Source organism: Uloborus diversus, chromosome 8, assembly GCF_026930045.1.
Source record: "Uloborus diversus isolate 005 chromosome 8, Udiv.v.3.1, whole genome shotgun sequence".
NCBI lineage: Eukaryota > Metazoa > Arthropoda > Arachnida > Araneae > Uloboridae > Uloborus > Uloborus diversus.
Genome location: NC_072738.1, coordinates 28953521 through 29025609, shown reverse-complemented (window position 1 = coordinate 29025609; position 72089 = coordinate 28953521). Strand labels below are relative to the sequence as shown.

At 33.7% G+C, this 72089-nt stretch overlaps 1 protein-coding gene across 2 annotated transcripts; it reads right to left on the bottom strand.

Moving 5' to 3' along the window:
* Positions 1–33063: 33063 nt before the first annotated feature.
* On the bottom strand, positions 33064–68922 carry LOC129227800 (neurogenic locus notch homolog protein 1-like; the record flags this gene model as incomplete). 2 transcript variants are annotated; one of them, XM_054862411.1, is given in 10 exon segments in its annotated part: positions 33064–33585; positions 41034–41109; positions 41861–41960; positions 48308–48363; positions 56752–56821; positions 57463–57603; positions 60361–60543; positions 62637–62800; positions 67182–67231; positions 68795–68922. In XM_054862411.1, coding segments are annotated over 10 exon segments (1148 nt in total), but the record flags the coding sequence as incomplete, so codon positions are not given.
* Positions 68923–72089: the final 3167 nt, after the last annotated feature.

Below are 72089 nucleotides of genomic sequence, written 5' to 3'. Positions count from 1 at the left end.
AGTAGACATAAATATTCTTTTTGACACAGTATCACAAAGAAGTTTTTTGCTACGAGAAGTAGCTGAAGCACTTGATTTGAAGCCATTAAAAAGAGAAAAATTACTAATTTATTCATTTGGGAAAAGAATTCCGGAACCTTCAGAGTTTGATCTCGTTAAATTGAATGTTTAAAGCTTACGAAACCCAGATATGACCTTCCAGATAGAAGCTTTAGTTACTAATCACATTTCAGGGGCAAGTTTAGAAAATAAAAATATTCCATCCCTTAAAATAAAAGAAATTGTGAAATTACATAACCTTGACCTCGCGGAATGCTCACGAGGGAAAATCCAGCTACTCATAGGAATGGATTACATTTTCGACATTGTAAAGGGAGCCCCCATAAAATTATCTAAACATCTATTCGCTCAGAAGAGTGTATTTGGGGATATTATTTCGGGTAAGATACCAACAACCTTCAATAACTCATCGGCTTGCTTTAGCGTTTCCGTTGAAGATGATTTGAATCAGCAATTAAAAGCATTATGGGAAATAGAAGCGATCGGATGTGATACAGAAAAAGAATCCGTACATGATTTAGAGTTTCTTAAAGAATTTGAAAATAACTTAACGTTTGATAACGGCAGATATGAAACAAAATTATTGTGGAAGTTACCGAAAACTCAACTGAATAATAATTATGAAGTCGCTAAGAAAAGTTTCAATCGTCTGTCAAAACAATTAATGAACGATAAATTTTTACTTGAAAGTTATAATCAAATTTTGCGGGAACAATTGTGTGATAAGGTTATAGAAGAGTGCCAGGATCAGTCCATTTTAGAAAATTCATATTACATACCGCACAGACCAGTAATAAAAGAGGACAATGTAAAGACTAAAGTTCGGATTGTTTACAATGCTTCTTCGAAGGGAAAAAACTGTCTTTCGCTCAATGAGTGCTTATGTCAACGACCGTCACTATTACCTTCCATCACAGATTTAATCCTTAAGTTTCGTAGACATAAAATTGCGTTCTCCGCGAACTGTGAAAAAGCATTTTTACAGATAAAAATTCACGAATGTGACAGAGATTATCTGAGGTTCTTGTATTATAAAGATTGTGATTTTGAAAAGAATGTGATTTCCTACCAAATAAATCGTCTGGCCTTCGGTCTAACATGTTCGCCATTTATTTTAAATTTTGTAATAAAGCATCATGTAGCCAAATATAGCGAGACAAATCCCTCGACATTTGAGATGTTGAATACGTCATTCTATGTTGATGACTTATTTTATGGATCTGACTCTGTCTCTGAAGCATATGAACTAACAGCAGAAGCTGTAACAATTATGAAAGAAGGCCGGTTAAATTTAAGGAAATTTGAAACGAATTCTCTCGAACTTAAAGAAAATTGGGAAACCAATAAAGACATTTTCGGGGAGAATGTATACCCCACGGCTGCGTTAAAGGTTCTTGGACTAAAATGGTTCAATGTTGAGGACAATTTCGGAATTGAATTAAAATCATTACTTTCCTACATAGACGGGAATCCTCCTTGTACTAAACGATCAGTTCTTAAGACAGCAGCTCAAGTTTTTGATCCCATTGGATTTATTTCACCCTTTGTTATATGCATTAAGTGCCTTTTGCAACAACTATGGATTAAAGGGGTTGGATGGGATGAAGAACGACCAAATGAAGTGCAGCAAAAATGGTTGCAGTGGTGCAAAGAAATTCCAATATTATCTGATTTTAAGATCCCTAGGCATTACTTTTCAAACAAGGAACTAGATTTTGAATGTGTTCAACTTCATGTGTTTGGAGATGCAAATCAGGCTTGCTATGGAGCTGTAGCCTATTTTAGGTTCCAGAGTAACGCACAAGAACCAAACACCTCATTTATTATGTCCAAATCTAGAGTCGCACCTTTGAAACCATTGACTCTCCCTCGGTTAGAACTAATGGCAGCTCTTATTGCATCAAGACTAGCGAATTACATTAAACAACTTTTCCCGAAGATCAAAACAGTTTTCCTTTGGTCTGACTCTACCATTGTTCTGCATTGGATTAAAGGATCAGCTCGAAACTGGAAGCCTTTTGTAGCGAATCGAGTAACAGAAATTCAGAGTCATACTGATCCGCTGGACTGGAAACATTGTGAGAGCAAATTAAATCCTTCAGATATAATTACAAAAGGAAGCCATGCTGAAGATCTACTGCATTCAGAAAAATGGGTTCATGGTCCTGCGTTCCTTAAGTTACCTGAAGAAAATTGGCCAGTAGGGAAAATGCCATCTTCGAAGTTTGAAGAAATTAAAAATGAAAGAAGAACGAAAATTGAATTTTCCTTACATTGTGCAATCAGAAAGGATGAGAGCCAAAAAGAACCTTTGTTAAAACTTGAAAATTATAACTCCTGGAAGAAATTAAAACGATTAACGGCATGGATCCAGAGATTTTGCAGAAATATCAGAAAAAGGAAGGAAGATCGCGATTTAGGAGAACTGAAAGCAGAAGAGATGGAGGAAGCAGAAATTTATTGGATTAAGTACGTTCAAGAAGAATGTTGTCCGGAAGAAATCCACGCTCTCAGAGCAAATAACAAGCTTTCTACTCAGTCAAAAATACTGAAGTTAAATCCGTTTCTTTCGGAAAGTGGACTGCTTCTACTGGATGGAAGACTGCAAAATGCAAATTTCTCTTCAACTCTCAAGCATCCAATTGTGCTACCATCCAATCATATCCTTGTGCAGATGATCATTTATGATGCTCATGAAAACGTGTTCCATTCGGGAGTGTCGGACACTCTAGTACAAGTCCGAGAAAAGTTTTGGATAATCAAGGGTCGCCAGGCCATCAAGTCCGCTTTGAGCAGATGTATTGTCTGCAAAAGATTTAATGCTCTACCTGGAAAACAGGTAGTCGCGCCACTTCCATTACCGAGGATTGAACAGTCATGTCCTTTTCATGTTATAGGCATTGATTACGCTGGCCCCCTTTACGTCAAGGATAAGGAGGACAAACATTACATTTTGCTTATAACCTGTGTCACCACACGGGCAGTTCACTTGGAACTCGTGAATGATTTAACTGCAGAGACCTTTTTGTTGGCATTTAGAAAGTTTGTGTCTCGAAGAGGAATACCTTCTGTAATTTATTCAGACAATGCCAAAACTTTCAAACGATCAAATTTGGACTTGAAGACAATTTTTTCACTAATAAAACACCCAGAAGTTGAACGTTACTTTGCTGGGAAGAACATTAAATGGGTATTTAATGTGGAGAAGCCCCCTTGGTGGGGAGGTTTTTATGAGAGACTAGTGAGAAACGTAAAAACTTCTCTACGGAAAATTTTAGGTAAATCCTCCCTCACTACGGATCAACTTGAAACGACAATTGTAGAAATAGAAAATGTTATCAACTCCAGACCGTTGACTTATTTGTACAACGAACAGAATGAACCATACCCGTTAACACCAGCTCATTTATTAGTAGGAAAGAGACTTCTAAGTTTACCATCAGTAAAATTACTTTGCAAGTCCCAATTCTCTACTAGGAGTTTGCTAATTAAACAATTTAACTATCGAGAGAAACTTATGGAATCATTTTGGAAAGGATGGTTAAGGGAATATTTGTCAGATTTAAATTCAGCACATTTTTCTCTAAACATGGGAAAAGTAAAGGAATTTATTGTAGATGATATAGTTTTGATTCGAGATGATTTTTTACCAAGAAATTTTTGGAAGCTAGGAAGAATTATTGCAACCTTCCCTGGTAGGGACGGGAAAATAAGAAGTTGTGAAGTAAAAACAAGTACGACAATTCTTAAAAGACCGGTGCAATTACTGTATAATATGGAACTGCAAGATTATTACTAGATATTTTTCAACGAATTTTTAAAAAGTATTTGTTGTATAGTTAAAATTTATTATATTTGCGTAAAAGTGTTCTAAATTATTGGTTTAAATATTAACTGTTTTTTATTTTGGTTCAAATTTCAATCATGTATATATTGTAAATAAGAAGTATTTGTTAAAGTTATGTTTTCGTTATTGTATTTGTAAATATTGTATGTTTATCTTATTCTTCAAACTGTTAGATTTTTGTATAGATTATTGATACATATTTTTTCTTTTCTAGTTCAAATTTAATGTTAATTAAAATTTGCTCAATTTATGAATAAGGAAAATGAATAACTTATGAATGTGAAAAATCTATGATTATGAAAATTTATGAATATGGTAAGTAATTAGTTACATAAAATATGGTTTAAGTAAATTCATGGCTGAATTGTATTCAGAAAAATTAAAGAATGGAAAAAAAATCTTGGAGTTCAGGTAGGAGAAATTCTTTATCTGACAATTCTTATGGCAATTTGATAATTATCTTTATGGTCCATTCTTTAGCTATTGAAAAAATATTTACTGGTTTTGAAATATGATGAATGAACATTTTATTCTGTATTTGGTGCAAATTATAATGTTTGGAACTTGGATAAAATTTATGAATATGATTTATGAAAATGTATGGTATTTAAATTTATCTCTGAATTTGAAAAAAAAAAAAAAAAATAAGATTCTTGACTATGAACTCATGTGCTCTCAAGAAAATAATGATGAACCATTGTTCATCCGGGAGGAGTGTGTAAGAAATTATATGCTCCACGTGGTTACATTGCGTAAAACTTGACAGGGATCCCAAGATTAATAACTCGGGATCTCCATAATTGCGCAATGGGGCTTTACGCGATTGACTTCTGCGCAGATGCATGAGAGCGCCTGAGTTCATATGGCTATAGGCAGTTATGAAGGCATGTTGTGAAAAAAAATCTCCTGACCGAATAGCGGGATAAATTTATGAATATCTCTTGACCGCTATTCGGGATAAAGGGCAAATTGGCTGCCCATCATGTATACTGTTTCCGTACATAGAAAATAAATTAGTTTGTGTGTTGTGAATGAACGTAGTCCCTTCAATTCTCTCCCTTCTAAAAGTGATACATGAAAAATATGACAAAGAAGAAGGGGCGAAAATCCTCTTCAATTTATGAATAAACATGTTCGGCATCGTTAAACTCATTAACTCGTAAGACATGCCCCCCTCACTTTTTTTTGAATACTCAGGGTGTACAAATCCTTTAACATTTTTAAAATTTATAGAAAAACAACAATCTGTTATAAACAAGTGGTTTTCGCAAAAATACTTCACAAGTTCAAGGTTTTTTTTATGGCTTGTTAAAAAAAGAAGAAAAAAAGTTACCGCAAGCAACTTACTGTAATGACTGTAAAGTCACAGTAAGAAAGACAAACGTACAGCGAGATGTTTAATCATTTTATTAAACAGAAAGCAACACCTTTCATTGCTGGAGTGCACCGTTTGTGGACATGGGATGAATTTGAGTACCGTTTAGATGGGGTTCGAGCAACATATGATTAAATACGGGAAAAGCCAAGTTTAGAAAATATACATATTTCCATATTTGCTTGTAGCGTAATTCAGACATTGTCCGCATGTCACGTCCGCAACGATTTTTCTCCCTAAAATTAGTTTTCGTTCGGCGTTGCCTCATGGACGGATACAAGGGAGGAATGTTCGCCGCCTCCTTGAAGTTCCAAAAATCGTAATTTTAGTCGATCTTCAATACAGTTACGAAAAAGAGGGCTCCCCCTCGATTTTTTTTCAGAAATGTGGCAGTGAGACGTGAAGAGATGTAAGTGGACATTTTCACTTTTTGAGTAAAACGCGTTCAAAGAAAACACCCTAGGTAGGCTTTCATTGAAATTATTCTCTAAATCATGCTGTATATGTTTTTCACAAAATTTTGAATTTATTCACTTACATCCCTTTGCTTCTCACTGCCTCAATTGTAGTCTTGAAAGCGCAATTGCAGCATATATCTTAACACTCTCTAGAAATAGGGATAGGATCTTCGTATGGAATTTTTCGTAGTTCCAAAAGCTCCATTTTAGACGATCTTTAGAAAATGATATTAGATTTGGTTCGAGGGCTCTCCTCTAAAATGTTTTTGAAATTGAAGTCCAAAAAAAAAAAAAAAGCAATTGTAGGACACATTTGACGACACAAAGGAAAAGGATGGAATTCAGTACATTTCTCCGAAATGTTTTAGAAATAGAAGTTCGAGAAATGAAAAAAAAAACAAAAAAATGGAGACAATCTTCTATTATGTTATGGAGTGGAGGTTTAGGAATTTATAAAAATTCAAGTATTTGAAATCAATCGCCCCTTCCTTGAAGATTTTCTGGATCCGCCCTTGCGGCTGCCATGACAGCAAGCTGTGAGGAGAAGCTAGATATTTGACGTCCGTCCAGATTTGAGTTGCATTTCTTTGGTGTACTGAATATTCTCTGTATTGGGTGAGTACTACCATGTGCTTTACATGCGTCCGCAACATATAAATACTTCTCCTCTTTCTGGAAACGTACGTCCGTCAACTTAACGCGGCAACGTGACGTGCGGACGACGTCTGAATTACGCTTTTTTTTTTTTGCATAATTTGGAATATTGACACTTTTTTATATATTTTTTTTCAAAAAGGGCAATAAAGCCATTTTCAACAAATATATGTTTTGTCCACTAGAGATGCATTAAGATGAATTTTGTATTATTTACACCCTTTTTATAATTTCCTTTTCAAAAAAAGGGCAATAAAGCCATTTTTAACAAAATATTGTAACATCTTCATTTTATCTGTTTTGCTCTCGAGAGATGAACATGATGCAGTAATTGAAATAAAAGGATAAAATATCTTTAGTTGCATCTATAGAAATGTATGAAAGAAAGTGTTTTGTAGCGGGTTTAATTGTAATTTATGAATAAATCTAAAATACATTAAATGTAACTTGAAATAATGTTTGTTTCTTCCATTAACTTTTTGTATTACTATTTCGCATAGATCCATGCGAAGACTTGAGCTGCGGAGATTATGTTGTCTGTGGTTGGAATGGGTTCTCCGTATGTATTTGCAACGAGAATATGATTCGAGATTTTTGCTCAAGAGGTAATGTTACTTACCAGGAAACCATATAGTGTAGTCAAATGTGATAATAAAAAACAAAATATATAAGAATAATTTAAAATAGCATAGTAAAAATGTTTCTGGATGAACAAATTACTTGTTCTAGCGTTCCTGCTTTTAAAATATTAAGTTCTGAAGTGTGCCAACATTTTAAAAAATGTCGCCAAATTTAGCGAATTTCAGTGAGTAATGGAAGACACATTTCACGCGCTTGGATGTCCCCTTAAATGCGAGCACAAAATTGTCAGGTGTGTTCAATTTCTAGTTCAGTTTTAAAATCTGGCTCTTTCATAAAAATTGTGGCAGACTGTGAGACCTTATATTTCAACAACAGGAGCATGAGGGCAGATCATTTTCGCGTCAAAAAATTTTCTCAATATACTCTTTCGATTGCTACTTATTTCAACGTTTTACATCATTATACTGTAACAAAATTCCGAAACGTTACTGAGTATTCCCTTGTAACAGTTCGAGATTTCAATGGTTTTTATCCACTTCCTGGAAATATCTAAAATCACTGTCAAAAAGTTCCCTGAATTGCTAAAAGTTGCACAAATGCAAATTTCTCTCTGTTGTAAAAATTTTTTTTAGCTTTCAGTTTAAAGATTTACGGAGAGCATTTATAAGACGTATCACCTCATTATAGGTAATAGTTCGTCCAGGCTGATTAAGCTCCCAGAGGGAGTAGATGTGTAAGTCTTTGTATAACGTAGCTTTGCAAGAATTGTAATCGAGTGATTTGCTAGATACTAGCAATTCTGACTTAGTTTTGGTCATGTTTGCAATACTGCTTTTGGAGCTGCTATATTATCTTATCATAGACTACTCTGAGATTCCAGATGAAACACTGGCTTTGGACAGAAAGATTTCTGGATTTTTCAGGATGGTTACTGAATTTTGCGAGATATGTTACTGGCAGAAATTGGGCACATGAGCTGCTTATTATTTTCCAGGAACGTTTCTGAATCGCTTTTACAGTGTACATAATTTGTGTGTTTCCCTGCCGACTAGTTTTTCATCTCGAGGAAATGTTGTTTTCAGAATATGCGTATTTTCCACTAAATTTGAAGTTCATTGTCTTCTTAGATCCTTGTATAAGTGTCAGCTGCGAAAAATTTGGACGATGTGAACGGAACAAAAGCACAGGATCTGCGCTGTGTACATGCAACAATGGATGGACTGTCGATTTCTGTGATATAGGTATTTATATAAGGTGTTAGAATACATATCAATATCAGAAATTAGTAACTGGGTCGAAACTCACTCTTCTAGATCCATGCATAAGTGTTAACTGTGGAAATAACGGTCACTGCAAGTGCAATAATGAAACTGGATGGGCAGAATGTGAGTGCCGAAATGGTTGGACAGGTCCATTGTGCGAAATCAGTAAGTTGTACATAAATCTTTTACTTTTGCCTTGTTAACTGAATTAGTAAAGAGTGACAATGTATGTTGGAAAATTGATTCTTAATCTTCCAGAGAATAGTTAATTAGGAAACAAATCACTGTTTTGGTTCCTTGCAGGAATGCTCACTGTGGCAACAACGGTCATTGAAAGTGGAAAGATGAAACAGGTGTTGCAAAGTGTGTGTGCCATAGAGGTTGGATGGGTCCATTTTGTGAAGCGGTAAGTTATGTATACGTCTGTATTTTCAGTAATGAGAAAAATTCAAGAAATCAAAACGTTTCACAGATAGCTCCACAAAACCGAAATAGTCTTCAAAGTACACTCTTTAAGTATCAACATACTTTTGGGGGCGAGTTTTCTACGCCCCCTTCCCTTCGAAGATCATCAAATGAAATTTTTCAGAGTACGGCATGCGTGTAGTTGGCATGCGTACAAGCCACTTTGATAACATCTAGAGCTGCACGACTGCGTTCTTTGGGGGCGACTTTTCTCAAAAAAAGATGAAAAGTTCTGTAGGGGCAGCGTCTGGGGATATAAGGAGGCTGGTGAATTGTTATGATGCCGATTTTCGTCAGGTACTCCGTTACCACGAGGAAGGTATTATACGACGCATTGCCATGATGAAGCTTCCCATCAGTAACCCCATTCCTGGTCCCACTCGGTTACTTTGTCTTTTTCATGCACAAAATTAAATTGATTAACTCGTTTCGCAGCTTTTCTGCATTTCTGCTTGTACGCATGCGCTGAAGGATGTTTGATTTGAAGGCTTTTGGGGCGCGTATAAAGGGTGAAAAACGTTTCTGAAGAAGTGTGCTAATATTCAAGGAGCATACTTTGAAGACTACCAAAGCTCTTTAGCGATACCTATAAAGCAATACACACCTTGTAAATCTTTCTATTTTGCCTAATTAACAAAATCAATAAAAAGTGGTATTTTGAGTTGGAAAAAAGAAGAAATTTAAATATTTCAGATATTCGTTAGATGTTTCACCAGTAATTGAGCTTTTGCATTTGTTCGTTTCAACTCTCAAGTTGCCGCCCACCTTGTCTAGTGGTCAGAGAAGTCTGACTGCGGCAGGAAGAACCGGGTTCGAATCCCCACACGGATGTACTGTCTCTTTCTTGTCCTTGTCCTTTCTTTGTGTGAATGTGTTGTTATGCTCTGAATGGTTGCCTACCCTATAAACGGGTCCTTATGACATGTGTGTATAGTTGAAATCGGACTGCACACCAAATTACGGTGCAGTTGGAAAAGTGAAGCAACGCACCCTACATTGCTAGCCTAGCTGGCGTACGACAACAACAATACAACAGTGAGAATAAATGCATTTGCGAATGGATTTATGAATCGAGTGGTGTGGGGAAAGAGATTGAAAGAGTTCGTTACACTGTGAAAAAAAAAAAAACCGAAACGATGCTGAGTATTTCCAGGGAACGTTTCGAGATTTAACAAGTTTTGACCTATTTCCCAGTAAAATCAAGTATATTCAGAGAAAAGTTTCCTGAATTGCTACAAGTTACACGAATGCAGACTTTTCACTGTTGTGAAAAAATATTTTTAGGCATCAGTTTAAAGATTGAAAGTGCCTGTTTATTAAGTGTATCGGTTCAAGTTCGATTGCTGCCCGTCCAAAATTGACAACGCCCCTAGTGGAAGCGATGTAAGTCATTGGATAGCTGCAGCTTTCAAGTCAGAACTTACAAGCAATGAAAATGCTTGGTTCTTACTTGCAGTTCTCGCATAGCTTTGGGCATAGTTGAGCTAATGTTTGTGGAGCGTTCATGATAAATCAGTAAGGTTTTAATCAATTGCATGTGTGAAACCTACTTGATGTTTCTGGAAGATTTCCGAGACATGACTGGTTGTAACAAGCAGCAGGGGATACTTCGTCAGAAATACTGTCAGAAATTGGGCACATCAGCTGCCTATTATTTTCCAGAAGCGTTTCTGAATCGCTTTTACAGTGTATGCAAAATCGGTGTGTATTACAGAAATGATTTACGTTTGCCAACAAAATCAATAAAATGAGATAGATGTGCGTAAACATTTGAATGGTTTTCAATACTTCTGGGAATAGTTAATTTGGAGCAAATTCACTTTCGTAGATCAATGCATGCATGTCAACTGTGGTAAAAAATTGTTGCTGCAAGTCGAATGATGAAGCAAATGTTGCAGATTGTATGTGAGATAGAGTGTTACTCTGTAAAAACGATTCAGAAACGTTCGTGGAAAAAAATGGGCGATTGATATACCCATTTCTGCCAATAACATATCTTGCGAAAATCAGAAACGTTTTCCGCTAAAAATCAGTAACCTTCCTGAAATTATCCTTGAATCTGTCTGGAGAATATGGAGATCTCATCGGTTAAAACTAACCTAGCGTTTGCAGGAGAAATTGGGTAGCTTTTATACAATTGATTAGAGCCTTCCACAGTTGATAAAAAAGCTCCAGTAGCATCAATGCAACCATGGCAAAAGCGCTGAGGCAGAATTGCAATGGGGTCGTTTCCAAAATTTTAAAAGTATTTTTTTCTGAAAGAGCATGCTTAAAAACATAGGATTTGACCATTTTAAAATAATTTGTTTAAATTTAATATTTAAAAAAAATTGCTTAAATCTGTGCGCTTTCATTGTGTACATTTCTGGCCGATGACACCACAAATAATAAAATGCCATTCTATGCTGCCTTTCACAGATCAAAATATTTAACTCGCATCTTTACGCTTGTGTATGGGCAACGATATGGTTGATAGCAAGCGTAGACGTCATCAAGACCACGCCTTGTTTGAAAAATCGGACATTTTAAAAAATAACTGCTGGGAAAACGAAAGAATTTTCTGGGTCCATGTTATTTTCTTCGCTTATTCTACCAATTTTAGTGACTAAAAGTACTACTTTTGACTGAAGAAAACAACCACATTCAGAATCTGGCATTTCGCTTGCTCGCAAATTCTATCTTGCCAAGCTGCCACTTGTATTCAGAGGCTTGGTGTGCCCTCATAGGGAGCTTGGTCAATCTGGACGGGCGGTGCTGTAGCTGATACATTTAATAAATTCACTTAGTTAGTCTTTAAACTGGTTGCTTAAAATATTTCTCACACCAGTGGGAAATCTACATTCGTGCAACTTGAAGGAATTCAAGAAACTCTTTTGCAAAAATACTTGGTTTTACAGGGAAATAGATGAAAACCCATGAAATCTCGCAATGTTCCATGGAAATAATCAGTAAAGTTTCGGATTTTTTTTTACAGTGTACGATCTCCCTATCCCCGTTTTTGGCTAAACCACCACCTCCAAACAAGAGTGAAGTGCGTTCTCTGGATATTATAAGTTATTAAAAATTAAGGAGAGAAATAAGCCATTCGCTATTCGCCTGCCTTAGCTACGGCCGATGCTTTGTCAGCTTCCCAGCTAAATTAAAAAGTAGCTGAGCTATAACTAAAAATCTAGCTCCTACTTTGATTGTTCCTGATGTATTTCAGTAACATTATTTGTATTTTATTGGGAAGGCTTCTGAAATCTTCAGAGAAATTCTAGGTTAGTTGTAGGAAGATTTCCTACTTTTAGCTGGAAATGTTCCTCTGTTTTTCCAGGTACAATACCGGCAGCAATAAGACACACTAGCTACCCATTATTTTACAGGAACGTTTATGGGTCATTCTTCAAAAAGTGTATGTTTTCTGTGACACGCCTTTTACAGCAAAATCTTTAAGGAACAATTCATTTAACAACGTTTTTTAATTTCATCAAGAATATATCTGTTTAAAACTGACAAGAATTTTTTTTTAATAATATTTATTTTAATATATTTTTGGTTCACCTCCGTTGGTCACCACCGAGTTCTCACCTCCGTGGTATGTCACACAACTGGTGCTACTGCTTATCTTTCTTAATATTTTTTTAATGTGAAAAGTATATATATATATTTATTTATTATTTCTTTCACAAGTGTCTCAAAGACTAATTGTTTAAGCATATCTTATCCTTATATATTATTTCTTTAGCCTGTTTTTGGTTTCTACGCAAGATCTTCCTCAATTCTTGATCGATTTCTTTGATGTACACCTTATTTTAAAGCTTATCGTGTAGGCTACTGACGAAAAATGGACCCACTGTCTAAAAATTGTTTTCGTCTGCCAAATAACCTGTTTTAAAGAACCAGAATGAGGTTTTCGATTAAATTTATAACTTTAACTTGCAGTGTGACCGCCAGATCTCAGTAGCTCGATTGGCAGAGCGTTCGACTGGTAATCAGGAGAATGAATGTTCGGACCCACGTCTGGACAATCTGCTTCAAAAAATCAAAGAAATTTCGCACTTTACATGAACACTTAAGAAAATGAATAACAAATATGAGGGAATATAATAAATGGGAAGGAAACGCTCCTTACTGTTGTGAAAACATAATGCAACATGGTGCTAAATTACTTCTGAATAGTAAGTCTTTTTTTTTTTTTATTTTAAGCTTTGGCTCCAGTAAGAAAATTAAAGCATAATGTAAGCGAAAATATAAGTATCAGGTTTAAGACTTCAGACTACAATGGAATTGTTTTTTGTTCAGAAAAAAATAATAAATCGTATGTTCAAATATAGATTCTTCTAATGAGTTTTTGACTCTTTGTACAAATAAAAAAAATACTACCTCAATTTGACGGGTAAACTACAAATTTTTTCTTTTTGTAAAACACAAATAGCCTATCATATTTTTACCACATTCAAAAAGCTAAGCTTAAAAAAGAGCTTAGTTTAAATTATTTTGTATTTTAACCGTGCTGTTAACTGATGAACACGTGCTGCCATCTACGTCATAACGGTTCAAGCAGCCTGCGGTAACAAATTGTAAAAATTTTCAAAAAAATAAAAACATTTCTCTTCAATATCTTATTTTATATAATATTACCCTCTGATTTTAAAACTTATGGCCGGCTAATGACGAAAAATAGACTCACGGTTGAAAAACTTCGCTTTCGGCAAGAAAAAAAAAAAACCTGTGTGTGTGTGTGCTTTTCTTTTCTTTTTCTTTTTTTTTTCTTTTTTTTTTAATAAAGCTTAAAAGCACTAGACTTAGTTGTTCGGTTAAATTGATACGTTTTTTTTTTGGTAGAGCGTTCGTCTATAACTGAACTTCGGGCAAGTTTGAGCTGTCCGACATAATAGCAAATTTAGATTAATATTACACATTACATGTACTCATAACATACCGCAGATAACACGCGTAATAAAATAAATGCAATAGGAATGCTACTTGATGTTTCGACTTCTTTATGCATGCTACAGTTATCATTCGGATAAGTTGATTGTTAATCGAAGGAGGAAGTGTGTTCTTCCTTTTTTTAAAACTTTGACTCCATCCAGACCACTGAGCATAATGTAAGCATAAAAAAGTATTAGATTTACCTCAAGGGAATCCTTTTTTTGCAGAAAAACATTTTCATTATATGCTGAAATGTAGATTTTTCTAATAGCAGTGTTTGACCTTTTATACAAATGAAAAAATACTACTCCAAATTGAAACTACGAGTTTCACCCAGTAAATCTTTAATTATTTATTCGAATACGATATCCTTATATATTATTTCTGTAGCCTGTTTTTGGTTTCTACGCGAGATTTTCCTCAATTCTTGATTGATTTCTTTGATTTACACCTTATTTTAAAGCTTATCGTGCAGGCTACTGACGAAAAATAGACCCACAGTCTAAAAATTGTTTTTTCGGGCAAAAAAACCTGTTTTAAAGAACCAGAATGAGGTTTTCGGTTAAACTTATAACTTTAACTTGCACTGCTACCGAGAGAGCTGAATAGCTTGATCGGCAGAGCGTTCGACTGGTAACCAGGAGAATGCGTGTTCCGGCCCACGTCTGGAAAATCTGCATCAAAAAATTAGAAAAATATCGCGCATTACATGAACAATTAATAACAAATATGAGGGCATACGTGAGGTAGAAACGCTCATAGCTGTTATGAAAACTTGATTTAACATGGAGCTAAATTGATACACAATTGTAAGCTTTTTTTTAAGCTTTGGCTCCGGGAAGAAAATCAAAGCATAATGTAAGCGAAAATATAAGTATCAGGTTTAAGATTTCAGACTACATTGGAATTGTTTTTTGTTCAGTAAAATATAATAAATCGTATGTTGAAATATAGATTCTTCTAATGAGTTTTTGATTCTTTGTACAAATAAAAAAAATACTACCTCAATTTAAAGGTTAATATATATATTTTTCTTCTTTTTGCAAAAAAAAAAACCAAATAGCGTATCACATTTTTACCACATTTGAAAAGCTACGCTTAAAAAAGAACTTAGTTCAAATTATTTTGTATTTTAACCGTGCTGTTAAATGATGAATACGTGCTGCCATCTAAGTCATAACGGTTCAAACAGACTGCGATAACAAATTGTAAAAATTTTCAAAAATAAAAACACTTCTCGGCAAGAAAAAAAAAATTAAATTACCTGTGTTTTTTAATTTTTTTTTTTTTTTCGGCAGAGCGTTCGGCTATAAACTGTCTGAACTTCGGGCCAGTTCGGACTGTCCGACATAATAGCAAATTTACAGTAATATTACGCATTACATGTACTCATAATATACAACAGATAACACACGTAATGAAATAAATGCAGTGGGAATGCATTTAGTGTTTTGACTCCTTTATGCAGGCTACAGTTATCATTCAGATAAGTTGACTGCTAATCGAAGGGTGTTCTTCCCTTTTTTTTTTAAAAACTTTGACTCCGTCCAGACCACTGAGCATAATGTAAGCATAAAAAAAAGTATTAGATATACCTCAAGGGAATCCTTTTTGTGCAGAAAAACATTTTCATTGTACGCGGAAATGTAGATTTTTCTAATAGCAGTGTTCGAACTTTTGTACAAATGAAAAAATACTACACCAAATTAAAACTACGAGTTTCAACCAGTAGCTCTTTAATTATTTATTCGAATACGATATAAAACATTAAAATTATTATCAACTTCATTAGTAAGAAATCATTTTCTACTCCTCAGCTTTCATCTAAAAAAAAAAAACATTTTGTCTACGTTCGAAAAATTACACTTAAAAAACGGAGTCAGTTAAACTGGTTTTGGTTTTGAATTTTAAGTGTTCGATTAAAAGAAAAACAAGTGCGGCCTTTTAAGCCGTACAGGTTAAAGAAGCCTGCTATGGGAAATTGTTGAATATTCAAAAATAAAAACACTCATTTTTTCAACCGAATTTATTACTTCTATAGAATGTTTGTTTCAATCGCTACGTAAGATCTTCCTCATTCTTTAACCAAATTCCATGTTTTACGAATAATTTTAAATCGTATCATGCTGGCTAATGACAAAACATAGACGCATGATCTTATTATATTTTTTTCGGCGAAAAACTTTTTTACTGTGTTTTATTACGCATTCCTTCAATGAATAGCATTCGAAAAGGAAGGCACAGTTGCTAAGTTTGTTTTAGCGTCGTACTGTTAATCAGAATGGCGCCAGTTCGAATCCGTACCAATAAATATCTCTTTAATGTTTTTTTTTTCCTCGTCAGATGCTCACACGCGCAGGACTGTCCTATCTCAAAACCTGTTTTTTCACATGCAAAATTACTGCTTTTTCACGAGTCACTACTCAGCCACACCTTTAGTTATATTTATGTTCGCATTGAAAATACGTACAACCAAAAGATAAGCGATGATCAAATTATCGCAATGTTGTATTTAACGAGGTTTTGTTACTGATGTCTTCAAATTACATGCCTTCTCTTCTGCGCTTACTTTTTTCCGTTTACTTTTTTTCGGTTCTTCTTCATAATGTTCTTCCTTTGAAATTTTTAAAGAGCGAAATGCATTCTGAAACGATTTGAAGCACTGTGCGGAGTTCCGCACGGGTCGACTAGTTTTTTAATATTGTTGTTTAGTTCGTTTTAGTAGGATAAAGAATTATGTCAAGCAATAAATTCTCACTTCCGTTACCCAAGCACAAAATGTCATTTCTCGTTAACAGATGGCAGTAATGACATCACATTTTATTTCCCATGATGCAAGGGAGCCCGCTTGTTTGTTTTCAGTTATGAAGAAGTTGTGAGATTTTTGTAGATAAACAAGAAGATAGATTATGTTTATAAAACCAAGTTTGGTTATTGGAAATTCTCACCTCCGTGAACTTGAATTTTAGGGATGCAAATCAACTTTAAAAAAAAGAATTACGCATGTTTTCATATGCTTAACACGTGCAGATTGCAGCAACGAAGAAAAAATTCTTGAAAAATGTTACCTTAGGCCTACAGTGGCTCCCAAAAGTGTTCGTACACCTACGACTTTCAATAAAATAGGACCTTATCCATTGGTTAGAATTAATCTTTCGGAATAGGTATTTTATTATAAGATCTATGATCTATTTTTAACATAACTACATAAAAATTATTAATAAAACATTAAAACCTAATTTTTTAAAAATCAAAAACCAAAAAGTGCCAGAAATTTTATCTCACAAAAGTCTTCGTACACTTTGAAAAAATGTCAAAAGATTAGTAAATAATCTAACTTTTTACTAAGTTATTATTTGGTAGGATATCATGCAGTAACTACAACAGCTTTTAAACGTCTGGGAATAGATTTCATTGTTTTTTTTTCTTTTTTTTTTTTGAGCAATTTCTGAGTAAGTGTTCAGCCGCACTACGAGTCTTACTGTTTCTAGTTCGCTTTTTGCTTCAATGGTGTATTTTCGTAATCTAGCCACCAGATATCTCCAAATATGTTCCGTTAAGTTTAAATCTCGCGATTGAGGAGATATTTCTAAGCTTAAGGACAAATTTTGAGGCACCAAACGCGAACGTGTGCTTCTTATCGTTATCTTGATAAAAACAAAGTTGTTTCCGATTACCAAATTTTGGGGTAATAGTATTAAATTGCTTTTTAAAATATTTAAGTGAACAGCATAATTCATTATTTCATCAAAAAATTCCAAATTTCCAAGTCCTGATGCTGAGATGCACCCTCACACAAAAACGTATTCACCGTCCTGATTAACCGATCCAACTAAGTTCTTAAGATTAAATTCCTCATTTTTTTCTTTCATTTACAATTATACAACAATTTAACCCAAAATGTTGAATTTATTTTCGTTTATAAGTAAGACGTTGTTTCAAAACGTTTTGAGCTTATTTATCATTGATTTTACGACGGGAAGTGTAAGCTTACTGTTTTTCGTATGAGCAAGAAAATTTCTGCGGTAAGAGATCCCATTTAATCTAGCTAATCAGAGAACTTGGCGAACAATTTTAGGTAAAAATTAAACGTAAAATGTTTCATTCAATTCTGCAGAAACTTTTTCAGTTCTGAAATGTGTATTTTTCATATTTTTTTTTAACTGTAAACCTCCGATCACGCTTTGTTAACTTTGCCAGTTGACCTTTTCTTACCTTGTTTTTGATCCGATTCTTGTCTTTAAAGCATTTTATCAAGCCCTTCACTATAGAATGGCATAAATTAACCAATTTAGAGACATTTTAAACCAATTTACAGATACTGTGAGGGAAAAAAAAATCAAATTTCGAATCGTGTTTGTTGTTTTTTACGCATACCTGCCACTTTAAAATATTAAGCAGAATATTAGGGAATAAATACACAAAAAATTAAAGGCAAATGACTTTACAGTATCATTACAATGCAAAAATAATAAAAAAAAACATATGATAATTTTAATTATGAATTTATTCGAAACTATTTCAGTGTGCGATGACTTGTGGCTTATTTTTTCTCTGTCTCTTCGTTTTTTTGACAAATTTCAAAAATAAAATCTGGCAATATTCTAAAAAAAAGTACTGGGTCTTATTCAGAATGTCATAGGAATGGTGTGAAAAAAAATTGGACTTCATATTCGAATTCAGTTTTGCGTTATTTTGGTTTTACTACAAAATTTCAAGGTGTACGAACACTTTTGGGAGCCACTGTATATTAATGGAAAATTAATTCCTCATCTCCGTGAATTGTAGCTCAAATTTGAACTAAACGGATGACTAAAATTTAAGCCGAAATTTAATTAACAGAGTGTAATATTTTAGTCACACGAATCTTTAAAATAGCTCATTGTTTGCAGAATTAATAAAATTACTACTTTGATATTAAATTGGCCCCGATTTTTAAACATTAAAAGTTTGTTTTTTATTTTTTTTTTAAATTTCCTTGAACAAGGCATTTTTTATATATTTTTTTATTTATGAGTTATATAATTTTAACTTAGCTGGGCCACTGTTTACGGTTACTTCTAGCAGGTAACACTTACATGTAAGAATGAAAAAAAAAGGAAAGAAAAGGTTTTGAAATTCAAAAATAATTTCGTTCAAAAGTTACACATTCTGGAGAACGACCCTTTGTGTGGACGTATTTTTTAGTGTGGGGACTACAAAAGAAACATGACCCATTTCAACAGTTTCTATAGCTTTGTGCGTACTTCTATCAATTAAACTCTTCTCAATCATTATAATTTTGAGTAGTGCTTTTAACAGCTTCAGAAAACGAGGATTCTTATAAGATTTTGACATCTTTTAATCTAACAACATGAAAACAACTTGTGATAGTAAATTAATTGCAATAAAGTAATTTAATAAAGTAAATTAATTGCAAAGTACAATTAATAGTTTAATTGCAATTCATTTAATTGCAAAGTACAATTAATAGTTTAATCGCAATTCATTTAATTGCAATTACTTTTTTAATCAATTAACAAGGCAATAGAAAAAATAATTGATTAATACCCAACACTGGCTAAAATGTATCTTTTACGTAAGTATTAGATTCATTGTGAGGTTCTGAGAAGTTAAGCTCCGACTCTGACAATATTTACCTCTGTTTCGAAAAGTAGGGAGGGGTAATTCGCGCTAAGTTGAGTTCAGAAACTTTCTTAGTAGTTTTTCAAAAGTATTTCAACTAAAAGCGGAGTCAATAACAATTCTATTTTTTACTCAACTCCCCTAAAACAGGTAAACATAGTCAAGGTCACAGCTCAACTAACCAGAGCTGCACTATAACATTGACAGTCCCGCTTCACAGAAGAAAACAAATACTAGAAAGCTACTTTTCATTTCGAAATTTAAGACTAAAAAGTGGTTTTTGTCTATATCTACCAGTCATAAAAATATGACATCTGATTAAAAATCAACTTGAACATCTTTCTGCGTGTTGATTGCAATTGGGCTTGTGAACAGTCGTGAAACCGCTCATGTACTTGAAGTGGATATAAGTGAAGAAAAATGTGAAGTGTTTAGGTCAACCAGAGATGGTAAGAGAGATAAATCGAAAACAAAAAGATTTGGTCAGGCCAGTGGTGCCCAGTCAACGACCCGCGGCTCCCCGTTGATTTATTTAGTGTAACAAAACCATAAACACGAACTCTGTCAGCCAACTGTCTCTGAAAAACAGACGCAATTAATAAAATCAGTATCCTGTAATGATAACAACAATTCATGGTTAGTTTTCTTCATTTCTTTTTTATAGTATTTTGAAAATTATTAATTGCTTTGAAATTTTGTAAGTGCTATGGTCTGATGGAATCATATAATGCGACCCTCGGGTGAAAATGTTAGCCCCACGGATTCAGGCGAAGGAATGACTGAATGAGCAAATGGTTGGACGGATCAAAAATGAGTCTCCTTAATGCAACAACTTCTCAAAAACTCCGAAATGAACTCTTCTTACTGGGAAAAACTCTTATTCACCAACCCAAGATTGTCATGGTCAAACATTAATAAATTAGATCGATTGTTCAACTCACGATTGTTGTTCTTTGTTTGTAAACGAATTTGTTCTTTGTTTGTAAACGAAAAACATAAAATCCTTCATAACCACTTCGCGGCAAAAAATAAAAAAAAGAAAACTTTCAAAATGCTTCTGACACTATTCCAGCTCTTTCTTATGTAAAATGGTTTCCTTATCTTAAGAAAGATATTAATGTATTGGAAAATTTTCAAAGGCGGACTACAAGGCTAATAAATGGACTTTCTCATTTAGACTGTGATTTCAGGCTTAGAAGGCTAAAAATGTACAGTGTTGAGCAAAGAGACCATTTGGACATGATTCAGTTGTTTAAATTTATTAAAATGAAAGATGTTACGGGGCTGAAGTATAGCACTGAAAACAGGACAAGGGGTCATTGTTTTAAGCTATTTAAATCTCAGGCTAACATGGATATTAGGAAAAATTATTATTTTATCAGGGTAGTGGAATCTTGGAACAGTTTACCGGAAGAGGTGGTAATGAGCAAGGTAATAAATAGTTTTATGCGAGTGATTGATCTTCACTGGGGATTGCAAATTGACTAAGACCAGTCTAGCTGGGCCCAGAGCCTGTTGCTGATCGTCACTTTTGATTTTTAAAAAAATATTCACGTACCAGTCTTTGTAGCAAGCCTTCTATTCTCGTGTTTTTTTTTTCCAGTTTTCCACGGTTTTGTAGCCGTTATTGTTTGTATGTATATTAAAATTTACATACACAACTTTTTTTTTAAATTACATAAAATGTTGCAATAGGAAGTGTGGAATGTCTCGTCACTGTAATAATTTGCTGAAAGGAAAAATTATTGCCCTGTCTGAAGTGGGCAAATGCACTCGAAAAATAGCCAACTGTGTGAAATTTCTTCTTCAACAATATCCACATGGGACAATAGGTAATATTTGCTCTTAGATCAGTTTGCCGATGTTTGCGAATTAACTGTTTGTAAAATGTTGAATAATTTTAAATGTGCTGAGATCTAGGAAAAGAAATGTCAGTCGCCAGTGTAGCAGCTATGCGCCGCACACTTTGAGCCCAAATTCTGCACGCAAAGTAGTTGTTGTTTCTAATTGTGTGACTTTTTTTTTTTTTTTTTGACTTCTTCAAAGAATAACAGAACTTTAATTTTGAATGCAAGCGTATGTGGAGTTTTTGTCTGTTTTTAAAAATTAGTTAAAGACTTTTTCAATTTACTTTCTCTATCATATTCATTGCACTTCCGATTAAAATCATTCTCGCAAGCCAGAATACATATAAAATTTCAAAATATTTTCTTTTTTTCTAAACACCGTGAAAAAAGAAAGAAAGTTATAATCAATAATTGTTGTTATCAGTTACTCGATGCTTGTATCGTTTCCCGGTCGCGAAGTCCACAGCAAGAGTCTGATTTCGGTTTATCATGGTTTAAGCTCAAATAAGTGTCTTTGTCTTCTTAGATTACGGGTTGGATCGATTGCGAATCTCATTGCTGGAAACAGCATTGGGAAATTACTTAAATTGTTTTTAAAAGCTATTACGTGTTTAACAAAACCGGCGATTGTTTTATGCTTTTTTAATGATACTGCGAATTGTGATCTTTCGCAACAAATTTGAACTTGAAACAATTTCGTATGAGAAATGCACACCAAATGTTGTAGTTGTTTCTTTTTTTTTTTCCAGCACCAGCAATGTCACCGTTGTTTTCTATTTTTGTTACGGGAGTGCCGTTTCACCCGACTGTTTTTAGCTAAGGCGTTGTAACTTTGTTCTTATTTAAAGAGATTTATCTGTTACTAAAAGAGTCCTGTGTTACTTCCACTGGTTTTGATCGCAAAGCAAACAGAGCGCTGCACGAAGTTTTCTAACAGCATATTTCAAATTAAAATAATTATAAACTATAGGTAGCTATTTTATAACACAATAAGCATTTTAAAATGCATCATATGGGACTATGTAATTATTTTAGAAACGTAGGATATAAACAGCATTTGAACGTTTTGACAAACTTAATTAAAAAATTTGAAAAACAAGAAATTGATCAAACTTCTACTTATTTCTGGCAAAGGAAGGAATTGTACCACACACCTCAACATTTTTAGGTAAATTTAGTGCAATTAATGGCACCTTTCCTGTGCTATCCATCGTCGAAAGCAGAAGAATACTTTTTCTTACACATTTTGCTAAAAACACCCAAAAACAGCATTTATCGAAATATTCAACTCAATTGCAGCAAATCAAGAAATTGTCCGAAAAAATTTAAATTTTATTTCTGTGACTTTGCTTCACCATGGCACCTTTTCTGCATTACCTATCATCGAGAAAGAAAAAAGTGTTTTTCTGCCCGCCCTAATGTACTATAATGGCTGAATAATTAAAAGTGTTTCGTTTTTTTTTTCTTCCTATGACTGTAACTATTTCAGTGCATCTGTAAGCACATTTAACACTTTGTATAAAATTTTACGGGTTGTGCGGGTTTTTTTTAAAAATTGACTTATATTAGGCCTTGATTACTTAAAAGAAATCTTCACTGTTTGAAAATTCCAAAACGTCAGATTAGTTTCGTGCAATGTTCCGGGATTTCACACGTTTTCATTAATTTCCTGTGAAATTCTAGTACCTTTGTCAAAATGTCTTCTGAATTACTACAAATTGTATTAATGCAGACTTTTCACTGTCGTGAAAAATAGTTTTAGCCACCAGTTTCAAAACTAATTATGATTATTTATTAGTGTAGTCTCTTCAGTTCGGTTACCCTCCATCCAGATTAACGAAGCACCCAATGGGAGCGAGATGTACGTATCTGGATTTAAAAGCGTTGAACGTTGTGTCGGTAAGAATAGGCCTACTTATCCGCTAATTTAATTCCAAAACGGCTTCGGATCCAACCGTGTTTCTAGTATTAATAAATACGATATAATCTTCACCGGTTGCTATGTCGTAAAACAATGGATGATACGTTGAGAAAGTTTCTCTTAAAGTAAATCTATCAAAATAAGTTAGTTCACAATTTTTGACAAAAATATCTCGGGCAATGTTAGCAAATTTAAAATACTTGGCAAGCTAGTAGTGCATCCGTTTATCTTTCCTCTGAAGGTTGCAAATTTAGTCCAGAGACATGAGGGACATTTTCTGGGAAGTTTTTCTAAGGTCCTCAGAAATGTTTCAGGATAAGTTTTGAAAGGTTACTGACTTATAGCGGAAGACATCACTGTTTTTTACAAGGCAGAAATTGAGCAGTTAGCTACTCGTTATTATAAAGACACGTTTTTGAATTGTTTTTACAGTGGCGGTCCGGGAAAAAAAGCTTTAGGAGTCTTCGTGGTGAGCCTTTTTACCATCACGTATTGAACTGAATGTAAGAGTTCTTTCATGTAGTGAATACATTGGATAAATTTTGTAACTCTTTGGGGGACTTTAAGCAGGATTTACGTTGGGTTAAATACTCCAAGACGTTTTACTGTAATATCATAAGGTGCGAACCTATTTTCTCGTAAAAATGAAACATCTTAGGCTAGTTCCATGTGTGTCAATACTCAAGGAGCTTACTTTAAAGACTACCAAAGTTCTGTAGCGATATCTATAAAACAATACAGATTCTGTAAATGTTCCTCTCTTGCCTAATCAACAAAATCAATAAAAAGTGGTATTTTGTGTTGGAAAATAGAAGAAATTTTAATATTTCGGAGCTTCGTTAGATAGGAGTAACTTTCCTCTTCTAGAGCCATACATAAATGTTAACAGTGGGCATGAAGGCATTTGCGAGTGGAATTATGAATCAGATGTGGCAGAATGGGTGTGGGGATAGAGATTGAAAGGTTGCGTTAAATGCGAAATCGGTAAGTTTTACAGAAATGCTTTACTTTTGCCAAACTAACTACATCGATAAAACGAGACGTGCATAAACAGTTGAACGATTTAAAATACTTCTGAGAATAGTTAATTTGGAGCAAACTCACCTAGATACATGCATTCATCTCAGTTGTGGCAAAAATTGTTGCTGCAAGTCGAATGATAAAGCAAATGTAGCAGAATGCATGTGAGAGTTATGATCTCCCTATTCCCTTTCGGCTACGCCGTTACCTTAAAAAAGAATGAACTGCAGTCTCTGGATATTGCAGGTTTGCAAAAAACAGGGGGAAAAAAGCCATTTGCTGTATGCTTGCCTTAGCTTCGGTCGTATTTGCTTTATCAGCTTTCCAGGTAAATTAAGAAGTTGCTAAGCTGTAGCTAAAAATTTAGCCTCTACTTGGAATGTTCAATTTTTTTTATTTCAGTAACATATTTGTCTTTTATTGGGAAGGTTTCAGAAATCTTCAGAAAAATTAAAGGTTAGTTGTAAGAAGGTTCCCTACTTTTAGCTGGAAATTTTCCCGTGTTTTTCCAGATGTAATACTGGCAGAAATAAGGCACACGATTTACCCATTATTTTATAGGAACGTTTATGTGTGGACGTATTTTTTAGTGTGTGGACTACAAAAAGGAACTTGACTCATTTCAGCAGTTTCTGTTGCTTTGTGCATCGTTCTATCAAGTAAACTCTCCTCAAGCATTCTAATTTTGTGTAGTGCTTTTAACAGCTTTATAAAACGAGGATTCTTATAAGATTTTAATATCTTTCAATCTAATAACATGAAAAAAAAAAACTTTAAATAGACCAGGGAAACGAGCAAACGTATACAATGCTGGTTGAAATGGAAAGTAATGAAATGTTTGTGAATTTATGAACTAGGTTTTTTTTTTGGTAATTTCGATATTGTCATGTGTAACTTTCCGTTCTGTCCTTAGCTTTGTATTTCTCGTTTTCTAATACAGATTCATGTCTTGAAATTCATTGCGATAATCCAAAGGTTTGTTAATGGAACAACAGAACTAACTCTACCTCATGCATTTGTGAAAGTGATAAAAAGGACAAAAACTGTGAAAAAAAGTAAGAAAACGCGCTACGTACATTTTTTGCAGTGTAGATTCATATATTTTTAAAAAATTAAGTCAAAAAAAAATCTGAAATTAAGTCTGTGACTGTCCTTCGTCCAAGATACAATATAACCTAAAGCTTTGAAATTTGGTGCAAAATTTTTTAAGGCCACGGTGATTTGCATCTTGGGGTGTTTTTTTTTTTTTAATCTGAATTAGTTTAATTGATTGTATTTTTTCGGGTAAAATTTTTACATAAATTGCCCTTAAAGTGGAGGAAATATTTCCCAAACTCTGTATCCCTCCATGTCATTTAAGCGCATATTTTCGACACAAGATGAAACTTGCTTCAACTTTCTCAATAAATTAAAACAGGAAATATAAGGGCTTCTTCTTCAGCGAAAGTCCTAGTCTAAACTGAAAACCGGAGTTAAAAAGCAAAATGATACTTGGTGTCACAAGCTTGAAGACGTCTTTTCAAACTTACAGAACGGCTGTTTTGCTATACATAATGGGCCCTTCGCTCCTGTAGCTGTATATTTATGTAAAAGTTAGTTTGAACTGCAGGAACTATTATCTTTTGTGTGATAAAGGTAATATTTCAAGGGAGGGGCGCTGTTCAAAGTGCTTTTTTTAATACTTCTAAGTGCTTATTTTTAAGTCATTTTTGTCTTATTTTTCTGACTATAATGATCTCTGCATTTAAATTCGATTTTCTACTTGAGGGCAAGCGAGATTTTTATTTTGCTCATATTGTAACGTATGTTTTAATCAAGTTTTTCCTAGAAAACGATTTGTATCTTTGTAACTAAAGTAGTTATTATCCCCTTTCGTAAAAAAAATGTATGAAATTTATCAAAATTTTGTTTGATTTTATTGCTTGTTATTTAGAGAGCACATCTATGATCACATTAAGGATTGCTGTTACCATTGCCGTTAGCTCGAGCGCAATTTTTACAGTTGTTTTAACTTTTTGCTACAGAAAAAAAGTAAGTGTCCATTTTTAAAAAGTGCTTGAAATAATGTACATACATAGGTATAGAAAGAAAACTTCAAGATAATTAATTTATTTAAAAATAATGGTTATATCTGAAAATTTATCGTTTTGTGTAAATAACAATTGTTAAAGTATGATCAATTGCTTAATATTTTATTTATTCTCTCCCAATATTTAAATAGTTATTCAGTAAATTATATTTGTATCAGGAAATATTATTCATTTAATCCTATATTTTTTTGATAAAAAGCTAAAGCATTAAAAAAAAATATGTTCATCCTTTCTCCATTTTCTTAACTCATTTTTTATAATCTACTCTATTATTCCAGTTATTCCTTAAAAAAATTTCATACTGCATATCATTATCCATTTTGCGTCTTAGACCTGGTGAATTCCAGGAAAAAGGGGACATGACACTTGAATTTTAAAAATTAATATTCTGTCACTTGCCATATACCATTCTATTCAGAAAAAAAATGAATTTCTTGAATCTTAACCTGTTTTTTCCAAATAGACTTAATGACTTTCAGAAAATCAAGTTTTCTCTTTGTGTTTTTACAGAGCAAAAAAACTCTTTTTTGTTACATACTGTAATTTCAATAAACTTGTTATCTCAGCATATAATATTTAGGTTAACTTTTATCTTTTGAATGTCTAGTTAAACTTTTTGGTAAGTAATTTGAAATTTCTTTTTTTTGAACCGTGAAATAGGTCCATACTAAGGTAACAGTTTGTTGTTCTTCCGTTGCCAAAATACTACATCTCAGTTAGTTCACCAAGAACCTATTGGGTATAGAAACTAATGTTATTTTTTATGCAACGCAGAATTTTGTAACTTGTCAAGGAGGCATAGTTGTAATTTAAATAGATATTTAATTTATATGGTTTTTAATGGTAACGGAAGGACAATAAAATACGGTAACGGAAGGACATTTATCTATAAGCTGATTCAGGGTAAACTTTTAGAATGCTAGTAGAAAGCCAACTATTGTTTAAAGTTAGTAGTCACATTTAAAACATGTATAAGTAATATTTGTACAAAAATTATGCCTGCTTTCATTTAAAAATAAACTTTTATTTATTTTATTATTTTTTTAATTGTGATTTCATTTCTTCTACTGTATATGGTAAAAATGATGAAAACTACACTTAAAAGTTTCTAAACATGTGAAAGTCATTTTGGTATGACATGTTTGTGATATGGCAAGCCAATTTAAATAGAAACAATTGCTTACAAACTTGATATTTATAATTGAATAATACACTATTGAAACTGCTTTCAGATTTGTTGCCACAAGTTATAGGAAAGGACTGTTGAGAGCATTAGTTTAACCGTTAAACATGCTGCGAAGAGATCAGTGAATTCAAAGATTAATTTTTAAAAGATGGAGGAACAACCATTATCATCTTGACACACAAAATATATGCTTTTTGAACCGTGTAACAAGTTATGTTATTGAATAAAGAGAGCATTTCAACAAATAAAAGGAGATTTCACTTCAAAGTCAACAGACTGACAGTTATAAATAATATTAAAAAGAAGATACAGCTGAATCAAAAGCACCAAATGATGAAAATATGCTAGAGGATTCATAGCATTTGGACAAGTTTTGTTAGTTGAATCGAAGTGAGAAAAATTAACAAAGGGCAATGTTGGACAGCTACTTCATACAGAAGATGAAGGAGTAGAAAAATCTAGTTTGAGAATGCATAATAATGTGGGAATGAGATCTTTGTATTCCCTGACAAAGAAGATAAATACTCTATGGACTCTGATAATATTATTGAGCATTTCAAGAACTCAGAACTGTTACAGATCGCTCAGGTATTATATGTCATTGTTTCAGAATTGAAAATAATTATTATAAACTAGATATAATAATTATTTTTTTTTAACTAGAGGTGAAATTGTAATGATTGAACACTCCTGTGTGCTCCAATGTTTATAGAATTTTCCCTTTTATAGTTTGGCTGAACTTTTAGGAAGAACATGATTGCTTGAAAATCATGTCGCAAAAATGTCCTTCCGTTACCGCTTTTTAAGTTTCATTTTAAAAAAAGTTACTGGCATAAAATTCCTGACTTTAGCTTTCTTAGCAACTTACTATGATAGGTATAAAAGTCTGTGCATCAGTTTTTGAAAAAAATATGTATTTTGATATGCTCACACACAGAAATACATCGATTTTTCTTGTTCAAACTGTCCTTCCGTTACCTCTGGGATTCACCAACTTTAATACTAAACCTTTTTTTTTATTCAAGTGCCGCATGTCGCATTAAGACAAATAACGCGGTCCAGACCACATGCTAAATTTTATAACCTTTTTCTACATAACATGGGAAAATACGGAAAAGAAAAGAAAATTACAAACCAAGAATTGTCGATATCAATATTACCTTCTTACTTTATTGACACTAAGGCTTCATCTTTTTATGATAAAAAAAAAATCTGACTAATTGGCTCCACATTTGCAACTGACATTTTAAAGACTAAATGCAGATGGTCGGTTGTTTCGGAAGGTTACATAACATAATTTTTGGTTTGGAACATTATACATGACAGCGGGCCGCATTGCTAAGCTGTGCGGGTGCCATATGGCCCGCAGGTCATAGACAGGATACCACTTTCTTAGAATACATGTAACCAAATAGTTCTGAACGTGAGTATTGAAGACGATTTTAGCATAACTTTATAAGATTTTTTTTTTGAGCAATCACATTGCTTATTGTTCTCACTTCACGGTTTTGGCGTCTTATGATTTTATTTTCCCCCAACCTCCATCTGCAGCACCAACGTCGACCGGCCCCACCCGATGCTGCTCCTCTAGCGAAACCCGTTTCCTGGTCGCTTCCATATCCTACATACACACGCATACATACACACACTCATGCCTGCACACTGACACAAACACACACGCCTATATATTCACACACACATGCCCACACACTTATGCCTTCACACAGACACAAACACACACGCCTACACACACACGTGATTGCGAAAAACATGATTTAAATTTAAAATGTCAAAATTCATTTTTTTTTTGAAAATTATACCACTTTCTGGAACGTAAATTAGTTGTTCTTGTTGGGTTGTCCACGGAAGTTCTAAAAAGGACCGAAGGTGGTCTAGACAGCCTCGGCAACTTCAGTGCATTTATCCTCATAGAAGTGTGTGCGTGTGCATTTACAGTAATTTGCTGTAATTTCTTTTAAATGGCAGGGAAGGAAATCATGTGAACTGTGTTTAATGCTTGTTTGAAGCAGTTTCTACGGTTCTGATGTTTTCTTGTGCCATCCTTTTGAATATTCATTCCTCGTTAGTGTTTTGTCTGGAGTCTTGGTAAGGTCTTTGCAATCATTCTATTGGTAGTTTGTTCGCAGATTAAATTGGTAGTTACTTGTAGTTCTGTCTTAGCGTTTGCCATGGTTGCAATAATGATTTTGGGGCTTCATGGTCTATCAGAAGGGTTCCAAGGTAATTTTTTAAATCTACTCAAATTTTCGGAATGTTCCAGACACATTCGGAAAGATTTCAGAAATCCTTCAGAAAGACTCCGGGATATTTTCAGAAAGTTACAAAAAATTTTTTTTTTTGCAAGATACGTTATTGTCACGAATTGAGAACATTCGCTGCCCATTATTTTCCAGGGACGTTTCCGAATTTTTTTCAGTGTTGTTCGGATAAGGCGAATTCATCTTAAAGGTCCCTTTGATTTCTTTTGAACGTGATTCCACAATCTTATTCTTAAGAAACGAAAAAACTGGCTTCTGTCGCATGTGATTACCATCAATTAAGTTGCAAAACTGCATAGAGAAGTGTTATGAAAACTGTAAAATGTAGAAAAAGAATCCATTTTTTACGTCCACACGTGTTTCTTAAATGTGCTAACATTACGTATGCCGAGAGGGGAGAAATAACAAACCCTACTAAGCAAAATTTATTCATTTGAATCTGGTTCAGGACCAGTTAAAACCAATGGAAATATCATGTTTCTTTTCTTTCAGTTTTCCATGTCTTTTCTCGACACACATTTTCCGGAGAGGTTATTTCTCTTAAAATCGTTTTTGTGTCTCATACTGTTTGAATATTTCTAATACTAGTGATAGTACAACACTAAGTTCTCCATTAAATACCATTTTTCTGTTTTTTTTTAGCCTACTTTCCCAGTAAAAGTCAGAAAAGAAAAAAAAGCATGAAAGAAGGCTTAATGCATCTTAAAAATGTCGCGAAAAAAAAAAATCAAACATAAAAAAAATAATTAAATAAATATCGAAAAATTAAAAATTGGAAAGTAGGGTATTGAGATGGGGAAAAATATCTGTCGGTCTGTCTGTCTGTCCCCCCCCCCCCCACTAATAACTTTTGAATGAATAGTCCGATTCGAACAAACTGTTTTTTGTTCGAAAGATCTCGGCGATGACACCTCACTCCCATATTTCACTTTTTGATTTGAACTTTTTTTTTGTTCAATTTTGAACAGTTCAAAAAAAAAAAAAAAACTTAACATTAGCGCCTACGGGGAAATTGAAAGTCAATGTAGATTCCGTACTTGAAGGCGGATTTATTAAAAACAAATTTTGTTGGAAACAGCTCTTGACGCCAAATTCCAGACTCCGGGAATTTAGAGGCACCTGACTCCGACTTCTGTGCCCGACAATTAATCGGACTCCGACTCCCCAACTTCGACTCTGACTTCGTAGCTTTGGCAAAAATTTATACACGGAGGACAAATGACTGACTCCGATTCTTGGATATTCGTCTACGACTCTTTTATCTCAAAATGAGATTGACTCCCACTCCGCAGCTATGGTTTTTATTGTGAAATAATTATTGTTGATATGATTTGTTTTTATTTTTTTGCTAAAATTTTAATTTAGGTATTCAGTTTTCGGCGAATAACTCGAAGTCATTTATGTTTCTACATAACAATATGCGCAGACGATTTTTTTTTTTTTTTTGACTGTGAAAAGTATTTCTTTAAGTTGTGACATTTTATTGTTTTTATTTATTTTGGTAAGTGCAGTAATTCAATAAAAAGATTTTTTTTTTGGCAACAGGGAAAAAAGAAACGATTTTTTTTTTGATGTGATGTATTTATTTTAATAAGCTTATTAATTTTAATTATTATTTTTTTGTTTTGAAAGCTGTTAAAGAATTTTTTTTAAGGGAAAAAAGTGCATTAGCTGCTTTGTTTAAAAGGTGCTTTTTTATTTTTTTACGCATCTAATTTTTTTAGATGTGTGAGGAATACTTTATTCCTAGAAATTAGCAAAAATGTGTTTGAAACAATTTGCGATTTTAGCTATTTTTGAGAATATTGATCAGGTACTAGAAAGTAGTATGGGTATACGGGAAAGTAGGCTCGTATAGTTCTTGACGGAACTTCTTGTTTTAAATTATTGAACGTAACTTTAGAACTGTATTTTTAATTTTTTACGTGCCCTCATTAGGCTGATTGCATAATTAAATTATAGAACGCAAAATGGTTCAGAATTTAGAATAACAGCCCGAATCATTTACTAAAAACATACATTTTGTTGCCATCGTAGCAATAATACATGAACACGAACAAATGTCTTCTCTTTTACAGCAGCACAGCTTCAAGTGTCGAAAGAAAATGGAGATGTTTCGGTAGATCTGTATTTCATAAACCATACATCAGCTTAAATTATGTTCAAAAACTTCAACTGGATTTAAAGAAATAAACTTTGCTATTTAAAGTGAGATTTATTTTTATTGAATTTCCGCTTCAACAGACGTCATAATCTGCTGTATTCCTCTGGGGAACCACAAGACCGGGGGGAGGGGTAGATAAAAACGTGCTATGGTAAAATAAAAAGAAACGTCGGTGCGAGTCACCGCCACAAAGTGACAGAAGTGTGGTGCCTCACAGGATTGTAACGCATTTATGACATGCTTCATGAGACTTTTCTGTGACGCCACCGCAACACCTAAATTGTGACCGCCTACGTTGTTACATTATGTAGTGTAAGAAAGTTCGCAAACTTCACTGATCATTTCCTTGCAACGTTCCGGTATTTCGCGAATTTGCTGTGAAAAGCAGGTTTCTTTGCAAAAGTTTCCTGAATCACTAGAAGTTTCATGTATGCAGATTTCTCACTGTTGTGAAAAACATTTTTAGCTAACTTTCTCGAAATACATTCAGGTTCCTCCATGGGTGTTTCTCCTTGAACTCAGTTACAGCCTATCCAGATTAACTATACTTCCAAAAAGCGTGAAATGTCAAAAGCAATAACTTGGCGCCGTCATGATTTGCAAGGAAAGCTCCGAAGCAAATACGGTCGGAGTGAGATGGAATTGCTCAAACTCGATGAAAATTTTGTGGTAAAAGTATTGGCAGCATTCTTATTCTACTGTAAAGTTTTAGGTGGGGGAAAAAAACGAACTCTGAGGCTAGATGCGCCGAATAAGAAAAATGTGTTTCCAGTAGTGAGGATCGAACACTCGATCTCCTCGTTTACGCACTTTATCCTCTGCGTTGAATGCAGCTCGACAGAATCGCGGAAATGAAAAATAGTAAATTTCATACCCCATAAGTCAAGTGGTGTGCCGTTGCGCTTACTTTTTCCGGTAAAATTTAAAAATTTAGTGTAAAAATTATTTTGTAGTGTAAACACTCCATTTGTCTCTAGTTTGTACCTTAAATATATGACTAAACCATTAACAATGTAAATGGAAATAAGGTACGTAATTCCTATTCTTGTTATGCTGAATTCATTTGCTTCTAAGCAAAATTATATGGAAGTAAATAAAAATAGTTATTTTTGGTTTTGTAATGAAAAACCGGAGGCGGGTTTAAATATCAATTATTGAAAAAAAAAAACATTTCTACAATACGTTTCATGTCGGAGATTTTTTTTTAAATTTACTTGCATATTAAATTAAATAATACTTCTGGCTTATTGAGGATCATATTATAAAATTAAACACATCATAACATTAACAAATAACCAATGTTTATTTCAATGAATGTACATTATGGTTCCATGAATTTATGTATGACAATGAAGTAAAAAAATTTCTTCTCAGATGATTTTTATTAAATAAAAAATATAGATACGAACTTTTTGTTTTTTAAATAATTTTGAATCCCACCATTCATAATCATGAAAGATGATTTATTGTCAAGTACAATGAGAAAACTTTCAAATTCAAGATATTTTTTGTCCTTAATATTAAGTTTCGCTATACGTTACAATTCTTCTAACTGAAAAGTAACAGCATGTTTGGGCAGTAACTACTGTTTTGCGTTTTTAATGAATATTTTTTCCCATACAGGTTATGAAACATTTATTAAGTGTTCTAAGTTCATTCGTTTTGGTAAGCCTTATTTTCGTGTTGTTTTTCCCTGGTTCTTTTCAGAGGCGTTTCGTGAAGCTCCAAAGAACCGTCTTCAGATCCTCTTCCGTAACCCTTTTGGTACGCACCGCTTTGAAGTCTCTGTTCTCTTTTCCCTTCGATATCATCAGCAGTGCTGCGTTGGCGAGTCTGCACATACATAAAGAGTAAATTAGAAATACAAGTGCAATGAAAAATATACTTACTGAGCAAGCAACTAATGGTCTGTGATTGTACGATAATGGATGTCTAGAAATGTTCAACAGAGCACTTAGACAAAAATACAAATAAGTCAAATGCAAAGAATCGCAAAAGCTTTCAGCAAAGCAATTAAAATAAGAGTAAAAGAATTATCATCGATTGTGTTTATTGGAGAAATTCTTAGAAATATCTGTGATTTTTAAAAATATACACATATAACTGAATAAAATGAGAAAAAACACCTACAAACGAAATATATCACAAAAAAAAAAAAAAAAAAAAAACATGGAATAGTGTGAGATAGCATTTTGTAAACATATCTATAAGAAAAATAAGTAAAGGGAGAGTAAAAATTATAAATTATAATGTAATGTATAATAAACAATGTAAAAATTACTAAATGAGAAACTAACATTGATTAAACTCGGGTTGATTAACAGATATAGCATTGCCGAAAGCAACATTTACTAAGTAGTAAACCTTTCACTCATAAGTAACCAGGGGCGTGCATGGGAGGGTGGGGAGAGAAGGGACACTAGTTGTCCGGGCCCGAACCTGAAGTATGGATAAAATATGTGTAGAGACGTTTGTGACAGACTCCAAAATTTATGTGCATGCCACTGCAAGTAACCCTACCAAAGTGTGCATCACCGATTGAAATAAAACTTTGCACGTCGATATAACACTTAAAAATATTGAACTCGAGTTTTTTATCGACAACAAACACCTATAACGGAGTGAAATTTACCCCCTAAATATTAGATAATTGGAAATTAAAGGGTACAATATATTCTTTTATTTTAAATTTTAACTATAAACAACCAAATAATGATTGAAAATTTGAAAAAAGGTTAAACACTTTCCTTCTAAGGTTGCTTAGTGTCAGAAAAACTAAATCATCCATCGCAATATTACCCCGTTACGGTGAATGACCCTAAAACTTAAATATATCGAAGGAAAATAATGTTATATTTCAACAGAAAGCTTTATTTTTTAGTTTTAATATTTTTCCCTTGGGCTTTTCATTCTACTGTAATTATGAGAGAAGTTACAGTTATTTGTGAAAACACACTTTTAATTTTTTCGCGCATTTTGAGTTTTTTTAGTGGCTTATATTTTGAACAATTTTCAAAATAGAAATCAAAAATTAGTAGGATTACTTATCTTGTCATACACTGTAAAAACGATTCAGAAACGTTCCTGAAAAATAATAGGCAGCTGATGTGCCCAATTTCAACCAGTAACATATCTTACAAAAACCAGGAACGTTTTCCGATAAAAGTCAGTAACCTTTCTGAAATATTGGGAAATCTCCCCTGTCAATAAAGGCCAGTCGTGATCCTTCTAGAAAAATGAAATAGGTTTAATGTATTTGATTAGAACTCTCCTAATTTACTAGGAAAGCTTCGAAACCATTCATGGCCTAGACTACGCGAAAATTGCAGGCAAGAACTGAGCATAATCCTTGCCCGCAATTACCTGCCTCGCAACGTTGCTGCTATCGTAGAGACTTATTTGCTCCTATTGGGAGCTTAGTCAATCCAGATGGGCCTCAATCAAACTAAAGCCGATGCACTTAATAAACACGCGGAGTCAATCTTTAAACTGGTAGCAAAAATAGTTTTCACACCAGTGCAAAGTCTGCATTCGTGTCTCTTTTGGCAATTCTGGAAACTTTTTTGCGAAGATACTTGATTTTGCGGGGAAATAGGTTAAAACCTCTGAATTTCCGAAACGTTCCATGGAAATAACCAGTAACGTTTCGGATTTTTTTTTGCAGTGTATGTGTCCTTTATGCCAAGTTCTATTAAAATCGAAAATGCTGAAGACAATAAGGCGATTTTTCTGACATGCCAACTAGTCGCCTTACGGGGTAAGATTGGGAGGACTGGTTTAGCCCGATAAATAGTATAATCCTGAATCACGTAAACTTTAGTTTGTTTAGTTTTTTTTCAAATTATCAATCAAAATTTGAATTTTTGTAATTGAAATTAAAAATAAAAAAGAATCTATTGTGCCTTCTAATATCTCAATTATTCAATATTTAGTGGTATATTTCACCCTGTTAAGGGTGTTTGTTGCCGATAAAAGTAAAAATCGCGGGTTCAATATTCTTATGTGTTTTATCGATGTGCAAAGTTTTATTCCAATCGGTGATTCACACTTGGGTAGGGTTTCTTGTTAGTAAAAGTAAATAATGTTGGGACTTAAGTTATGTAGTTCTCTCTTTGAATGCCAGACCCATTGAGAAAATGAAGTGTTTGTACTTGTACCCCGTACTTGAAAATGTACGGGGTGCTTGGTTTTAAATCAGCTTGTTATTTACGAGACACGAGGGAAAATTTCCCTCCCCATTAGTTTCCTGGGCAGACTGTGGAAGTATACATGACTGATGGCACCATCTCTTGATGTAGAAGCCAGTAACTGAGATATTGATGTTCTATGTTAAGGACAATGATGGCTTATCTACCAGGCTCCACTTTGAAAAAAATAATCCGTTTCGTTTTGTTTCAGGGATGAATGCAAAAATGTGAGTGACAAAAATGTCTCCTCATTTTGAAACAACTAAAATTACAAACTAAATTACACACATCTGTTTCAGATTTACAAAAAGCTTCTCTGTGCGCTAGTTAACCTTTGGTTACATTTTGGCAGTTAATAACCAGTAAGTTTTTTTGCATATAATGAAAAGAGTTTCCTGCAGGAGCTTATCGATATTTAATTATAAAAGTTTTAACAATTATACAAAGCCAATGTTTTTTAATTTATTTATTTACTAGCTGACCCAGTCACGCGTTGCTGTGGCGAAGTAGTTGGATTAAAATATACTTTTACTCAACATTTTGATAGAATCTAATTAATATTTTTATTAAAGCTTAAAATAGTGTAGTCAATTTTAAAACAAATGAGATTGATAACGTACGTGTTAGGCAGAATTAAGTAATTATTGAATTTATTAAGTACTAACTAAATTTTCAATGGTTTAAGCACTATATTTACGCTCAGTAAATTCTGCAAGTATGACTTCGGACAAAAATAAAAGCAAAATAATTTGAAAGTGATAGTAAATATCGAAACTGATTGTAATATATCAGAACGTAGAAATTAAACATAAACCAACATACACTTTTAGAATGAACACTACATTTCATTCATCTAAATTTATCTATAATTTGTAATCAATAACTTTTTACAAAATACATTAACTAAATTAAAAACATATAAAAATTAAATTTTATAAATGAGGAAGATAACATTAACTCTGATCTATTCTTCCTATTATTTGAAAACTGAAAATTATCTAAGCACTAAGTTGTGCACAATATTCTTGCTTAACCTGTCTTTTGCTTACCCGAATAGGTATGATAACTTCCCACTCGTGAGCAGGCAATAGATACAGGGTGTCCTGAAAAAGACTGACTGTTTTCACAAATGTATAAAGGGAAAATGCTTAATGATAGAAAAAATAATTTTTGCAGAAAATTCATGTGGTGGACCGTAAGTTTCATCCCCCAGAGCTCCAAAGTTGAGTTCAAAAGTTTTTCAATAGATCTCGCTGCAGATAGTAAGCCTCTAAGTCAGAAAATAATTATTGGAATTCACCGATTTTTCCTCCAACTGCGACATGTGGTTGCAGCCGGCGGTAGGCATTTTGAAAATTTTGTTGCAAAATTTTATTTATTAAAAACATTTTTTGAAAAACTATGATGTAATTTTCTGTCTTTCTTTGATTTACGGTCTTACATCTGCTGCGCCATCTATTGGAAAATTCTTGAACTAAATTTTGGAACTTTGGGAGACGAAACTTACGGCAAACCACATGAATTTTCTGCAAAAAATATTTCTTTATCATTAACCATTTTATTGTTATGAATTTTAGAAAACAGTCAGTCTTTTTCAGGACACCCTGTAGTTGCCCATCAGAGAAACATGTATGTTTCAAGTCCAAACCGAAAGTAGACATTGTTTGGTCTTGAAATCCATTTATGGTCTTTTCAAAAGCTAAACAAATCAGAAATGAAGCCTTCTAAATGTGTTTGAAAATTATGACGCTATTAATCGCTTACGTGGCAACACAAAAATTTCTCTTTCATACTTTTCCGTCAAAATTGTTGAAATTTTGATGAAGAAACGTGTACCGTTGCGTAATCTAGGTGGGTTTAAACTGTGAAAAAGAATAATTGGTGAACGAATTTTCAACCGAAAATCGTCTAGTGGCATTCCTGGTATATCCAGAGAATTTAAAAATTCAGTTGGAATGTTTACGGCTTTGTTTTCATCGACAACTGTATAGCTTTGTTCAGCAGCATCAACGGTCAGCACAGTCTGATTATGATTTTTTTTTTCAGTTGTCAGTAATGGATCATTTTTCACAGTAATTGTAGCTAAGACAGCGTCATTGCACTGTTTTTTCTCGTTGCAAATCAGTGTCAACTATGTCGGTGACCAATCGATCAGGTGATATCACACTATAATGAGTAAACAACAAATTTGAAATTGAAATGTATAAATCTTCAATCAACACTAAAGCTTCATTATACATCTTTGGTGTAGAATCTAGATTTGGACATCGGTGTGTTTGTTTAACTCTATGGAGTACATCTTCAAGCATAAAATTTATATAGTTTCCCCACAGAATTGATGATTGTGTTGGGTATTATGTCGTCAAAATTATCTTAAACAAATGACGAATACTGCTTATCATTATGCAAAACCTGCATTAGAAGATGCAACTCCCAATCATTGTGTGCTACCAATAATTACAATTCGCGAAATGCATCGTGCTATGTATTAAACACTCGACAATTAACGGTCCGCAAATATTCCCGTCTTTTAGGGAATGTTTAAAGAAAACAAATGCAAAAACAACATTCACTGTATTTTGGATGAAGTTTTGGTCCCAATGCTTTGCTTTAATTTTTAACTATGCCCGAGATTGATGAATGTTGTGTTCTTTGTTTGCGTGGCTTCCATGATTTTTTTGATTTTATTCAACACTGTAAAAACAATTAAGAAACGTCCTGAAAAATAATGGGCAGCGAATACGCCCAATTTCTGCTGGTAACATATCGTTGAAAAAAATAGAAGCGTATCCCACTAAAAGTCAGAAACCTTCCTTAAAGTATCCTGAAGTCTTTTTGAAGAATTCCGAAACCTCTCTGATTCGAGACAATCATTTCTCTGAAACCTTTAAAGAGAACCGAAGTAAGATTAAAAATAATAGCTTGGCATATTTTTCGACTTACCAAGAAAGTACCAAAAGCATTACCGCAACCATAGCCCCTGCTTAAAAATACTTTCAGGCATGCACAAAGAATTCTACTTGCTTGTTACTCTTCGAAAGTTACGGAATCCAGAGACTCCTTTGTTCCCATAGGGAGTTACGTAAATCTGGACTGACGACGACGACGGTAGTGAAGTCAGTTCGTCACTAAAATTCATTGACCTTCCTAATATTTTCCGGGAATCTTTTTGAGGAATTCTGTTATCTCCTTGGCTAAAAGCCAGTCGTGTCGCTGGACCCTTCAGAAAAAACTTAGGTAAGCTGAATACAAAGCTTGACACATCTCTACTTTTCCAAGAAAGCTCCAACAGTAATGCTGCTAGCATGGAGAAAGGTAACACAGACTTGCAAGCAAGTATCATGGCCTAATTCGTTTACGATTTCTGCACAGCTACAGAATCCAGAGGCTTATTCACTCATTGAGAGTTTAGTCAATGTAGACTGAACATGATCGAACTGAAGCCGATACACTTAAGAAATACGCTCAAATAATCATTAAACTGGAAAATTAAAATATTTTTCGCAACGGTGAGAAGTCTGCATTCATTACGTTTGTAGCAAATCAGGAAACTTTTTGAAGCAGATACTTGATTTCCAAATAAAATTGTTGAGAACCTGTGAAATCCCAACATATTCCACGGAAATAATCAGTGACATTTCGAATTTGTTTACAGTGCATGCAAAATAGCGTGGAACATTGGTAAATAATTTTATTTCTGAGAATTGGGCCAAACACATTAGCTTTTTAACAATGTAAAAAAAAAGAAAAAAAGGGTCGTTTTTGGTGGTTCAAGTGCTCTTCGTAAAAAATATCTTCGGTAAAATATACTCGTTGACCGTTTTCAAGATGTGTTGCAAGTTGCTGTTCAGAAGGGTGTCTTTCGTATAAAGTTAAGCCAGATAGCTTCGTTGCTGCTTATATATCCACTCATCGCTCATTGTGTTATTTCGTCAATATCTCTTACCTCAAATTCAACATAATAAATACCTTTAATAACTTATTTGACAATGTATTTAATGGATTTCACGGAACTGCAAAACTCGACATTTATATGAGCCTCATACGTTTTTAAAAGAAATGGTGAGTATGGAACTATCCTCTGTTTATCAATTTCAACTTGATTTGTAGAATTTGACGTTTAGATTGAAAGATGTGGCCTCTATATTCCCCCTTTCTACGGCAATATTGTTCATAACCATCAATATCCGTAATATAGTATCATTTGCAAGTTTTAATTAACTCAAGAATAAAATTTTTGAGGATAAATCAACTTACAGCGCCATCTATTAAGAATTTACAGAACCAAACAATCAGTGCACACTATTAATGTAAAATAAACATTTGATTTGCAATAGAAAATTATAAAAACCATCCTATCTTTTAAGTTGGACCAAATTACAGATACGTATGAAATTTGATAAAAATCGGTTCAGTAGTTTCGGAGTTTACCCCGAACAAACATCGTGACATGAGATTTTTATATATATAGATTTATTTATTTATTTATTTTTTTTTTGGAAACGTCGAGTTTAGAGTTTTTAAATTTATTTATTTTTTATGTATTTTTTTAATTGTGTGTGTGAACATAAATTCAAAATTTTCAAAATAGAGGAGGAGAATCCTCCCAAATTGATCATTAAAAGAATTAGATCTGCAGTGATTAACACGGTGTTAAATATATGCAATATTTTTATTCCTTAACTATTAATAATTCAAAACATATAATATCGAATAATCTACCTAAAACAGAAATATTTAATTTTAAGAATTACAAATTTATTTTTAACCATATTCAAGTTTTAGTAGCGTAAATGGCGAAATGTATTGAAATAAAAATTAAAAACCAAGAAAATTAACAAATTTCTTTTTTTATCAGATTTATGTAAGTTTCATACAGTTTCAAAAAAAAAAAAAAAAAAAAACAGCAGATTAAATGATAAAAAAAACTTAAAAAATAGTTCCGATTGTTCGCGACAAATGATAGTTCACAGAAGGAGTTAATTTTGGAAATATGATTGAAATTAATAAATTACTTTCTTAAATTAAAAGAAAAATAAACGAGAACATATCCATTATAGCTCCAAACCGTTTTAGAAAACGTTTATATCATACCTTACTTACTATTTCTGTAAAGATATTGCGCTGTCTTTGTGAATAAGAATCATTTTCATCTATTCTTTTCTGCAATCTGTAATTAAATTGAACCAAACAGAAAAAATGAATTCAAAAAATGCCGGAAATCAGGATTTCTAAGAACTATAAAAGTAAAATAAACGATTTGATAGCTGATTTGAGACTAAGCATAAAAACTAAAAAAACAACAGATAGATGCAGAAATGTTTTTAGAAATAAATAATAAAAAATAATATGTTTCAGGTAATATGGTTTTTTCCGTTTGCTAATCCTTGTTTAAGTATTAATGATGGAATCCTGTGCTATTGGAATAATTTTGAAATAAACCTTTTACTGCTATGTGTCTCGGCGCTGGCAGTCAGAAATTAAGAGAATTATTTCATTTCTGTGCTGGAAAAATCAAATCGATTAAATGTGTTCGAAATGCAGTTTTTAAACGAAATTAGAGAGATATGTAAAAAGTGAAATGAAAAGGACAGACTTATTTTGCTTTCTGCAAAAAGCATATAAAAGAAAGCAGTTATTTCGTGTGACTGGTTTCTGATGAATTTTATTTACAATGTTCTGAAACAATTTTTCAAAACAACTTATTTTCTTCTTTTTTACACCTTTTTAAAAAGAAAATAATGTTGGAAATTTTGTAACAGCTAAGTTTCATTTATAAGCAAATCATTCTTTAAAACAATATTGCAGTAAATAAAGTAGAAGAAAATTGGTATGAAACGAGAAGGAGAACATCTTAAAATATTTGGATGAAATAGCTTTAATAATGAGTGGGAAGATTTTGAAATATTGATTGCACGTACCTTCTGCAGAGTAAGTAACCAGCCACTAAAGTGATAAGCAGAAGTGCGCCAAGAACTCCTCCTACTGCAGCTGCCTTTTGATTGCCTTTTTTCTTGTAGTCTGTGAATGTTTTAACACATTGTTAACATACTGTAAAGTTCCCCACTTTTTCATGATTTTTAAACACAACTTCCTTATTATTTAAGGCAACTGAAGAAGAAGTTTACCCAACGTAACCACTTTGTGCCGCCACCTTTTTCTTGTGCAAAATACATTAAGCTTCCTGTTGCATATTTTTGTCATGCAGTCTAGTCTCGACTTACGCGAGGGATGAGTTCCAAGATCCCTCGCGTAAGTCGAAATTTCGCGTTGTGGAAAAGGGTATATAAACGCATTTTTTTTAAACATTGGCACTAGTAATCACTTCTCAAACTGCTTTAAAACATTTTTTAACTATGTATTATTATTTCTTACGAAAAGAAGTGAATTTTCACTGTATCTGAAAAATATGTATTATTCAACACAAAATATTGTTACGATGCACAAATTCAATGATCAACTGGAGAAAGAGACATAAAATAAAACAGTACGGAGCGTATAGTATTATGTAATAATAAAATGCAGTACTATAATAGTATTGTACAGTAGATACAGTAATTATATTTATAACTTAAAGTATGGATATGAAGATGATGATTATTTATGCTGCGGATCAGATCGTTATCAGTCTTCCCCTGACAGCACATACAAGTCAGAATCAGAGGAAGAACAAGAAAGACTGATGAATTAAATTTCTGTTTTCAGCCGAAATTAACCTACCGAAAATTTTCGCGTTGTGGGCTAGGAATACGCTTTAGCTCTAAAATTAGTTGCTCGTGAGAACCTCGCGTTATAACCACTTCGCGTAAGTCGAATCGCGTTGTAGCGCGAGTGGACTGTAAGTAACTCATGATTGAAATAGATCTTAAAAATTGCTGCTTTTATAAAAAAGTTTCCCAAGTTTTCAGTGGAATAATAAAAAAAAAAAATAACTTGAGTCTTTTATTTAAACTTTTATTAAAAATATTAACGGGTCACCAAACTTTGAATTACAGCTATATTTAAAATTTTGAGCAGAGCCATCTTAAGAATCTTTAGTAAATTACCGCCCATTAGCCAGGGCTAATGCAGAAATACACTGCCAGCTCAGTCATTTTCAGCCGAGGACTGCAGTTTCGTGCTTATTAGCACTCATCAGCCCGGCATAGGAAAGTGACTGAGCTGGAGATGGAAAACCTCTTAAGGAAGCCAAGAGTGCGAAACAAACTGGTAGCTAATATAGAATTAGCAGACCAGACGAGTGACCGAAGCAATGGTTCGGTTCAACACCGGGTCGGTTTTATGCCGGGCTGATGAGTGCCGGGCGTGATGATAAGCACGAAACTGCAGTCCTCGGCTGGAAATGACTGAGCTGGCGGTGTATTTCACGTATTTCTGCTTTAGCCCTGGCTAATGGGCGGTAATTTACTGAAGATACCATGCCTCGCGTTCAATCTTCGAGTTGAACCGAACCATTGCTTCGGTCACTCATCTGGTCTGCTAATTCTATATTAGCTACCAGTTTGTTTCGCACTCTTGGCTTCCTTAAGAGGTTTTCCATCTCCAGCTGAGTCACTTTCCTATGCCGGGCTGATGAGTGCTAATAAGCACGAAACTGCAGTCCTCGGCTGGAAATGACTGAGCTGGCGGTGTATTTCACGCATCTTAAGAATGTTGAGCACTTTTTAAATGAACTTTTGACTTGACACTTTGAACTTAGAGAAAAAAGTGCTAGTCGAAGGCACTAGTACTTTTTCACACGAAGTCTTAAAGAACATCCATATATCTTGACGATGTAATATCAGTTGAAACGAAAATGTCCCAATATTTCTTGATGATTTCATCGGTTCTCTTACTTGTTTTTTTGTTTTTGTGTGCTAAGATTATTATAGTATATCTTTCTCCTATCACTTTGCCTAATATTCGAAGAGAATCGAAGACTAGTTCTCAAAACTATTAAAACGCTTATTGCGTTGAAAGACGGAAACTATTAAAATAATAGGTTGAATTTTCAAAACAGAAGGGATTTATTTGTAATAAGTTTTTCGTTTTTTTTTTGGATACCTTTAACATAACTCTTAAATAAAACCAACTGTGCATTTGAGTAACTAATCTTTGATTCTACACAAGTACACTATTAGTGTTTTGGGAACTTAAAATACGGAAAATGATCTGTTGACAAGCGACTCTCACGATAATGCAGAAATAATTCACACAAGAGTATAATAGGGTATCACAACAAGAATATAATAAGCTTAAAAATCATACATCACTTTTTACAAGCTTGTGCTGCACTGTTAAGTTTTTGAAAGGGCAATTTACGCATTGAGAGCCGCTATGTAGTCCTAACCAGGAAACCACACAATAGTGTAATAATGAAACTAAGTTAATTAATTAATTAATTAATATCATTTTAAAGAGTATAGTGAAACATGTTTTTGGATGCATAAATTAGTTTCCCTCTTGCCCCTGTTATCAAAATACATGGTTTTGAAGTCTGCCAAAATTTTGAGAAAGGTCGCCAAGTTTAGCGGGTTTTTGTGAGTAAAGGGATGGATGATACATCTTTTACACGCTTTGCAGATGGATGTCGTACCATATGTAGATGATGAAATCGTCAGCGAGAAATTGGTATCTTCATTCTTCCTAAGTCTTTAACTCTTTTCTTAAAATTTTGCCCGAATTTCAGACTTTATATTTCGATATAACGAGGGCACAAAGGCAAATTATTTTTGCGTCAAAAATATGTTTCAAGATGCTCCTTCGATTGCTACCTATTTCAACTTTTTACCTTATTACGGTATTTGTGCGGTTCCTTGGTAATTTTAAAAGCATGCTGTGGCACATTTAAGAGCAAATAATTAAAGGTTAAACAACGAAATTGTTCCACTCTTACGATGTGCAAAATAGAATCTTTACCCCCAGATGTTGACACGCGCAGAATATCATTAATTTTGAATTTTCACTGAACTGAAATGAAGAAACATAGCTGAAAACAATAATTCAGAGAAATAAGGAATGCTTTGTATATTTTATTAAACTAAGTTTCATGAGAAAAGTTACATTAAAGCTCAAAAAATAAGAATACTATCCAATTACTGCAGTTAGTAGGCAATAAGTACTACAATAACGTTGTGCTAAGCACAAAAGTCGTATCTGCACTTTTTATCAAAATTAAGTTATGGTCACCAGGTGGTTCTTTGTCACATATTCCACCTAAATACAATGTTTTATAGTCAGTTATCGATGGTAAATATTTTTTAAAACAATTCTGAAAAAGTTGCATCTGAATCAAGTACCTGGAGATGCAAAATTTTGAACGGATAATTCTCAATTTGAACTTGGCTGCAGATACGACATTTAACTCTTAGAACGGCAGATTTTTACCTGGAAATATTAATAATTTTGTTTAACATTTTTTAAACTATTTATTTATGAAAATATCTCTAAATATAGACTGGCTAGACCGACGAGAAAATTAACAACACCCAGTAGGTGTATCTTTCAGAAAGAAAAACAATCCAAAACATTTTCCTTAGTTGAACTGACAATAGCACCATCCACACTCTTAATTCAAAAGAACGAAAAAATAATTCTTAAAAAGAGTGAAATCTATTGCGGGTGCATTCATTCCTTCTGAGTGCTAGCTTTATCGAAAAAAGACGCTTTACGAAAAAACCAAGACTAAAACTTTTCTTTATTGGCGTGAAATTCGGAAACACTCCTTTTGAAGAGCGAAAAATAAAAACATTCTTTAAAAGAAGGACTCAAAAACATTTTCATTGGTTCGATTCTGTCACGTGATTTTGTTTAGGGAGAATCTTCTATACCTCCACGTTCGGCTTAACTAACGTTGGTCGCGAATACCAAGTGAATGTCGCTATCTAAATGTCTTCATTTAATGCATTAAAACAATATTTGTTTCCCAATGAGGTTTCTGAAGGAAATGCACAAAAACTGCATGGTAAGTGCGAAGAATTTTCTTTTTTATTAAAACTTTTAACTGTTAATATTTCTTGAACTGCTCGTATATCGTTACAAATCACCCACGTGCAATGTTACGGCGAACTTTTTGTAACTTTTTCTTCCAAATTAATGAAACTTTCATCAACAATTTTGTTTCGGTCATCGAATCAGAAATATGACAATGGAAACAGTCGTCACCATCTTGTGTGTACTAGTGTGTGTGTACTGTATATGTATTTTAGGCAGATGTTACAGACCCGACCATGCGCAAATCTATAGGTCGGATACCGAATCCGCTCCCGATGATCGGAGCTCCAACCACTGCGTATATTTTAAATTAATCAAATATTGTTTTTGTGTATAATAAACTTTAAAGAGTATCATAAACTTTGTGTAATACACTCATTCATATGTGTAGCGGGCCATTCATTAATTAAGTAAGGGTCCTGAGGGGGAGGGGGTGGAAAAATTTATATTAGAAATCCGCGGTCAAGTGGTTTGGCAAATATTATATTTCATTTGCTTCAGAAAGGTAAAAGTATGCATTATAGGATGAGCTGTGTTTTACTTGTGTTTCGAAGAATGAAACGTGTAAAATATAATAAAAGAATCGCACTGTGTTTTGCATGTCTTATTTTTAATTATTATCGCATCATATACAAAAATTATGTGTCGAAAAAACATTCGGTCTAGATTCCTTACATTTCTTTACTCAAAAATGTTTAAAAAAAAATAAAAAAAATAATGATAGTTAATTTAAGAACAATCCCAGTGATGTAATATTTGTTATTTTATTATTGTAAAGAAAAAAAAGAATCTTACGTAAGATTTGGGGGGGGGGGAGGAGTCTTACATAGGGAGAAGGGAATGTCAAAAATTGCCAAAATTGTGCTTACTTAATTAATGAATGGCCCCGAAGAAACAAAATTGAATTCAAACGTATCTTGTCACAATTTATGAGTGACTTTTTAAATTAATTTCGACTGATGTAACTTTTAAAACATTATTAATGTTAAAAGGCACACCGAGAATATCAATATAGAGTTTCAAAATTTTAAATCTATTTATTTGGAACTGTGTGGGTTTTTTAATTTTATTTTAATCTTTAGATTGGGAAATGTACGTAATAGTGCACGTGGGTGATTTGTAACGATATACGTGTAGTTCAAGAAATTTTACCAGTTAAAGTTTTAATAAAAAAGAAAATTCTTCGTACTTACCATACAGTTTTTGTGCATCCTCTTCGGAAACACTAAAAACAGTTTTTTTTTTTCATTTTTTTAACTTAAAAACGAATTTTTTTTTCTCAAATGAAATAACAGTTTAAAAAACAGTTTTAAATTCAAATACACAGCATAAGCACATGAAAACACGTCTAAAAAACAATTTCACCAAATGAGAGTGAAATGATTTTACCTATTTTATTCTGAAAAAGAGTGAAATAGCGGCTTTCCAAAACGGAAAGCAGCCACTCATTTAGGATATTAATTTAGTCTTAAAAAAGAGTGAAAAACACTTATCAAAAAGGAGTGAAATTAGCTTATCCAAAAGGAGTGAAAATAACCGCTCCGCAAAAGGAATGAAATTCACTCCTATAAGGAAAGTGCGTTTTCAATAAAGGAAAGGAGTGAAAATTTACTCAGTCTGAGTTAAAATCGCTGGAATTTTTTAAGAGAGCACATTTTCAAAAAGAAAACGGCTACAAAATCCACTAGTTGATATGTTCATTCATTGGGCTGGGGCACTTTTTTTCCATTTCTATCCTCCAAAAATGAAAATGAAACTGCTCTTAAGTCTCATTCACTAGTCGGTCTACCATAGCTTATCCTAACGCTTTAAGCTGAAGATTGCAAGTGTTGTATGAAGATAGAAAATGATACAGGGTGTCCTGAAAAAGACTGACTGTTTTCAAAAATTTATAACAGGAGAATGGTTAATGATAAAAAATTAGTTTTGGCAGAAAATTCATGTGGTGGGCCGTAAGATTCGTCCCCCCAAAGTTCCAAATTTTGGTGCAAAACTTTTCCAACAGATGGCGCTTCAGATTGTAAGACCGTAAATCAAAGAAAGACAGATAATTACATCATAGTTTTTCGAAAAATGTTTCTAATAAACAAAATTACACAACAATATATTCAAAATGCCTGCCGCCGGCTGCAACCACATGTCGTAATCGGAGGAAAAATCGGTGAATTCCAAAAATTATTTTTTGACTTAGAGGCTTACTGTCTGCAGCGCCATTTGTGGAAAAAAAATTGAACTAAAATTTGGAACTCTGGGGGGACAAAACTTACGGTCCACCACATGAATTTTGTGAAAAAAAAATATTTTTTTTATCATTAATCATTCTCCTGTTATAAATGTTTGAAAACAGTCAGTCTTTTTCAGGACACCCTGTACGTTTAAGTATGCAGACAACTTACCCATCAGTGCAGCATTTGTAGAATTACATAAATAACCAGTGTAAGAACTGCCACAGCTAGAATTTAAAAAAAAATGCATATTAATAAAATAAAAACATAAGAAACGTACGTTTTAAAAGATAACAAGTTCAGAACGTGTGTTTGGTAGTTATATGCAGAGACTGACAAAAATTCAAAGACCATAGGATCCGGGAAATCATTTTAGGCACCAGAAGAACTATTTTTCAGAATTTAGGGGGAATTGCAGAGAAATTTGGCACGTGAAACGTTCTTGTTCTAAAAGAAACTAGTTCCCAAAGGTTTTTTTTTTTTTTTTTTTTGTTCGCGGAAACATGGAATTCGGTATTTGGAACGTGGAAATACATACATTATAATTTATGTCACAAAAGGTATATTAGGGCCTTGTGCACATACAAAAAAAATAAACGAAAAGATCTCATATCCTCTAATACAATTAAACTTCTGAAATAAAATTATTGAAGGATTTTTAAAATATAAAGCGGTGTTGAAAATTAGTCACAGTTGGGAAAATAAAAATCAAACTATACGACACCAAAATTTTGTAGCGACTTCAACTGTGTATTGATGCGTTGAGTGTTTCAAATAGCCTAAAGGTCTTGGAACTTGGAAGAACTTATTCATGCTTGGGTTAAAAGAGGATCACTTCTTACATTGTTACAACGCCATAAATTGTAATTAGGAACGAAACCGATTAGCCTTCTCCACATTTTAATACAGTTAATTGTTTATTACTTCGCACATCATCTTTTAGAGCCAGACTGTAGTTGTCACTATTGTTTAAAGAAATTTGTTAAAGAAGATTATTGTTGAAGAATATTGTTTACTGAAAATATACAGCTCAAAAAAAAGGAATAAACAAAATACGAGACCAAACAATTAAGTGGAGAAACTGATCTGCGATAGTCTTAGAAAAAGAAAATTATCTTGTTTTGTCTGATGTGTCAGTCTGCTTCCAGAACAGGATATTTTTCTGTTTCTGTCATATTTAATTTGCAAAAGAATGTTTTAAAAGAGAATTAAAAACCTACTTCTAACAAATAACAGTTGAAAAATCCCTATTAGTCGGTGTCCACGGCATTCACCATTCTTTATTTACTTGTAGAACGAGATTTTCTTGCGAACGACCAACAGTTTTTCAAGCTCATTTTTTATGCTTATCTGAAAGAACACCATCGTAAAGAAAAACTATTTTTAAAGTAAAAAATATGTCCTTTCTAATGGTGTTAACGAAAAGAAGATGCGAGGTGACAAGCTTGAGCTATAGCGCTTTGAAATAAGGCTATTTTCTACTTGAACGGTTTTGATAGCCACTTTGGATGACAATATATTTCAGAAAATGCATATTTAAACTCTGCAACGGTAACCCATTAAAAACAAGTATTTTTCAAATAGAATCAGGAAGCACGAGCTTTTGAACTATTTTTGTTCAAATTTTATGACAACTTAAAATCCAGGGGAAAATTTCCCCATCGTGCTTTTTCACAAGTTCGCGCGCATGCTATACAAAATCTAACGAACTCAAATTCACAAAAATCCTTGAATATACTAGCGGCCAAACGAACTTCAAACGCTTAAAATTTCAGGTTTCCAGCGTGAAAATTTTTTTGTAAACTAAGTCTAAACTTGGCACTTTGGCACCAAAAGCAAATCCACCATTTTGGATCACAGTTTTCGTAGATCCTAGATTCTCAGGATTTGGATCTAGAAAGCTGAAAATTTTCATAGGTTAGTTTCTCAAAAGCACATCTCCACATCTCTATAAAATTTCATCCAAATCGAAGATGGTCAAGCGAGGAACCTAGGTCCATTGACATGGGATGACTCTGTTACACAAAAACAATCAAATGATTTCATGAAAAAATTCAATTATGCAAAACATATTAACAGAAGATTATTAAAAAAAACAGCCGGATAGCGGGAAAAGCATTCACTAAAAACATTCCGAAACTTTACTTATTATTACCATGGAACGTTTCGGGATTTCACAGGTTTTCACCAATTTCCTGCAAAAATTAAGCATCTTTGTCCCAAAAGGTGACCTGAATTACTATAACTTCCACGAAAGCAGACCTTCCACTGCTTTATAAAAAATATTTTAGCTACCAGTTTAAAGATTAACTGAGTGTATTTAGTAGGTGTATCGGCTTGAATTGACTAAGCTCCCCATGGGAGCGAATAAGTTTCTGGATTCTGCCGTAGGCAAGTGAGATGCTTGTTACTTACTTGCAAATCTGTCTTCGCTTTGGCCATGATTGCAATAATGCTTCAGGAGCTTTCTTGGCAAATCAGGAAGGTGCCAAGCTAATACTTAAATCTACCTAAGTTTTCTCTGAAGATTCCAAAAACATGACTGGCTATAACCGGGGAGATTTCTGATTTATTTAGGACTAGTGGTACCCGAATGGCTTTGCCCATAATAGAAAATTAAAAGGTCTTTTGGTTCGTCTGTATGTTTACAAATAATGTATGGTGAATTTTCTCGCCTATTGGCTTGTGCCCATGTTACGATTCCACGTTATGATAATTTCGTAATTTACTCGTCCATCTTATGATAATTTTGTTCTTAAAATTGGAATAGAAAAAGAACCACATCGACTTTTGAAACATCGCTTCGAGGAGCACACTGTCGATGTATTGAATATTATTATCATCGAACATCAAACAATTAATCAGAAGGTTGAATAAATAAAAATATTAAGCCGCAGAATTAAAAAAACATAAATATATACATTTATTTACAATCAATCACCAAAATTATCAAGCGCCTTTTTTACACCAAACTTATTCCGCTATCTTCGTTAAATTTATTATTTATCGAATTCTAAATTGAAAGTTAAAGTTATTATTTTTCTTCTTGCAACGCAACGCCTGCAAGTCTTCGCTCTATCTTTTAGCTCGATGGAAGATTTTCCTGTCCGTTACAGGTAGTCCCCCTCCAGCGACCGCGACAAAATTACTTGTAGCAGGGCTTAAAACGTATTCTTCTTCCAGATCTAGTAGTTATTACTGAAGAATCGGAAGCAGTGCTGTCCTTGTTAGGTTGCTCTTTTTCGGATTCAACATTTGCGGGAGATAATGGTGCGACTGGCGAAATGTGAGAGGTTGGAGTAATATCACTTTGGCTGATATAAGCTGGTTTTAGCTTATCAATATTTACATAAACTGTTCTATTCTTGATACGAAGTTGAAAAACTCTATCTTTTCGATCAAGAACTTCATATGGTCCTTCATAAGGTGGATCAAGACTTTTCTTTATCCTGTCAGTTCGTAAGAAAACATGAGTACAGGTTTTCAAGTCTTTGCTTATGAACACGGTTTTGTTTTGACACTTAGGTGACGCAGGGCGCATGTTTCGCATGTCATCCTTCAATCGTCCAATAAATGTTGCAGGATCAGGAGGAGAGCTTGTCGGAGAAAGAAATTCTCCCGGAATTCGTATAGGAACTCCATACAGCATTTCAGATGCTGTAGCACGTAATTCTTCCTTCCAAGCTGCACGGAAACCAATGAGAATAGTGGGTAAAATCTTTGTCCAACGAGGATTGGCATGAACTCGAATAGCATTTTTTAAATCTCTGTGGAAGCGTTCCACTAATCCATTTGATTCGGGGTGGTACGGTGAAGTACGATGCCGTACAGTACCCAGTAAATCATTTAATGCTGTGAAAAGAGAAGATTCAAATTGAGCTCCTTGATCCGTTGTAATTCGTAGCGGAGCGCCAAATCGCGCAATCCAGCCAGCATACAAAGTTTCTACTACTGTAGCAGCAGAGGTGTCACTTAAAGGATAAGCTTCGGGCCATTTCGAGTATCTGTCCACACAGGTAAGGCAATACTGGAATCCATCGGATGGCGGAAGAGGACCAACTAAGTCGATATGAATGTGCTCAAATCTTGCATCAGGCGGCTTAAAACATCCTAACTCACTTCGTGTATGTCGAGTGACTTTAGATTTTTGGCACTGAATGCATGATCGAGCCTAGGTAGTAACATCTTTTTTCATGGAAGGCCATACGAATCGTTCTTGTATCAATCTCAAACTTGCACGAACACCAGGATGTGAAAGGTTGTGTAACGCATTAAATATAGGTCGGCGAAAATGTTCAGGTACTACAGGACGAATGCGGCCTGTTGAGACATCGCATTGCAGGTCATATGAAGAGTCAGCCACAGGGAGTGGTTTTAGCACTAACGATGTAGTTGAATTTCCCGAAATAATGTCCTGAAGACCAGTATCTTTCTTTTGTGCAAGAGCCATTTTCTTATAATCGATTGATGCTGACGAGTCGATATGTGAAATTTCAACACGTGAAAGTGCATCGGCTACTGAATTTTCGAGACCGTTAATATGGCGAATATCTGTCGTGAACTGTCCAATGAAGTCCAAATGACGCAATTGTCTGGGAGTACATTTGTCAGACTTCTGTTGAAATGCAAAGGTTAAGGGCTTGTGATCAGTAAACAGAATGAATGGACGACCTTCGACCATGTGTCGGAAGTATTTTATGGCTGAATAGGCAGCTAACAGTTCTCTATCGTAAACACTATATTTTTGCTGTGCTGGCGATAGTTTCTTTGAATAGAAAGCAAGGGGTTGCCAAGAACCAGATACTAACTGTTGTAACGCAGCTCCCATACCTAAGTCAGATGCATCTGCAACGATAGCAAGCAACGCTGAATGCGAAGGAAACGCTAGAGTAGTTGCTTCAGCTAAGTCGTTTTTTGCTTTGAGAAAGGCAGCTAATGATGTTTCTGTCCATTCTATTTTACGTTTATCATTTTTGCTAGCACCTTTTAAATATTCGTTCAGAATAGCTTGAGTTTCAGCAGCGTGTGGAATAAATCTTCTGTAAAAATTTAGCATAGCGAGGAAACGTCGCAGCTCTTTTATTGTACTTGGTTGAGGAAAATCTTTTATTGCGGATACTTTGTCTGGAAGTGGCGTAATTCCATGAGCGCTAATTTTATGACCTAAAAATGATACAGTAGATTCACCCAAAACACTTTTTGAAGCATTGAGTCGTATACCATAGTTTGAAAATCTTTGAAATACTTCTCGAAGATGTTGAAGATGTTCTTCTTCATCCCTAGAAGCAACTAAGACGTCATCGAAGTATGGAACACAAAAGTTCAGTCCCATAAGTATATTATGAACAAAACGTTGAAAGGTAGCTGCACTATTGATTAACCCGAACGGCATATATAAATATTCAAACAGACCGAATGGAGTAGTGACTGCTGTTTTTGGTATGTCCTGTTCGCGAACTGGAATTTGATGGTAAGCTTTAGTCAAGTCCAAGGTGGAGAAAATTGTATTTCCTTCTAAAACTTGGAAGCAGTCTTGGATATGGGGAACCGGATATCTGTCGGGAACAGTGACAGAGTTTAATCTCCTATAGTCCCCACAAGGACGCCAATCACCATTTTGCTTTTTAACCATATGAAGTGGACTTGCCCAACTGCTCTTAGAGGGTCTACAAATCCCTTCAGACACCAGGTATTCAAATTCAGCTTTAGCAGCTTTCAACTTGTCAGGTGGCAATCTTCTAGGTCGTGAGAAGACTGGACGACCTTTTGTTTCTATACAGTGCTCAACATCATGCTTCGCTGTCAGCGGTTTCAATGCAGTTTCTGTTAGTTCAGGAAATTCACTCAGCAGGCGATGAAATTTGGACTTTCCATTTACGCATTTTACTGTAGGAGCAGCATTAGCAGACATTTGGCATTTTGACTGTAGGTTTGTAAGTGGGTCAAGCAAGCGCTCATGTTTGATATCCACTGTACCGTTTCCACCTCTTGTGTAAAGACGACAAGAGATTGCATGGTCTTTTAGAGACGTTTAATCAACATATTATTATGTACAGCTATATTACAATTTACAGATTATTTAATGTTACAAAGATATTTTGAACTGCGAGAGCCGCACTCCACGACTACTCTGCCCTTTGCATCACAAGAGTCTCCCCCCTTGACCTATTTACTCTCTCTTATATATGGGGATTCGTTTGGCGGGGAATGCACCCCTGTTTACAACATTCAGACGATGTTGACAAAAATGCGTTAAGATCTTTTTCCTTCTGCTGTCTGGGGTCTCAACTGCGTTGACAAGATAGCTGAAAAATGTCCCCTATAGTGTCACAGACATCATATCACACCAAACGGAGAAAGTTTATGTGCACAACAAATGTCCAGCTTCGGATAGAATTCAGCTATTCTGAAGATCTAATTTTGAACATTTCTCAGAAAAGGGGAGCAAAAACCGTATTCACGTGTGGTCTTATACTTATCCAGCTCCCATACTGGTGACAGATATAAAACACCCGCGTAACATGTTTTTCTCACGATTGGTGTAGTCTGGAAAAGAATTTCTAGACCGACCCCACACATTGAATCACAACAGCAAACAATCTGGAGAAATCGCATCGGTATACCACTAACAATCCAAAGTTCTTTAAAAAATCAGCTCCGATAATAGGTTTTGTCACGGCAGCAATTATAAAGGGCCAGTGAAACACTCTTCGTAAACCAAGGTCTAATTTTAGCAATTGTTGGCCATAAGTCTGAATGGCAGTTCCATTTGCAGCAAAAAGTTGTAATTTCTCGGGAGAACGATTTACTCTCAGAAAATCAGGAGGAACCACAGAAACATCAGCACCTGTGTCAATCAAGAACCGCATACCGGAAGAACTATCCGAAATATACAGTCTATGTATAGCTGAATGAGTGCCGTCACCCGAGGGACCGAGTGACGGCCCCGTTAGTTTTCCGAGGAATAAGTACAGGGCATTATGCATTTATTTGCTTTATCTTGAAAACGATAATGGTACCAACACAGGCCATTAAAGTGTTTTCTATTACGACTTTGGGAGCGTCTTCTTTTTGGATTAAAATGAGGGCTTTTATCACGAGAGCGAGAACTCATTTCTAATCGGCTAAGACGGGAAGAAATGTCATGCAACATGTCGTGAACTGACTGCTGATCGGATGAAACAGCTGTAATCTTCGTACAGTTATTATCAGTTGCAATAATTCCATCAGCCATCATAGCAAGTTTATCCAAATCATCACTGGAAATAGCTAAAATTTGCTGTGCATTAACTGGAAGTCTTTGTAAAAATAAAGTTTTTAGCAATTCTTCATTTATATGACTAGGGGATTTGCTTCGCATTTCTAGTAACAATCGTGAAGGCTTTTTATCACCCAACTGCATACCGGAGATTAAACTTTTAAAACGTTCCGTTTCACTTTCTGCATATTGTTGGCAGAGTCTAGTTTTCAATGCAGTATATGGAGAACTGCTTGGTGGCTGCAAAATTATGTCGCCAACCACCGCCAATTCTTCTGGTTGTAGCGCTGACACAACATGGTGAAATTTTGTAGATTCCGCAGTTATATTCGCGAGCTTAAATTGCGAGTCTAATTGTATAAACCAAAGTTCTGGATTAGCTCGCCAAAATGCAGGCAATTTTATTGTTACTGCAGAAACAGTTCCATTGTTTGTATTTCCTGCGGCAGATGCATTTTCATTATCATTATTCATTGCGAATTATAACGTGAACAAATGTTCAAAAAATGGAGCAAAGTTCAGAGTTAAATATATAGTGCAAAATATTGAATGAAAGTTATTACAGGAAATAATCAGTCATTTCAAATAAAATTATGATAATGCATACCGATATGGAATGCTGGCACATTTGAAATTCCACGGCAAATGGTTTTGAGAAAGCAATGTTCTATCCGGGTCACCAATTTGTCGATGTATTGAATATTATTATCATCGAACATCAAACAATTAATCAAGAGGTTGAATAAATAAAAATATTAAGCCGCAGAATTAAAAAAACATAAATATATACATTTATTTACAATCAATCACCAAAATTATCAAGCGCCTTTTTTGCACCAAACTTATTCCGCTATCTTCGTTAAATTTATTATTTATCGAATTCTAAATCGAAAGTTAAAGTTATTATTTTTCTTCTTGCAACGCAACGCCTGCAAGGCTTCGCTCTATCTTTTAGCTCGATGGAAGGTTTTCCTGTCCGTTGCACACACCACCATGCTATAAACTAACTTTGTGCCAAATTTCATGAAAATTGGCCAAACGGTCTAGGCGCTGTGCGCGTCACAGAGATCCTGACAGACGGAGAGACTTTTAGCTTTATTATTAGTAAAGATAAAGAAGACTCAAGGATAATTTCAGGAAGGTGACTGACTTTTAGTGGAAAACGTTCCTGTCTTTTGCAAGATATGTTACTGGGAGAAATTCGGCACACTAGCTACCCATTATTCTCCAGGAACGTTTCTGAATTGTTTTTACAGTGTATAAAGAAGATAACGAAGAATTTCCTCTATGGTTGTATGAAATAGTTTCACATTTCTCTTTAAATAATAGTTAAATAAAGCAGCAAAACTTTGCTTACTCGCATGCAAATCCATGATTTCCAACTTGTACGCAGGTACCTTGTAAGCATGGGTTAGGCTCGCATACAGCTGTAGGAAAAAAACAAAACTTTCACAGTCAGAATATTAAAAAAAAGAAGAAAAAACAGCACAAGTTGCTTCCCAGCACAAGTTTCGCTTTTATGTTATTTCATTGCTAAATCCATGTTCCCTACACGGACTAACTTTCTACCTGCTAAAATATCGCAAAACTGTGACATAGAAATAATTTCTATTTATGCAAGGTTTGTTGAGTTGTAGCTCAAGCTATAGCTAGTAAACAGTATTAATATTGAGTAAGTGTGAAAGATACAGAAAACAGTTTTACAAAGCAGCGTACAAGAGAAACACTGTTGGATGTATTGTTCTAGTATCAGTAGGTAATTTTCGACTTTTAGGTTTTATAAAAAAGCCATATAATTAAATGATTTTTTTTAATGGAATTTTGGAGACAGCATCGATTTTTCTGAAAAAATGCGACTAACCTCAAAGATATTTTTAAACGTAGTGACATTTTGTCAAAATATTTTTCAAAAACAAAACGTATCAGATACTGATATGTTTCAGGCTATTCAGCAGAAAAATGCCATATTAAATGTATGTAATTGTAGTTTTTCTCGGCATCTTCAAAGGAAATTTTAATTCATGTGCTTAATTTAGCTCTACTAACACATTTTTATCAAAGTACTTACCAATACATCCAGATACTTTTGGATCTTCAGTATCTACTGCTTTTCGGTATCCATTTTTACACAGACATTTGTAACTGCCAAACGTATTGAGACATTCTGTATTGTTAGGACATGATGTGGAATTAAGACATTCATCAATATCTAGAAAAAATATACACAGATAAAGTATTCATGCTATTTACTGCAATCTTTATCACATGAAAACTAATTCATTAAGATCTTATATCTTGAATCATTCTTTATATTTGACAGTGCGACGGGTAGAGACAGAGGTTGCGAGAGGTATTCCATATCATGGTGGCTTTTTGTGAAAGTTTTTTAGTCTTTCTACTTTTTAAATTTAATTGAACTATGCTATGTGAAGAAAGATTTGAGTGAGGATGCTGTTTGCATTATGTCATTTCGTTGTATTTCCATTAAATTTCTTAGATGAAAAAACATCGCTGTACGATCCGAAATAAGTTAAACTATTGCGTAACACTTTTCTGTAAGAATATTCTTGTATAAAAAAAAATCTTTGCTTTAATGAGAACTCGTGAGACTGCATTCAGGGTACTGGAAAACCATATTTTTCTCTAACTGATGCATAAATAGTGTCACTTCAATAGTTGATATATTACCGCGTAAGAGCATATTCTGGTCGTCAAAGCACACAAGTGATTTGAACTGCTGATCAATTACGAAAGCTAACCAGTTTTCTGGTGAAAATTGCATGGAGGTCATGTGCTTTGCCGTTGGATGGACATTTTCAATCATATTGGTAATTTTCGTTATCGTAATTACTTAACATTACGTAATAATTTGTAAGCGGTTCCGATTCGTAAATCACATCTGCCTCGTTCAGCCATGAAATTTATTTATTCACTTCATCATCAATTGACTTCATAACTATTGTTATTGAATTTGGTTTATTTTTTCATTGTCAACGGTCATTTTGGGATGATTGGGAGAATGCAAATTTTTGTACCCAACTTTATCCACCTTTTTGAATTCTTCTGTTTTGACTAAAAATTATTGATATTATGTACTAATTTGTCTTCCCTCATGAAGTAAAGTTGTTACAGTTGTTGAAATTCCAAAAACTTAGAATTTTTCCATTAAAACGTAACCCTAAGTCAGAAACATACGTTAGTTATATTTACTAATTTTCCTCTACAACGTTAGTCCATTTCAATCATTCTTTGATATCAAGACTCGATAATTATATTGCCCGGAGCATATAAGCATTCAAATCTCAGGCACGAGTTTTTTCCTTCACATTCCCTGCCTCGGCAAGTAAATAATTAACTAAGTAATATTTTTTATACTAAAAAATAGTAAGGTCATAAAAATTTTTGAAAGGAAGTTTGTGGCGGACAGGCGTCCAGGAGACCCCACAGCACCTACAGCCTTAAAATTTTGTGCAAAATTACTTTGAATCCCGGCGGTTTGCACCTGAGGTTTTGTTTTTTTAAATTAGAATTACTTTTTTTGTAATTAATTTTTATGCTCAAATTTAGCGTAATTTGTTTATAATTGCTTATTAAAAAGGTAGAAAATTACTTGCACGTATTAATATTATAAATCGTTGGAAAGGTTAGAACTTTCCGCGTTCTATGCGATTTGTTTCAATGCTCTTACTGAAATACGACGGAAGTTACTTGCGTTTTTAGCTCGAAAATTTTTAGGTTTAGCTAAAATTTAGGCACTACTGTTTTCATTAAATCTATCCGTGAAAAACGAAGGAATTGTCCCATAGTTTTCTTTTTGACACCACTGGAAAAAGCGGCTTTTTTTACTCCAGATCTAACTCGACTTTTGGTCGAAAAACTTAACTTCTATCTCTAAAGGGTAAAAAGTTACAAGCCGTTAAATATCAAGTTCGAATATTTTCATCTCTGTTAAAATTATTGATGTTTTATTTGGCGTTGCCATAGTTACGTCTTTTCGATTCGCATGTTTCTTCTTTCTTATTCAAAAAGTTTAAGGATTTAAGGGTTTCGATTTTAACGGAAAATCTTAAGCTGAACTCAATTCAAGCCCTGAGCTAAATAGCAAAATATATTACTAGAGACCACGAATATGAAAACGACTTTTTAAACGTTCTAAACTGCAGTTTTGCAATGCTCAGGAGCCTCTTAGACCTTATCGCTTTGAAAGTTGGTACGAATTATTTTGAAACCCGTGAAAGGGGTGCTTATTGTTCCAAAAGGAACTCGTAACGCGTTTTTGGTCTGTTTCTTTTTAATTGACGATTTAAATTTTTGTGAATCAAATAAGATTGCGAAGCAATATTCGGGGGTTCTTGAGCTTTAGCGAGCAGGGGGCAGAGCCCCCTAGTATTTCAGAAATAAATACATTCTGCTTCATTGCAAAAAACGTCATTACACGTGCACTGCGACCTGTTTAGTGCATAAACAATTTTTCGTTCTTTATGCATATAATTGAGTGCTTATACACATTCAGAAACAGTCATTATAGCGAGCTGACGCCTCCGAGTTGACAAGGTTGTGTGCGTAACATTTACGTACTCAAAAAGAAATTAAATAAACAAAGTTGATGCTGATATAATGTATTTTAGGCCAACTCTTAAACGATACATTGGAACTAATTACCTTTTTTATTATATTTCATCAATATTCAATAAGATGTTTGGGTATGTAAAATTACTATCCGGCCATTCGTTTGTTAGACCATTAACTTTTTAAGATTTTTTAAGCTGTGTGATTCAAACTACTTTTATATTCAGTCAGCTGGCGGTGTATTTCAAGTAAACTACTTTTATATTGATCATTGGCATTATATTAAAATATTTTAATGTTCTATTGATATTTAATTGAGCCATTTAAAATTTCATACGTATATTATTCTGTTATTAACATTGTAAAATAGTTCATATTTTTTATTAATACTACATACCAAGACATTTCTGTATGAATGTTTCCGAGTTTGTGGTCGGATTGTAGCTTCCCATGGAGTAGAATCCCTCAGCACAGGTACATTGGAAACTTTTAGAGTCCAAAGAGCTTGAACAAATGGTGGTGTCTCCACATAACGCTTGTTTTACAATGGGCATACAAGGATCGGTTTTCTGGAATACTTCTATAAATACAAAGAATTCATCATTAGTACTAGAGCATTTTCTTTGTTATTAATTTCGTCAAATACACATGCAAAAATTTAATTCCGTTTTGTGATCACTTTTCCCATAGATTTTCTTTGTGCATCGATAAAAGTGTTTAAAGGCGCTTTCTTTAATTATTTTAACATTTCAATATAAATGCGTGATTCTTAAATAATACATAGATTATACTTCTTTGAAGAACGGCTTCCATGGTTTAAGTAGTAAAATTTTTAAAAATCATGTCCGATGGCGATTGGAAGCTCATGGTGAACTAAAATTTCATTGAGGCTGTTGGAAGTTTGTGTAATAGGTTTGCTGAACGATATCCTGTTGGCTCTAGCTGCTGCTGTTCAGAGAAGTGTACATTATGCTCGAAGCACACATATCCTCAGTTGAGTTACATAAATGTCATTTTACACTGTAAAAACGATTCAGAAACGTTACTGGGAAATAATGGGCTGCTGATGTGCCCAATTTCTGCCAGTAACATGTCTTGAAAAAACCAGGATTTTTTCCCCACTAAAATTCAGATTTATTCCTGAAATTATCTTGGAAGCTTCCTGAAAAATTCAGAATTCTTTCCATTTAACGTCAGTCGTGTCTCTGAAAATTTAGAGTAAATTTACGTAGGTATAATATCATAGCACCTTCCTGATTTATCAGCACAGTTCCAAATGCAATATTGCACGCATGGCCAAAGATAAGATACAAATGCGAGAAAGTATCAAGAATTTTACTCTCCTGCAATTCTTGCAAAGCCACGTTGTCCACGGGCTTAATCACTCCCTTTGGGAGCTTAATTAGCCTGGACGGGCCGCAGTCGAATTGAAGCTAATGCTCTTTATAAATACGCACTGTTAATCTTTAAACTAGGAACTAAAAATATTTTTCATACTAGTGAGAAGTCTGTTTTCGTTCAACTTGTAGCAATTCAGAAAATTTTTTGACAATGATACTTGGTTTCTCCAAGAGGTGGATAAAAACTGTTGAAATCCTGAGTGTTTTTACACGGAAATTCTCAGTAACATTTCGAAATTCTTTTACAGTGTACTTATTCAAACGTTTTGACAATGAAACGAAATCGCAACCAGTAGCGGCTAAAAAGGTCAAGAGAGTATTACGTTAAAGATAACCGCTGCAAGGGAAAAATAAATAAATCTCGAAAATAACCTTCATTCAAAAAAAAAAAGTGTATTGCATATAATATGTGCTTGTTATTTATGGTAGGTCGTTGTTAACGGATTTAATTAATGCAAATACAGTAATCAATTCAGAAGCAATCATTATTACTGCGATTTGTTCATAATTTCTTAAATAAATTATTTTAGGTTCCTTTTAGAGAGGTAAGTTTGGTTTTTATTTATTTAGCTATGGTAAATTCTTTAGCACTGGTTTAAGGGCGGTAATTTTCTGCTTAAATGTTTGCTGAGTTTTAATTTAATTTTATTAAATTGTTCGTTATTAAACAAAATTTTTCTCGTTAAAATAGCAAATGGTATTGTTAGTATATATTTTTACAAAGTTAAAATGTTTTTTTTTCTAATAAGATATGTATAGAACTTATATTGTTTTTTTAGGCTGAGCATATGTTTTTTATAGTATTATTTTTTTAATCCAAACTTCGATCTTTCCGGCATGCCGGCATGCCGGAAAGGACCAGGCGAGTGCTAATCAAAATCTGGTGACCCCGAATTTCGCGGTATGCCGGATAATGCAAGGTAATACGATAATAGTTTTGACATTTTTTCAAACTTTTGATTTTATTTAGATAAAAAGAGAAATTTTTATTATGAACGTTTTCTTCTATATGATTTTAAAGTGACTAATGTAAAGGATAAATAAGAAATCAGTAATTCAATTTAATACTAATATTTTTAAATTAGCAACAAGATTTTATCTATGTTTCCTATAACATACCGTTCAAGAAATTTGAATTTCTTAAAGAATTCTGAAACATAATTTTTCGATGAGAAATGCAAAAAGTTTTTAAACATTAGTAACAGTGAATAACAAATAAGAGATTTATAATTTCCTCCGATACACGTTTTTGGAATTGTATTATTTTTCTTACTTTCTTCGAGTTTTCGTTCTAAAACAAGATTAGGTTTAATCCAGCAATGAGTGTCGTCTAAGGCAGTACAAATGGATGGTGCTGTGATCAGATTCACCTGTTCTTTTGCAAAAGTGTCCCCGAATTGCAGTTCTACCGCACAAAATAAACTATTGGAGTTTTCTCTGTAACAAAAGAGGAAAAAATAAGCACATTAAAAAATAAGATAGCTAATGACAATTTTAATAATAAAAGCTATTATTTAAAATAAATAAAAGTTTTACAGTCTGATGCATTATGCTAATTTTAATAAATGAAGTTTTTTCTCTTAAGTTGTGAGACTCTCATTTCAGTTATAAAAATTTCGTATGTGATGTTTTTATATTAATACTAACTGTGTCGCCCGGATTTGCACGGTCTACCTCGAAAATAAAAGTTATGTCAAGTGACGCGTGTTCAACATTCAGGTTTGAACAGAAAAAAAAAAGAATCAGTAAAATTTTCCGGCAGATTGCGGAAAAATAACCTAAAAGTAAACATTTTAAATCCCTCCATTACAGGAAAAAGCCTTTAAAACAAAAGCAAGAATTTTATTTGTTCATATTCGAGAAAAAATGGCAACAGATCTTTCGTCTCAATGATTTTCTTCGCGCTATAAATTTTCATAAAAGCATTGTTGCGGAAAGTTGAGAGGAAGCACTGAATAATAATTTGCATGGAGGAAAGTCATCGAAAAATAGAGATTTTATGTCGAAATCCAAGTTTCATAATTAATAGTTTTTAATTGATATCTCCGCTATATATTATAGGAAGATTATGTTTAATAGCCTAACATAAAAGCGAAAAGATTACGAATCCATCGATACCTGGTTCGAGGGTCAGTTCACTTTCGTTCGGGAGAAGAAACTTGGACATACATACATACATAGCTCAGTTTTTAATAGTATAAGATAAAACTAGAAGCATGGAAAGATAAAAGCCTCTAACCAATCACGTGAAAGTTTTTATTCTTCTGAATCGAAATGTTAACAATAACAGTAGCACTAATTAGGATTTTCAATATCCGTTTTATTAGTTCTAATGAAATTTTCATCCTTAGAAGTAGCCTTGCTCATAATCAAGGATACTCGCACATAATATATTTATTGCAGTATAATTTTAATATTTTTAAGTAGAAGCTACCGATCAACTCTCGACACTGAAACATTTCTCCTGATATAGCAGTCTTTAAAAAGCCATAAAGCCATTGGCCTGAATTTTTGCTTTTGATTTTTATAGTAGGAGAACACAGAAAACTTTTTGTAAAGTGCAACTGCTATTTTTAAACTGTTCTAAGGCTAATACATTTTAGATTTGCTTAAAAAGGCATATAATGAGAAGAAATTCGAATCAACTTCTAATACTACAGGCATAAAAATCATTAAAATATGTAATATACAGGGTGAGTTCGTTCGAATCTGCCATACGTAAGGGGGTGATAGAAGCGCTTAAGCGGAGTATGGAACCACTCCATATTGTGTCCAATTCTTAACCGTAACCGAAGTACGATGGATATAAGGAAAATGAGTAAAAACAAAAAACAAAATTCGGAGAAAACGACCGATTTCTGAGATTCCTGTAGGACCTACAAGGAAAATAAGTACATGTTTTGAAAAGAGCAGATTAAATCCTACAAAATGACACCTTTTCCATAAATATAGTAGCATTTTACGGCGAGGTACAAGCTTTGAAACGTTTGACACACTCAGAATTGAAATGGCGCCGAAGTTTTCAAGCGACATTTTCAAAAACAACCGTATGATCTACAATCGATCCAATCTACCAAAAACTGGCCCATTTTACTACCTTTTATACGATACAACAACAAATCATTTTGGGCTTTAACTTCAGCAGAAATTCGGGCTTTTGTTTGAAACAGTGTAAAAATCTGCATTCGTTGAAAAAGAAAAACCAGCGAAGAGTCGCACTTTTGTGTTTTTAATTTTTTGTTTTACGAAAGCTTGCTGCTTTCTTTGTTTAAGAAAATGATATTTTTGTACCAAAATTATAATATTTACATTTTATTACCGTGCTTTCAACAAAGGAAAATTCATTAATAAAAAAGTTACACTAACATCAATGAGTACGTTTGATCAATCTTCAAAATGTACAATAGATGCTGAAATTGGTCGCCGCCACACCTGATGCATGCTTTCGCCTTTTTGCGAACTGAACTGCGCGGACTTCTTTAGGGAATTCTAATAAGAAGTATACAAAACAGAAGTAACCAGTTTGCAGGAGTTGCGCAACCGGTTTGAGGGAGTAGCAGTAAAACTAAGAAATGATATTTCACTAGAAGCAACGATTGTTTTGGTAGATTTGGCAAATTGTAGCTCATACAATTGTTTTTGAAAATGTCGCTTGAAAACTTTGGCACCATTTCAATTCTGAGTGTGTCCAACGCTTCAAAGCTTGTAGCTCGGTGTAAAATACGACTATTTCAATAGAAAAAGGTGTCATTTTGTAGGATTTAATCTGTTCTTTCCAAATATGCACTTTTATTTATTTATTTATTTATTTATTTATTTTGTAGGTTCTTCGGAATCTAAAAAATCGGTCGTTTTCTCAGAATTTTGTTTTTTTTTTACTCAGTTTCATTATATCTGCCATAACTCGGTTACGGTTAAGGATTGGACACGATAATGTGTGATTCTATACTCCGCTTGAGCTCTTCTATTACCACCTTTCGTCTGGCAGATTCGATCGAACTCACCCTGTATACCGATAGCCCCGTTATCTTATCCAGATAATGCAGTTTCATCATTGCTTGGTCTCATCGATCTTGAACAGGAAACAACTGATTTAGAGACTGATGTCATTCCATTAATGCTGACACTGCCAACAAACTGGTAGAAAAAGTAAATTTTGTCTCACCAGCGGGAGTCCGCAGACATGGTGCGGTTCAACTCGTAAATTGAATACTTGCTTCTCACGTCTATTCTTCTATTATTAGATATTAAATAAAAAACCCTTCAAAATTAACTAAAAGCTCTTTTTTATTAGTAAGCAATGGTGAACTATGGAGAAAACAAATAAGTAAAATCAGGTGGAATCGATAACACTCTTTTGTACGTCCACTATTGTCTGGTACACTGTAAAAACGATTCAGGAACGTTCCTGGAAAATAATGGGCAGCTAATGTGCCCAATTTCTGCCCGTAACAGATCTCACAAAAACCAGGAACGTTTTCCGCTAAAATTCAGTAACCTTCTTTAAATTATCCCTGAAGCTTCGAGAAATATTCAGAGATATTCCCATTTAAAGCCAGTGGAAAAACGTCTCTGGAACGTTTGAATAAACTTATGAAGGTTTAATATAACAGCTAGGCACCTTTTTGATTTATCAGGGAAGTTTTACAAGCAGTATTGCAAACATGGCCAAAGTTAAGATAGAATTGCAAGTAAAAACCGAGAATATTACTTGCTTGCAATTCTTACAAAGCTACGCAGTTCATGGACTTATTCCTTTCTATTGGGAGCATCATCAGCCTGGACGGTCGTAATCAAACTGAAGCCGATACACTTTTAAATACGCTCAGAGAATCTTCGAGTTGGGAGCTAAAAATATTTTTCGCACTAGTGAGAAACCTGCATCCGTGCGACTTGTAGCAATTCAGGAAACTTTTTGATCAATAATACTTGATTTTTCCAGGAAATGTATAAAAACGGCTAAAATCTCGACACGTTACACGAAAATACTCAGTAACGTTTCGGATTTTTTTTTACAGTAAAGCTGTTTCTGGATATCTGCTTGTCATAAGTTAGGCGTTCTGATGAAAATAAAGTCACTATTTAGCTCATTTTTGCTCTATTACATAAAAAGTGGGGGTAGGTCTTATTGGTCTACATGACCTTATTTGGATTATTATTATTACTCACTTCATGTTCATATGATTTTTTACACTAAAAAACATGTACGTGTTTCTTTTATTTTAAGCTACTTTGACTTTTCACCAACTGTAGTTGTTATTTTTTTCGTCAAATAGGAATTACTTTATAGGAATTTTTATTTCTTTTTTAAATTTTTTTCTGTCGTATAAGAAAGTAAGTTGTTATTCACAAGCTATGTGTTCCTATGGGTTTTTACGATTCATGCTTCAAAGTTTTTCATTGGTTGTTTTATTAGTACTTTAATTTATACTGTAAAATGTCTTGAGCTGTAATTCAATTTTGTCTTATTAAACAAATTCTGTGTACTGTTGACGTGAAATGACAATGGATGCCCAGCGTCAGCGCCATCTAGTGGGGCCATGGACAATGATACGAAACTAATACTCGCAGTTAATTATTTTCTGAAGTTTCAGTTAAAGTATCAACGTAGATTACGGTTATATGATGTTGAAATTTCAATTTGATAACGTTCACTGCAAACTCCCTTAAATTACTTTTTTATTGTAACAAATGCTAATTAGCATGCAACACAAAAAGAGGATGAAGAATATGATGCGTGTATGTTTTACAAATATATTTTTTTTCAATTTGGGTTTGTTTATTTTTTTTACAATGTTTAGTAGAAGAAAGTTCTTACTTGCAATCTAAAAGCTTGGCATCTCGAAAGTCTGCATATACGCCTTGGAGCTGAAAAATTATAAGACACATGAAAACACCCAGATTGAATAAAAACAGCATAGGACATGATATTTTAAAAATTAGGTTATCAATATATAATTATTATCCTTGTATAAGTTAAAAAATTTATAACGTGTAGTAAAGCGTAAGTTTTCTGTGTAAACATATTTGATTATTAAATTACAAGATGTGCAGAAAAAAAAAAACAGGATCATCACGATTTTAAGTTAATACAAACATTGATCAAAACCAAATGTTCACATTCGTTATACTAAGATGACTTTTTAAAACAAATGGAGTTTAGTTCAGTCAGGGTAAGCTAAAAAAATACTTGGTTATGCAACCATATATGATTTTCCGAAATCATACCACTGCTAACCTGACCTCTAAGATAACATAATTTAAAGTAAACCATGTATTTATTGTCCGTTTCTGGAAGGACAAAAAGTAGATACGAAGTGTTTTATTGATGCTCTGAGACTTGGCGGTTTAAAAAAATAGGATGTTACAATATTTTGGTTTTTTGATTTTGAAGTCAAAATGTTTTTTTTGTTAACAACAAACAGTGCAGCAGGTAGCTGACTTAATGGTAAAGAACATACACTAGATTTCTATTTTCAGAGCTCAAAAAAGCAGCTCTATTAATAGACTTCGTTGGCATTTTAAATAGAGTAGCTATAAACATTTCGAACCCAGTATGGTTTTTGGCAAAGTGTAGTTCACGGAACAACAGATTTTTTTACTGTTTTATTACTTATTTATAGTATTAATAGCGGGTTTATATTATGTTCTTTTTTTCTCATTTTTCTTTTTAAATCAAATAAGGTTTTGTCATAAAAAATCATGAGTTGGAAATGTGTACCCATTCAATGGATCATACCTGGACCAGTACCTTAACTTGGTATATTTTGACGAATTCTGTTTTCTCTGCTTGTACAGTTACATAAGCTATACACCACTAAGAAATTAATGCTGTGAAACAATAAATGAATACATAAGTTATCGTATAACGTTACGTGAAGTACGCTGAGATGCTTCAGCTTAATGTGAGCATTTAGGAAATTTGGACAAAAAATGTGTTTTTAAAGTTTTGAAATAACTTTTGTTACCAACGTTAACTGAGTGCATTAGTTTGAGTTTTTGTCATATTTCTTGACTCTGTACTTCAGCAAATTCATAAACGCTTAACTAATTCAGTTTAACTTATTTATTCTTTAATTAAGGAATTCGTAAATACGATTTAAACTTCAGACAGTATTCCAAGTTAAGGTGCAAAGCAGGAAACGCACTTGCGATGAATATTAAGTTTGAATTGTTGACTTGTATTGAGAAAAAAATAATGCAGTGTTGCGCAAACTTAGTGCAATAAGCAGATGTTTTAGATTTCCGAAGAAAGAATTTTTATTCGTTTCACGTTATACATTCCGTTGCAGCTTGATCCCTTTATCTCTCCTGTATCGTCACTGAAGCATCACTGTCTTCTCTCTGTCTTCACAGTCTGATAAGAAGAGACAAGACAGAACTCAAACATTATTTTAAACTTTCACACAAAATGAAAAAAATATATCTCACCGATTCTTCCAAATCAACAGCAAGTTTTACATAATCAATCGCTTCATTTATTTTCTTGGCGAAATATTTTTCAGCAGTTTTATACCTGTCTTTCTTTATGGTCAAATTCCCAATAAAGGAGTTTTGATCTGAAAATCAATACATATTGATATAACTTTTAAGACATTAAAAATAAAATAGCAATTAAATATTAGAATATTAGGCGTAGATTTCACTGTAGATCGGAGATCTAGCACGTAAATGATAGCGTGTTAGGCAAATGAAAATTTACCATTTTGACAAATTGTCCAAAATAGTTCTACTGTGCAATATTTACATAACAATTAAGGGGTTACGGACCCTTGCTTGATTTACAAATTAGTCAGCCTTGTGGAACATATTTTTTCACTTCGCATAAAATTAGAATTCATAAACATACATAGGATAGAAACATATGCATGGAATATACTATTTAAAAGCCTTTTTGGTTCCTAAGCAAAGCCTATTTAGTTAATTTTTAAAAGAAATCCTGAATCTATGAAAAAATCAGCTTTTTGTGAATAAAATGCTCCAATTTCCAAAATTTCAGAATTTTCAAAATAGTTTGAGCCTCATCAGTGGTACAGTGAGATGGAGGGATTGAATGTCAAATTCATCCATTCCTCTGAAACCATGATTTTCTGTTGTTCTGTTGCTGATCCTCTTGGTCTAGACCCTTAGATCAAGTCCAAGAGATCATGTCGCACTAAAAGATCAAAGGTAATACCACTCTCATCTGGCAGTTGCCCCACAGAGGCACCGATACAGCAAATAATATGAGAGGGAGAGGCAGTAGCCGAGAAAAGGTAAGTAGAAAAAGCCTTGGTGGAACTAAAGCCCTGGATCCTTCTCCTAAGTAGCGACACGGGGAGTTGTCGGCCATGTTGGGGCCAAGCATCGGCTGTCTTCCTATGTCTGCTATGATGAAATAGTGGTTTCTTAGTAACTCCTTGTTAATAAATATTCCTAGCTTCTTCGAGAAAACAAAAATTTGAATGTACATTAACTTTTTTTTTTAATTTTTACTTGGTAAGGAAACTAATTTTGATATTAAGGCATTTTAATGTGCAAAGATGTTGATGCTTAATGTTTTACAATAATTCTCGACCTTTTTGCGAAATATTTTTTTACTCTCTTCCCCGAAAGCATGGAAGTAGGATATTTATGTTGAAAGAATAGATATTATGATTGTATTGATTATCAGAATAGCATAAATAATTAATCATCCATTGATTAATCGCAACAGATATACTTTATTAACCAAAAAGTAGATTTTTTTTTTTATCGTACAGACACGAAATTAAGTTGTATGTTACAAGGGATTAAACTACTGGTTCTTTGAATTTTAAAGTAACATAACCAATGTATAAATATGATACTTGCAGTTCCAGTTTGTATAGAATATAAGTTTTTATTATTAAACTGAAATGAAATTTCGAATCGAAAACAATGTAGTATTTAAAAATAAAGCGGCTTTCTTTTCATCCATAAAACTCATGGATTAAAACAAACTTTCGCTATTTATTTCAAGGATTGAATTCTTCTTTCAAAACTTATAATTATATTTAATCATTTACTTAAAATATAAACTATCGTTTTCAGCATTAACGTTTCACTACACAAAGTGGATTTAAATAAAATTTTGAATGAGTAACGCAATGAAATGCAAAGTAAGATTTTCTGCCTTTTAATAAAATAAAATAAATGTTGTCAAAGTAGCATGTTCATTAAAAATAACACAGCAAAATACGGTGAGTGTTTCAAGTTTTATATTGCAAAATTGTTAAAATATAAGATATTGGATTAGTATAAATATTTTTATACAACATCAGCTCTCTCAACAATATAATGTCCGTGAATAATTGATTGTTTTCTTTTTTAAATGTCAATGAATAAAGGGAGACATTTGTCATATTAACTCACAGAAACATAGAATAAAAGTAATAAATTAGCTTAAGATTTTAAACAAAAGTTTTAAAATACATATAAAGAGATGAATCAATTACTCGTGTTATTGATTTTGTATTGCACATTAATGCATGCTTACAATTCTGTTAAACATAAAAGTAATAGTTGCTTGTTTCAAAATGTTGCTTTCGTTTCACCGGCATTTTTCCTGAATTCACTAAACAAGTATTCAGATTACAGATCTGAGATAAATAGAAGCATTGACGATAAAGTTTTAAATATTAACTGCGCTGAAATAATTTGAACTTTAAATTTTGGCCAAATAAATCGATATTGTTGAAGAAAAGTAAATAAATAAATAAGGAACTGGCCATTTAATAAATACGTGTTTACACGGAAGAGTTACAATAAATACTTTATGAAACACCAAAAATGGCAAAAAAATATCCTGTGAAAATAATCCTAGAAGAAGAAATGAACAAGAACTCACTGTGAAAAAGTAAAAACTCAAGGAATGCAATATTTTTAACTACGATGCGTTGGAAAAAAAAAAAAACGTGAGTTTGAATACAAACAAATATTAAAAATATATACAAAAAAACAATGAGTTATACAGAGATGCACACTGGGGGGGGGGGATAAAAGAAGTGAAGTCATCTCTGCTGATTCAATGCACCCAGATTTTACGTTTTTCTTTATTTCGTTTCCCTCCAGGTAAAGGATATAATTTGGTGCCCGATTCTGCCCTATTCACTCACTTAACGGCACAGTAAGTAGATGCTAAAATGAACGAAGAAATAAATATACCGATAAATAAATATGAGCAAGAATAGGGAGAACGCAATGTTAAAAGACCGGTAAGCACTCAGATTTTGGCCCCAAGATGTCAAACGATTGCCCACGTGATCGGTCACATCCAATAAGAATCGGAAGCGGCACCAGACAATAGGGGAAAACGATGTCGCTACTTCTTCTCCGTTCGAGGGCTTTAGGTGGAACTGCCGAAGACCAGACCTCTAATGTGACCGGACCTCTGCCTAGCTACTGCAGTTTGGGCAAGTTTTGAACAGGGCTTCTGCAAGGACAATCCATGATGTTCTGCGGTGTACCAATCGTGTTCAGGTGGAATCCTCCAAGTTGATTTTATTTTGTCAATAAACATGGAATAAACCTCTGAGGCTCTTAAAACTGATGATGGGAGAATGGAAAGGTTACTGCCTTCCGCGACAAGTCTGTCCGCGGCATCATTACCATGGATACCAACATGAGAGGGAATCCACTGTAAGCACACACAGCCTACCTAGAACAACGTAGCCATTTGGAAGCAATGACTTGCCCTAGTTGACATGACCAGTCTCTCAAGAATTGA